Here is a 72089-nt window from a genome sequence, read left to right as displayed (position 1 = left end):
TCATGAGGAAAAAGTATTAAGTACTCAGATCTTCAAAAATCGGTGTGAACTTGTTATTACAATCAACTCGTTTATAGAAAAAAAAATTACACAATATTTAACTTAAAATCATGGCTATAGATTAAATTATTAACAGTCATTAAATGTTTTGTTCTTCATTGCTCTGTATTTAATTAAAGGGACCTAGACACGATTTAAGTTAAAATATTATCAATATTTATGTATAAAATAGTTTACGTGCGTATTTTGAATGATTTACCAAAATTTGAATGTTGGAAGTCAAGTTACAAGCGAGACAGAGAGGAAAGAAGTCGGTTGTTATGTAAACAAAGCTCGAGTCTTATATTTGTAGTGTGAATAATGTAAAGTATAGAAATAGTCATTTCTTTGACAAAATAATTGGTACAAACGAGATAAACTGGTTCAATGTGTTCATAAATAATTTTATCAACGACAAAATGGAACATTAGATTGAATTTTATACCGATACAACACACATGTAAACAATAACAGGACTCGTGCTTTGTTTACAAAACAAGGAATTCTAACCTCTGTAGCTCGCTTGTACCTCGATATTTGACTTTCATATTTTGACAAAGCATTAAATACACCCATATTGACCATTCTAGACATTAAAATCGAAAAATAAACTTTAAAAAATTTGAGCTCAAGTCATGTCCAAGTCCCTTTAACTAGTATTATGATGAATTGTGTTGATACTGTAGTGCTTTGCTCAATTTAGTACTTTTCAAAGCTTATAATTTTACTTTTATACGCGTCCGAGAAATGTTCGCGAGGTTCGCGAGAAAGTCGTCTGGAATAACCAATTTTCAATTAGCTTTGGTATATTATATTTCAGAAAGTCTACATCTTGATTGCAAAAAAATTGTTGCCGCGAACTTCGATAAATCGTGAAAAAATGTCATCGCGAAAAAAGTGGTTTACAGTATTTTGAGATGGATTGATATAGTTTAAACAATGTAACCAATCGATTTGAGAACCACGAACCTTGCTGTAACTTAAAACCGAGAAAACCTTAATTATACGAGAAAAAAAAACATTCGAATTTCCTCTTATTCTCTAGTTTTTTTTCTGTTTTACACTTAATTATTGTAAAACACACTTTTTGTAATCAATCATGATTAAACCTTCAGACGATTTCTAAAGAACCGTGTTGTGAAACATAAGAATTGTAGAATAAAGTGTTTTATTAATACAGCGTACTTCGGATATATTGAAATTTAGGGAACCATGCAAATTATTTCAATATATCCATAATTCAATATAAGCGAAATTGACTGACCTGAAGCCGCCATTTTTGAAAGTTCAATCCCAATCCAAACAAATCCGAACTTTCAAAGTATCTAAATTCTAAAGCTAAAATTATTTTCGCGCACACGACCGATGAGTGAGAACGTCTTCTTTCACTACACGGGTGCACACACGGTGCAAGTCCGCTACATTTGCTGTGGAATCATTTTTATTCGTGGGGGTCAATGTTCGTGGGTAGCAAAAAATCTACTGGTTTGTGCACAGTGGGAGGTAACTTCATTTGCAACAAGTTCTACTGGGTAAACGAATGTTAAACAAATGTAATACTGGTTCGTGAGGATGTAAATTCGTGGACAAGGGATACTGCAAAAGCCACGAAAATGGCCCCCCACGAACAATGATGATTCCACAGTGGTTTATTTATCTCTGACATAAATGTACATAAAATAAATGCTGATAATGAACACATACCAACGTTAATCACCATTGTTTTAACGCAATGCATTGTGTTGTATTATTTTAATCATCAGTTATTTGACACGTGTTATAAATTACAATATAATGGTTTTCTCACCTGACAGTATAATAGAAGAAAGTTGGGTTCATATCCCGACACGTTAGAAAAATCAGGTAATAATTAAAAAAAAGGAAAAAAAAAAGCAATGCTTTTATGTCAAGCGCGTGGCGTTACAAGTTAACGTTACGAGTCATTTAATTTGGATCTAAACGTAAATTCCCTTGTCTGTGTAGGCGCTGGCACGATAAAGAACCATGCCAAGAATCCTGAGGACCGACGCAGATGTTTAACTTTTAAGTTCCTTCTTTGACAAAAGGTTTCTTGGTAAAAAACCAAAGAAAACTTTTGTTGTTGCCCTGTATACTCTTTTAATGAGATGAGATATCCAGACAACAGCAATTAATATGTTTAAAATTACCCATCAAACTGAGGCACTGAGAAGCGCTATTAATACTTGGTTAAGCCTAGAGACATTCATCATTTCCCTGATAATCGTTAAATGATGATTTGCCATATATGTACATGTACATGTATTTGATGGTGTATGCTTTCACTTTTTTCTCCCCAAAAATTAAAATGAACAAGAGAAGCAGTTTAGCAGTAAGTAGAAAAGCCAGTAAACGAAGTCAGTGGTTTAAAACCTTTGCGTTGCATGTTATATCCATGGAGAATCCAATTAATCAGTATTGTTTCACTTCCGCGAAGCATCACAGTCCCGCCTCTATAGTTAAGACCAATATTGCTCGGGAGAAGTAAAACATTTGGGAACGATTTGCGCCTAAACTGGAACAAACATCTCTACGCGTATGCTTCATTTTATATCTTACGATCAAAATCATTTCGGTATTCAGCAGTTGCTAATTCTTGACGAAAATTGGTTTAATAAACTTCTTTAAAAAAACCATTTACTGGGTAATATGATCACACTGTTTATAATCTGTTGTCAGTATTTTAATTTTTATAAATTGTATATATAAGTTATGAATTATGCAACCATATATTCATTCGTAAAAAATATCTGGGTAGTGTAGAATAAAAAACGGCAACACAAAATATTATTTAGCCATGATTCTGAAACTTTTATTACTGCCTCCTAATTAAAGGGACATGGTCACAATTTTGGTCAAAAATTATTTTTTCGATTTTAATGTTTACAATGTGTCATTAAGGCCTTTTTAACAAGCAACCTAAAAAGTGTCATTTGTTGAGTTAAAACCGAGTTGCAGAGCTTACCATTCTTGCTATGTAAACAAAGCTTTTGTTTACATTTTGAATGTTGAAATGTAAAAATTCAAGTTTTAGACCTAAAATGAATGTGTTAAACGTTAGGAACTGTTTATTTATGCTTGAAATGAACTACAACATAGATAAAGCAAGTTGAAAACGATTTTTTACTGGCATATTAAACCTATGTAAACAAAAACAGGACACAAGCCTTGTTTACATGACAAAGAATTGTGGGCCATGTATCTTGCTAATAACTCTACGACTGATTCTCGAATTTCATTTCATCATTAGACATGCATCCCTAAAGCATTGTAAATAATAGAAACAGAAAAAATAGAATTTGACCAAAATCGTGACCATGCCCCTTTAAGCGATGATAAACAAGTATAATACCAAAATGTAAAAGAGTCTCCAAGATATCCAATCGTTTTCCAATAAAATAATTTGAGTATGTTTTCTTGAACATATCTCCAAAGGAATTTTTAAATTGTATTCTTCTCTATTTGACTTGGTCTTCTCAGCGATGTTTTTGGGGGTTTTTTTTGTTTTGTTTATTTGTTAGTTTTGTTTGCATTTGGTTTGAATCAGTGAAAAGTTTACCTTTGTAAGCTGAGAGTCCAAGAACAGTGTTGTTCATGAAGAAACATAGAAGTGACGTCATAATGAGATAAAGCATAATCTGAAAAATGGCGGAATCCGTTTTGTTCTTTCTCATTATTTGTTTTTGGTTGTTAACGTTATCTGCAAGATAAAGGTATTGTTCTTTCAGAATTGTTGTCAATAATTTTCATCTAAATAAAAACAAACAACAAAAATCATAAATCGGACTTCATACATGTATCAAAGTATAAGCGAACAAAATATTATAAACTTATGATGCAATTTTTATATTTTATTTTTTCGTTTTTGTAATTTTTCCTAAAATGGGATAAGAGATAAATTGTTGCTGCTTCCAAAATTTATACGAATGGATTGAAATTGATCCTTACCTTACATGCCGGGTACAAAATCCTTCAATGGAATTTAACGTTTTCCGCAGAAAACAATACTAGGATTTATCTGCCATCACCAGATTATTGAACAACACGAAACCTAATCAAATCCTGCAGCCACACGGACTTCATCACTAAGATGGTGGAATGGCGAGGTGATAGCACTGCATGGGATGATAAGTGTATTGAAGTGTACTGACGATGGCTATCGATTCGCCGATACGCCGGAAGACGTTTATTCGTCGTTGTTTCTTACAGCGATGCATATTGGATAAAGAAGTCACGGGAGAAAAAACCTTAAAAATAGCATAACGGTTTTTAACTCCATCTAGTTTGATTAGCTTTACGTGTGTTTATGGCGGTATGTTGTCTGATCATTTTCTCGTTAATTCTGGTATCTATGTGAATTATTCAGCATGCAAAAGAAAAGATCACAGAGCTAATTTCTTGCAATTACTTTGAGCAACTGTCTCCTTGATAACTGCTAATTAGCATGTCATGTAAAATAAATGCTCTGCAGGGATGTAAAATTTTTCAGATATGATAATGTATGCGGCCAATTTTACTACATTATTCGTCGAAGAATAACCGTTTTACTCGGTGGCTTTTTGTTATCAAACTGGTTTATGATTAAAATTTGATTAATCAAGTTTTCGTTGGTTGGTTGATCCACAGGCACCTGAATTTTTTATCAATCAGTCGCTCAAGAAGCCAAATATAAAAAAAACTCTACCTCCTCTATGTATAAATATACATGTATATAGAGGAGGTAGATTTTTTTTAATATATTTGGCTTATTGAGCGACTGATTGATAAAAATTCAGATGCATGTGGTTGATCTTAGATAATATTTACCAGTACACAACTTAGAAGGACTTGTATCATTTTAATTTCAATTAAAAAAAACCCATGTGGTTATGATATTAAGATAAAAAGAATCACCGATATTTGCATACTAGGTACATATATTTGTACATCTGTATTTAATTTAACATTGGATCTTTTCATGTGCATTTTTGTTGGGGGATAGTGTGTGTGTGTGTGTGTGGGGGGGGGGGGGGGTAGTTCTTCCTTAGATGATTGACATAGTAATTAGAGGTGAGATATTATGGTTAACGAAAACTATTTAATTTCTGTTTTGTTGATGTGGATCATGAGTTACAATGTAATTAAAGACATTTTTCCGATCCTACCGACCAGGTGCTATAATTTTCATTTGAATAGGCAATCATTACAAAGAAACCTGAGTTCACTAGAGCCGTTTTAACAATAGCTTGGACTTAAGACAGTACGAGAGGAACTCCCATTTGATAAAGGCGGGGTCTTCGTATGGTTAACTGTCCGGTCATTTGCTAATAGATATGAATAGACTGAACGCAATTACACTTTCAATGTCAGTATGTCCAACAGAGCAGATCTAGGTAAAAATAATTTCAATTTTGACAGTCTATGAATATTAATGAGCTTTTTTCTCAACGAATTAGAAGAAAGGAGGTCAATATTTGACAACTTGTTTTGATGAGCAAACTAGATAGTTACATCCCACCGAAAGTCCAAGCTTTTGTTAAAATGACTCTAAGAGTATCTGATTAAAAATACCAGAATCAACCATACTGAACAAGTTCAGCGTTTTTTAATGATGGCAGTTATATTACCTTATAATAATAATAATAATAATGTAACGATTTATGAAAGTCCTCTGTACACTATAAAACCAATGTTGTAGAGCGTTTCTATAAAATTTAGCGTTATTCTGAAATTCATTATTTTACTCTTGTTTTTTTTTTTCTTTTAACTGAGTTCATTCTTCGATAAATAACAACTGTAAATTGTATTCAAGGATACGGCTAATATTATAAGTTCATAACTTGTTTCCGAATCCTGTAACTGAATTCATCCTATTGTGCGCACACTCATGTACAGTAATATTTGTTTTCAGTAAATTTTGTTTACAATTCATTCATTTTCACACGATGTACAGCTTCATTTTCCTGTGTTTATTGTTTAAAAAATTATTTATCAGATGAATGTATGTGCTGTATCTCTAGGCAAAGTTGTTGCTGCATGTTCCATGCTTTGTATTAGTTAAGATATTGCCGCCAACCTCCCAAACCTAGGAACACGTGATGGATTAAACATCATGATCAAATTAAACTAAAGGGCGAAGTGCCACCAAACAGCCGGTTATAATTAAGAACTTGGAGGAAAGCTATATCACTTTAGAGATCAATACATAATTAAATAATAATAATAAGGAATACGGAGGTTGTGATCGTTACAGAGAGGCAAAATCGAACAGATAAAAAAGCGAATTTGATAATTGTTTTTAGTCAGCTACTATTTCACCATAAATATTGACGAAGACTTTCTTTAAATTTCATTTTTTCGTATTTAAGGTTTATGCGAGGAAATTATGATTCTTACGTAAGTAGTTAAAAATACCGGAAGATTTGTGAATTGTAAAATATGCATGTATAATGTGTTCTAAGACTTACGAAATCAACATTTTTATAGACTGTTCGCGAATTTTTTTTATGAATTTTTATGAAAATAACAAGAATCTCTGAATCAGCTTACTTTAAATTTCTACCACGAAACATTTCATAAGTGCAGAAATGTCATGACACAATTCCGCATAGTCTGTATTATCCAAAATATCTGCCGTTTTCCTGGCTTTTTCAACGATTTTTACGACAAGTTGGTAACACTAGGTAAACTGTATGGCTGACACGAAAGTGACCCTCTATATGTTATAGTGAATACGTTAAAAGTCTTAAGCTTTCCCCTGAGTGTACTTTGCATATGATTAAATGATGCACTCACCGACAAAGTGCATCCATTTTGGTCAGCGTCGGTCAGTAATCTCGTTATATAGTACTATAAAAAGGAGATTTATGGCGATCCACTCTATCCAACTTTAATGTGCATTTTACGACCATTCTCACCCCCGATACCCTCCATAACTGTACATTATACCAAACATTATTCTGTCCGTTGCCGATTGGTTAGGAATAGGCATATCTTCCTTCATCGGAAGTGAAATCAAAGTACGGTTATTGGAGGTCAGCTGTCAAAGGCATAAGTTGATGACCTACCATTTTTTTCCTCCTATTCTTCATTTTTTTTATTAACTTCTACGTCAAAGACGAATTATTTTTATTTCATTACCTATCCTAAAAAGGTATAAAACACTATGATGGTAAAATTGTTAAAATTAACTGATGAGTACAAATAGCAAAATATATAATAGCAAATAACTCTCTGCTCTCTGAATGCCTCTGTTGACGACATCTGAAAATAATTCTAACCTTGTGAAAAACTGCAGTAAACAAAATAATCGATTTCACAAACATCACACATGGAAATGTTAGAAACTAATTAAATGAATATATAACATGTACTCTGGTAGTCACAAGAAGGAATATTTTTCTTGTTGTGTCTCCTCCGGTTGCAAAAATCACCATACTGGTTTGACAGGGGTAAAGAGAACTATGTCAATATTCCTGTTATTTGTTAAAGAATTGTTGCATTCGTCGGTAAAATTCTTCTAGCGATGGGGTTTCGATATAAAGACCAACATGTGATCTTCAGACTACAATTTTGAAATATGCCTATGATGTTTCTATTTGGAACTTAATGGTCTTACAATATTATCGTCCGTTGTCTGAACCTTTTGACCTTGACATGTCTTGTAATCCTATTATGGTATACGAAGCGATAAAATCGAATTATTTCTGAACACTTCATTACAACCTTTGACTTGGGTCTATTTGCTATTACAATTATTAATTCTAATAAAATTGTATATGAATGTCGGACATAAAAATGAGTAGAATTTTTATCTATAGCGGAAAATAAAATCTGTAAAATGTTTTCAGTCCGCAAATTCTTACCATATTGACACTGAATGGAAAAAAAATCTTGTTGCAAATTTAGGCTTGGGATGGGGATCGTTTAATTTACTCACCCAGGTTTATCAAAGAGAGATGCTTTTATTTCTTCTTCATTTCATCACATTATAGGACAGGAATGTGAAACCCTTTTGTCTATCAGGAAAAAAAATAAGTACTGGTATTGGTTTTGTTAACATAAAAATGTAGTTTTCTGGTCATGTACAAATTTCAAATCAAGAACAAATATTGCCCCTCTCCTTATTGTGGACGCACATTGTTTTTTACGTTCCTTTTTCGTTTTTAGATGAAGAGCTTAATCATAATTCTAAAGGAAAATGATCACAATTTGCTCCTTCACAAAGAAAGAATTAAACAAACAATAATATACTGTTAATAAATAGTACTTTAGAGTTTCTCATGAAAAAAGACAAGAAAAAACCCCCCGCAAGAAACCGTTGCAGGCGATCGGTAAACCGTCGAAACAAACTTACATTGGTATACACACGAGTTTTCTTCAAATTCTTCAAATGTAGATCTAACCGTCAAATTTTTTTTTATTTTCAAACCACGTCGGTTTGTGGTCCACAATTTATCATGAGATTATATGATATTTGGCATGGCTTCAATAAAGATAGTTCTTGAATCTTTACATTTTCCAGTAATGCCTAACAGACTTTTTATAAACGAATCTCATTTCTCTTTATAAGTATTCATTCCGCTTACTTCTCTGCAATATTCTTTTTTCTCTTTAAAACATTTATTGATCTGAGATTTTTTTTTATACTTTTTTAGGTAAGTGGTGCCCGAGTCTTCTGGTGTGAAACGACTTTTCCAGTCGGTGGGCAATGCTTGGAATCCGTTTTATATGCAATTAGGAGAGATTAAAGGCAAGCATGTCACATTGGATTTTGTAGGTGGATTGTCGTAAAGGAAAAAAGTAAGAAACACTTGATCACTGCTTTTCCGTTGGGAATAAATGATTGCTAATGACGGAGGAGGTGTACTCTGCTTAATTCAGTCAATATGTTGTTTTTATTTAACTTTAGGGTAAACTTAATCGCAGATACAAGTACTCTAGATGTTTGAGTACTCTTATTCAGAGTTAGGTACCACGTGTTGTTTTATTATACTTAAGGGTAAACTTTATTGCAGAAACAAATACTTGTTGCTTGGGGTTTGAACTTATTTTACTGTAATATAATTACAATGGGATTAGGCACAAGTTCTAAAACTTATATAGCCCTCTCCCTATACAATAATTGACATACAATTTTTTACATGCAAATAAAATATTATACTTGTGTACGTGTATATAATTATAAATATTCAAAATGATATGCTATAAAGTTTCAGATAGCACATTTTGATACAAATGTAAATGCGTATTCAAAATCTTTTGATTTTTTTCCAATAAAAATTTGAACTAAGGAAAACAAGTTGCTTGAGCAAATATTTCCCTTTATTTCTTCTCATGATTCTGGGCATGCGTATTTCAGCTGAATGAAAAAAGAGAGAAAAAACCAATGTAGATGTCAAACTCCTGAGACTAACTGGAACCACACCAGTATAGGATTATCGTTTTCAATACCAGGAAATGGCACAAAATGTTACTTTATCTAATTTGCTTGTTAAACTGTAATAAGTACTACCATGTATCTTCTAAATTGTCATGCGTCTTTTTAAACTTGAGACTGAAAATTAGCAAAGGACATGAAACATATTTGAAGTCAGTATATGTTATTTCAAATAACTGGAATTTTTTTACCATACGTTTCATGATCCAAAAGATTTTGTTATAAAATATGCATGTGCAAAATTGCAATTTACGGCAATACGCATTAAAAGACCTAGTCTGAAGAGTATAGATATACTAGTACCTTCTTTTACAATCGATGGTGGGGGTGGAGGTCTTTAAATAAAAAAAATTGACCCCTTATCACCAAAACAACATTTCTCTGACCTTTTATGCATTACCATTTTTAGGTAAATACATATAAATATATTTATATTGGAATAAAAGTATACCAAACTTATCAATAAACTCCGGCGGAAGGAAGGTAGATTTGTTTTGACTGTATTTCCTGGGACTTGATCTTATGTTTAACCAAAATGTTTATTCGACTTTGTCAACGAGCAAAAATAAGGTAAATATAGGCAATTGCAATGAAAAATATCAAAACCTTTTCGAAGGTATCTCAATACTTTATCAATTTTTATTATAAAAATGTCATTGTTAAAACTGCAAATATTCGTTCGACAACAGTTACTGAACCATTATACAGAGGAATATTGTGTCGCATTGGTAACTTTAAGATTCGTATATTTACTGTAGTTTATAACTTTTAACTTGAAACGATTCAGCACAATTGCATGTATTCATTGTAACATCTTATTTCCAGCCCATTGAAAAAGCGATGGCTAGAAAGGGAATTTGCACGCGCAATATTTGGTAAAAGACTTTGTCTAACAAGAGAAAAAGACCGACATGCGAACTACTCTTCATCCTTATATACCGGTAAGATCTGTATCTAACCATGAAAATGTGGTCGGAACCGTCAATCATTCACGCTCAAATAATGGTCAATTTCAGATTGACCATTAAAATATTAACATCATTTGTGGAATCTGGGATAGCTGCATATTCACTTTAATTTATCTAAATGTTTTGCAGTGACTTTTTAAGGACCATTTCATAAAGATGGTACTTAATTTAACCTTTTTCCCTTGAAAACTTCAAATTAACTTTAACATTTTCTCGCATATTACAATGTATTAGGCCTACAATCCTTTTTATCGTCGGAAACAACGGTCGGCCCCGCTTCCTCTTGTACTCAATCAATATACGGAGGAATAACGTTTTTGGTAAAGAAATTTATATACGGTATAACTTTCACTTGAATAAAATTCAGTTAGATATGCATGTATTCATGAACTATTTTATCTGAGGCAGAAAGTAAGAGAAGCGAGACCGTTCGTTCTTTCCGACGATGAGAGTGGTTTTGTATCTTTATTTTTTAAATTCAAACTATTAACAATGATTGGCTGTTCTTCTGTCCAAGGTCTAGATTCACTTCCATTACAGATATTGCCTACAATTTGATGCCCACCACTGTATTCTATCAAGTAAATTAACATAGTTAACATAGTAACAACCTCTGGTCTTAGAATGCTGCATTCAAGGGCATTGAGTGCGTTAAAGGGAGCCTTGAAGCCTAAGTAAAGGATATTGACAACTTTCTGGGAGTCAAGAAGTCAAATATTGACAGTGAAGAGAGGAATCGGTATACTTATCACGGATTTGCAATTTACTAAACCTGAAGAGCTCATCTCCAATTTAAGTTGAGCTAATAAACGAACAAGCTCCATGCCCAGTTGTTTTCATCAGAGATGCGCTGTTCTTATTTGTCGTTGTGACCGACCCTGCGGACATTCAGTTCTCTTAAAAAATATAATATTAACAGTGTACTGATAAAACGCAAACATGATTCTCCAACGGAGAGACCTTACTGTTATGTTGTAAATTTTGAATTTACTGGGTGGGTGTAAATACAAAATTTACAACATGACATTCCTTTTAACTCTACATATCGTGATGTGTAAGTTCACAAGTTAAAGGGTTTGGTTTTCTTCAATCTCGGTATACAAATAAAAATATCAAGTTCTCAGTCTCCAGCTTTTTTCTTACTATCCTGTCTTGACCAAATTTTACAATTGTAAGGATTTTATTAAAAGATCGAAGTCATAAAATCAGTTTAGCCTGGTAGTATTCATAACCTGTGTAACATCTAATGCAAAAGGGTTACAAAAAAATTAAGTATATGGCTTGAGACCTGGAAGGCAGATGGACGAGTTATAAAATCAATGACTTGAAAACATTTTATTTGAAATAATGTAATTGCGTTTTTCTTCAATTGATTATAAACCTCTTTTCATTTCATCAGATCAGCTTGCAGACACCATGACTCATCTTCAGTTAGTTGGTAAATTTTGTTAGGGCATCATTTAATCTGCAATCATTCGCAATTACAACTTATTTGCTATATCGTCATTACTGGAGTATTGGGTGACACTGAAACTGTGTATAGACCATTTTCAGTTTGGACAATATCTTACATACTCCTCACTTAGATGGTGATTCGTGTTCTTTTTATCTTCAAATTAAACAAGAAAGAAATCTGCCAACAAAGAAAATGAACACAATTTCTAAATTTTATGACGTAACGTTATAGAACATATAGGAATCACAGAATAACAAACTCATAGTGGTGGAAGGTAGAGGAGATCCGATTGTACCTCAATTTTAATTACAAGCGTATTTATAATACGAATAAGACAATTAAAAAAACCCTCATGTGAAAAAAGCAGCTATTGTTTTTAAATATTGTTTTATTTGTTTTTAAATAAAAGAAACATGAAAAAAATGCGATGATTTATACATGATTTTGATTTTTCGCATGTTTCATCTCATTCTTAAAAAAGATAAAAACATTTTGCTTGCAATCTTCTAAGTAATCTCACGTCATTACTTTTATGAGTTGTTGTATCATTTTTCATAAGCTATCATAATGATTTGTTCTTCTATCGTCACAAGGTCCATTCACTATCATTACAAGTATTGTCTTCAGTGTTCACCACTTGTATTATCACATCAGACCCGCATCTCAGGATATCTCATTCAGGGTCTCTGGAGTGCATGAACGCGGGATCTTGAAGCTATGTAAAGGAATATCGACAAGTGTTTGGGAGTTAAAAGGTCCAGATATTGACCGCAGAGAGAGAGAGAGAGAGAGAGAGATTTATGTAGAGCGGCCCACCTCGAGCTTAAGTTGGGCTAATATAGGAACTGTCTCCGTTTCTAGTTCCTTTAGATAAGTGATGATGTTCTAATTTGTCATAGTGACCTTTATATTCGCTGTTATTATGCAGACATTTACGTCAATGAAAAATAACAAGTACTGAATAAAACCCCGCAAGCATGATTCTAGAATTAAGAAAGAAAACGTATTTTAAAGTCTACATAGTTCGCAGGTTAAGAAAGTTTTTTTTTTTTTAATTTTAGTAAAAAAAAAAAATAATTAAAGCTAATAGTCACCAGCTCTTTACCGCCCCGTTTTGATAAAATATTGAGAATTTTAATAAAATGTTCTTTCAAGATCGTTTTTCAATATTCATTTTGTTTACATAGGTGTTAAAACGTGTGAAATTCGTACGCATATGTTTTTTCTTGATCTAAAAGTACATTCAGTATTTTGATTACATTAGGTTACAAAGGCTTGGAACCTTGTAGGCAGAGGCATAAGTTCCAAAAAACGTCGATTAATCTCCAGTTTATCTTATCTTCGTTTATGTAGGAAATTCTGCCAGGATAATCATATTTGCAATCCTTCGCAAATATTTTTTTTTATATCAGCAACTGTTTTACTCAAGTCATTGAATAAATTGAAACATTAATGATGTGGACAATGTCTCACACTTTGATTTCTTTGTTAAATTGTGACACTTTGTCCATTTCATACCTACAGATTAGTCCGAAATATCTGACGTTTTCATGGCTTTTTTAAAAACAGTTTTGATAATTTACATGCCAGGAAAATTAGCATGTAAAATATCAAAATCGTTAAAAAAGCAAGGAAAACGTCAGATAAGTTTCGGACCAACCTACAGATATACATGCATCTGCTGGTTTTTATTCGAGCATTACCAAAATACCATTTTGGTTAAGTTTAACATAATAAACTCACAATGTAAACTACTATTACAAATAATAGTGCGAGGCTGTTTCAAAGCATCGAAACTCAACTGAAGACCTAATGAAAAACTGCTATATGAGAGCTTTTGTATATTTCGCCCTTTCTGTCCGTTGATTGCATTGTAGAAGAGACAAAGACAGCAACATATCAAAACGTCATTTTACTCATTATCTTCCTGGGCAACTTTACTCTGAAAGAACGGGGGCCTAAAAGGTATGTTGATCTACCGTAATCAAAATGCACGGACGACAAATGAGATTACTATTGGTAAATCAGTTAAATCATGAAGGTCCGACTCTTTGATGACTTTAGTGCATTTTCCAATGATTCTTTTTTCCATGAATATAGTTTATAAAATCAATGATAAATGTAATTCTGTTCGCCTTCAGCTTAAAGTAATTTTTGGACGAAGTCAAGGCGCAGTTATACTTCAAATTTGCAATTTATTACTGCATATGTTCAAGACACCGCTGGGATGCCAAATCCTTTTTGCTTACTAAACGGAAGTCTGATAAACTGATTGGTGTTATATAGTTACAATGTATAAAAAGACATTTCTTATTTCATTTGAAATACAGGTAAAGCAACCTCAACTGCTTTCATGATATTGTTTTGATAGGGGATCGTCTTCTACAAATCGCCAAAAAACGTGTTAATATACGCATGGGCGAGTTGATTTAGAATTATAAAGCTGTTTGACTGTTCTCTTTCAATATGCTGCTGTCATTGGATGAGTTTAAACAACCCTCAATGCATCAAGTTCTACAGAAATTCATACATATTTGTATTATGAATTGCAGATACAGAGAATCCCTTCTCTGGTTTTTTTTTTCCAGGTAAACAAATAAGGAAGACCAGGCACAGACTGTCTCAGATTTATTATATCACATTACTGAACCATAGCAGCGGCAGTGGCAGACTCACTGGAAAAAAGACAACAATCAGAGTTACAACTCAAACTCTCTCATATCAAGTATTTTCAAAAGTACTTAAATTTTTCTAATACACATCTGTCAATTAAAGAAATAAATGCATTCAAAAAATCTAGAATTACCAGCTTTATAACAGATCAACTAACTTTTTAAAAATTAAGGCCTACAGTCATGTTAAATTTCTACTTTTGTCAAATAGTCCTACGGATTTAAAAAAAATATTGAACTTACTATTTCCAGTTTGGTGGCAAAACTTTCTTTGTTTTGTAATATCTAGCCAATCTGTGAATTCTGCTCTCTACCAGAATCAAACGGAATTTGGAATCTCTGTCCTGCAAGAACAAATAACCAAAACTTATTCACAAGGGGTCTATACAAATTTAAAATAAATCTAATTGTTAACTACTTCAAGCTTAGAAATAAACGGTAAATTCTCAAGAAAAATTGTCTCATTTTACGCATCTTTCCTATCATATGTTCATTTGTACAAACTTATTTCTACACTTTAGCCTTTTTGCTTAATTTGAATTACTAAGGAAGTGTAGACATTAGATAACAGATAAATCACAGTGCAATGAATTATGGCTGTTTATCTGCCATATATGTACAGTAATATATTTGAAATAATGGTATAGTGGGATATGGCAAGGCTGTCCAACATAATGGAACAGCCTACAATTGTGAGATTATCTGTATAGAATGTTAAAAATGTCTTACATATCTTAGAATTTACTGGTATTTGAATTAATGGTATGAACATTATATTGAGATTATCTGACATTATGGTACAGTATGGAGAAATTATCTGACATCATATGGTACAGTATGGAGAAATTAGCTGACGTTATGGTACAGTATGGAGAAATTATCTGACATTCTGGTACAGTATGGAGAAATTATCTGACATAATATGGTACAGTATGGAGAAATTATCTGACGTTATGGTACAGTATGGAGAAATGATCTTACATTCTGGTACATTAGGTGAAATTATCTGATATTATGGTACACCATGAGGAGATCATACACTTAACAGTGAGATTAACACATTAGAACATTATTGAAATTATCTGACATAATGGTACACTTTAGCAAGACTGACATAGTGGTGCACTATAGTAAGACTATCTGACATCATGGTACACCATAATGAGATTATCTGACATAATGGTACACCATTGAGAGATAGCATGACAGATGTGCCCACCTTCCTGTTCCTCTCCATGTGTTTTCTGATGTTGACAGCCTTCTTGATGAGGTGGTACAGATCCTCAGGAAGATCAGGAGCCATGCCCTTCTTCTTCAGAATCCTCAGGATCTTGTTTCCTGTGACAAAGCGTACTTGGGCCACACCATGGGAGTCACGAAGGATTACACCTGTTATATGCACACATAATTACATCAGCATCTGTAACATTATCGGGAATTGCGAATAGATGTTTTCCATTCTTCGAGTTACTACAGAAATGGTTAAACAAATACAATGGTTACGAATACAGATAAAGGCATAACTTTGAAGATAAAAATCAAACAAGGTTAATAACATATTACAAGTATTTAGACTTTTGTGACAACAATATTTTGAGGGTACGTTAACAATTAGGACTCAATCCATCATTTATCGATAAGAATTGTGCATCTTTTCAAAAAATCACTCACCAATCTGTGATGGAGTTAATCCTTTCTTTGCCAGCTTCATAATTTGTTCCTCAACATCCTCAGACGTCAATTTCAGCCACTATAAAGAATTGAAACAATTACACACTTGACTGTGTTCAAGATTCATCATTCTTGTACATTATTAAGTTATATAAATAAAGAATACAATGTAAGTTAATTATAAGGCAATGCACAAAACACTTGTTAGGTTGATCATGATGCAATTACATTTATTTTTTGTGGCATATTGGACCCTGTACATGAACAGAGCTACATGTAGACTTTTTGGCATATTGGACCCTGTACATGAACAGAGCTACGTGTAGATTTTGTGGCAAATTGGACCCTGTACATGAACAGAGCTACATGTAGATTTTGTGGCATAAGTAACCACGTACTAGAACAGTGCTTAGGAATCAGCTGGTAATGAAAATTCTTTATTTGGATAAAAGCAATATGCCATTTTGCAAACAATTCAGTTTTCTATATACAGTATCAACGAAAAACTAATTAAGTATCCATATTAATTTTATTTAATTCAAAGTATTTGTAATATCAGGAACAACTGCAAAAACAAAGTAAAGAGTGAACTGGCAAGTCTTCCAAACCCACAATTTTTAAAAAGCAGCTTTACCTAGACCGAAATTCAGCTCAGGACAAAATTTTAAATGAAGCCTTCACCAAAGCCTATGTAATAAATGTCCGAATATCTTATCTTAACTTTCAGATTCTACCCCTTTTACCAGAGACATAATTACACTCTGCTTTTACACTACTATTTAGCATCACAATTTTGGTTCAATTTCAACAGTGTCAAAAGCCCTAGTGAATCAGGCCAACAATTTGCTAGTTAACTGTCTTAACAATTTCTATTTATGCTACTTCTTGATTATCTTCTATGACATTGCCTTTTATCAATAACATTCAGAAATGGAATATCTTGGATACTTACTGTTGGTACTGATCTACGGTATGGTAGAGCTGACTGGGAAATACCCTTTCTGTAAATAGCAAACGATATAAAACACTATGATATTGATGTTTGGTCCAAGAATTAGTGTTGAGACAACTTAACAAAGTATTTCACTAAAAATATCGTTAAGGCAACATTTTTGTTCAGTGTTGACACACCACGTGCCCATAAACAAGACTAATTTTGTCAATTTATAGATTAAAAGAGCAATATTATCTAACACATAAAGGTGGTGCTTATGTTAAGCTTTGATTTTATTATAGTTTTGCACCCCTTGTCTGATGTAATACACAAGAAAATGAGTTTATTGTGCCGTACCCGGGATTGTGCATACGACCCATGATGGCAGCGTGTGTGAAAGAGGAAGTGACGTATTCGAATGAAGCGCCATCTAATATTTTGCCGCAAATAAAGGTGCGGATCAATGTTCTTTTCACTATTTTAGTATCGATAACAGCTGCAACATTATACGTGCTGTTTGTGATGTGTGAAGTCGATTTAAACATATCGTTTAAACATTTATGTTTACCGAACACGTGAAAAAAAATATCTAGACATTATAAAAGGGGTAAAATAAAAGTAATCTTATAAGAGCTCAGGTGCCAAAAATATCATTTTTTTCTTGGTACAATATAGTATATTTTATTGAAATTAGAAAATTGTGTAATAAATTCAGAATTTCTTATGCTTTTAAGTATAATTTAAGAGACTAATTGTAGTAAAGAAATATTAATTACAGTAAATCATAGTATATTTTTCTGAAATTATACAATATTACATCTATTTTAAAGAATAACTATTGATATCATATTGATATAAGTATGCTTTTTTTATACATAAATATGTAGTGCTAATTCTGATATCTATTAGTATTAGTAAATTGTTAAGTGAATCACTGGCTCCCACTTCAAGATTTATCCCCCAGGCAAGAAAGAAACATGAGGGTTATGTTAATATATTCTGCAATATATGCAAAATGCTACTTTCAAAGCCAGAATCAACCACCAAAGAAATACAAGTTTCAATCAATCAACCATGAAATGATCAATTCAGAGTTAACCTCAAACGTCGTAAATAAGACAAGTTTCATTATTAATCAGAAGTATTGGAAAAACAACTGTGTCTGACAAACTTAATAATGAACTAAGAATGTGATTGGAAGCAGTCTATGAAAGTTCAATAAACTTCAACTAATTTTATCAATGCTGGTTAAACAGTTGTCAGTATTTATCAATGCTGGTTAAACAGTTGTCAGTATTTATCAATGCTGGTTAAACAGTCGTCAGTAGCTGTACAATGCAACAATTCTGGCTGAAAATGAATATCATTATGATTGAAAGTTCGATATTCAATCAAATTTTTTCTTATTTCATAACAGATTAAAGATTCTTTCGACTTCATACAGAATATCAACCACAAACGTAAGTTGTCTATAAATAATTTATTTCTGATATTCCACTGACAATTTGTACATGTAATTCTTTTATTTGACATACATGTATGTGTCGACTATATCCCTGAATGAATTCAGTTTGGTAAATCAAAGATATACGAGTGTCAATCCCAACTATGTATAAAGACGTTAATTCTTTGGATCAGTAGAGATTATCACAGATGCTTGTTCAGTTTGTGTCTTGGATGGTGTATCATGAGGACTTGGCCACCTTTGGCATGCGCTTGAAGATGCGGATAGCCCAGCCCAACAGGAAGTTCCACAGAGTCCTTGCTACTGCCACACGGTTTATCAGAAGTCTCCACACCGCGATAAAAAGGAACACATTCACTGCAAAGTTTATCCTCTGCAACCTGAAAACAAAATACCTCAAAAATTGAAGAATAATAAGGTTAAAAAGTACATTTATCATCTACTGGTACACCAATTTTGTTGTAATAGCTAAACTGATTTTTTATTTTATATACATGTACTGTATAAGGAATTTTATGGTTATATAAAGTTATAAACGTAACTCTTGAGGGTTCGTCCGATATTGAACAAAATGTCTGACAATTTTTTCTTAATAATGCATGTTTACTGAAAAATAAACCAACCTTTTGAGTGTTTGCCTGGCTTTGGACAACTCGGAAAGTTCCTCCCTGAGAACAAATCGTTTAATGCCAAGACAGTAGGACTCCATGTACGTAGGCCAGTGTATACTTTTCACATTGAAGTTGAAGGTCTGCAAAATTATAAAATAGTCTGTGAAACACACTTTAAAGCAAATTCCTACCCTTTGTATGGATATCATAAATAATATACATGTACCTAACAATAATGTAAGTTCTTTGACCTGCTTTTAAAAAGTACACGTACCTACAATTTAATATCTTTGTATAAATAATTTGATGTTTAATTTGGGTGAATAAACATCTTTTCAATCATGAATTAAGAAATACTGATGCCTTATTTGAAGTTGTGAAAGAAGCATGTGCATGAAAAATATCCATCTAATTTTACATGGAAAGAATATTAGAACCATTTTAGCGAGAGCTTGGACTTTGGCTAGTTGTGTTAACAGCATTGTGATGGATGCCTGTCTAATGATGTAATCATTAGCTTACACTGATGGCCATTCAACCACTGCTCTCTGAAATCTACATGATTTGTCTTGCTTTTAAAGGGGCATGGTCACGATTTTGGTCAAAAATTAGTTTTTTGATTTTAATGTTTACAATGCTTCAATAAGGCATTTTTAACAGGCAACCAAAATATGAGTGTCATTTGATGAGTTATAAGTGAGTTACAAAGCTTACAATTCTTCGCTATGTAAACAAAGTGTTTGTTTACATTTCGAATGTCGAAGTGAAAATTCCAGTTTTAGACCTAAAATAAATGTATTAATCGTTAGGAACTGCTTATTTATGCTTTAAATGAATAATAATATAGACAAACCAGCTTAAAAAAGATTTTGAATCTATATAAACAAAAACAGGGCACGAGCCTTGTTTACATGACGAAGAATTGCGAGTCCTGGCTCCGGGATCATGAAACTGTCTTAAATTTAAGTTAGAATTTTGTCTTAAATCTAAGATTTAGACTTAGTTAAGATTGCTTACTTAAGTGGATCACAAAACGATCTAAGAAAAAACTTAGCTAAGATTTGTCTTAGCTAAACTCCATAGTAACTCGCGCGATTTTTCGACAGAATTTGTTAAAAGTGGAACTCTTCTTTTTTGAAGATTCCTATCGGCTGCATCGTAAACATTATCATATATCACAAAGTTTAAAAAATTATATTTAAAAGATGCTTCACACAAATATTAGCATAGTTTCTTACTGGATAACATATCAGTCATTATACAGACGTGTTTACACACTTTCACTTTAACAAAGGGAAATAACTTCAATAGCAAGTGCACAAAGGGGAAAAACCTAGACTATAAATAGAAAACCCGAGGACGAGGGAGCAACCTTCTTTGCTGATCATTTCTTCTTAAAAATCCAACGAGTGTCGCCATTTTGAACTTACATAGTAAGAATCTATAAACTTAAGTCTGCCTAATAGCAGTCTTAAGATTTAAGACAATATTTCATACTTAACCCTAAGTCATTTTTTTGTGATCCACTTTAAGAACAATCTTAAAATTCAAGTGCAAATTCATTGACTTAAGTCTGACTTAAAATTTAAGACAGTTTCATGATCCCGGAGCCTGTATCTTGCTTAAAACTCAATGACTGGCACCCAAATTTCATTTGATCATTAGAAATGCATTCCTAAAGCATTGCAAATAATAAAACCAGAAAAATAAAATTTGACCAAAATCGTGACCATGCCCCTTTAAGTTAAGACTATGCAATTGGTGTATATTTCGCTTGAAACCAATGTCATTTTATACTAATTTTGACGCAGGATATATATAATTACATCCGCAGGGTTAACATCCTCCTGAGTGTCCAAGGCCTTGCTAAAATGGTCCTTATATTCAACCCCAAACATATATTAAATCCCTTGTAAACTAGTGTATTCAGAGTACCTTTCTGTCCTCTGGTGTCATTTTGTTCAAAAGGTCATCAAGGTTCTTGTTGGAGAAGACCCACTCATTCTGAGTGAAGTAGTCCAGGCTCCCCACCGCTTTCCTCAACTTGTCTTGGATTTTGACAAATCTTGAAGTAAAAGATCAAATAATGTACAAAAAATGAATTTTTTATTGAAATATGTAATTCTCATCATTAATGATCTAGTCATTTTAATTGAGCATTTATAGAGCATTTGTTTTGGTGTGTGTGTGTGCATGTAATTGCTTTCTAAATATAAATATTCATATGAATACATTAATAAACCTGACCATAGCACTTTATACACCTGGTTATCTCTTAAATACACAAAATAATCTGTCAGATCTACACACAGCTTACACAACCTGCCAGGTGTTGACCCCGAATCAGAACATGACCCGGTTACGGGTAACCTTATAGTGATATAACACCATGTGACCTTCATGTACACATAGAATGCATACACAGAGAATGTATGTACTTTGACACATTGTCACTATCCAACTCTTGAATACACAACTCAATGTTTCAATATTTACACATCCTTGAGATAAAACACCAACAATACCCTCTTCCATTTTCACAAGTCAAAAATTTCAATACGTCAATAAAATTTCAAAAATTTGATGAAAGAATTATAAATTAACATGCAAATATTTCCTGTAAATGCAGCTTTATTACATGTTCATGCAAATGGTAGCAGGCGTGTACTTTTCTTGTCTTGTCTCAATATACATGCATGTCCGTTAACTGGGGATGTTGTCAGGAAAACAGTGTTCAAAAAGTATAGGAGTACTGGTACATACATTGGGCGTTTGCCTGAGACCCACATCATCATGTCCATCAGATAGGCAGGTAAAACATGGTCAAACAGCACACATACCTCATGCCACACACTGAAATAATAGCAAATCGCTGTAAGTAAACATTTTTAAAAATTCTAGTATGTCATTTTATATTAGCACTCTGAATGTTTTTCATTCTTCTCTTGTATTCTAATTTATTTTGTAGACATTTACTTGAAGACATTCACTGTAAAACATTCTGGAAATAACTTTCAGAAACTTTCAAGAAACTGATTGTCAGCTTATTACATGACAGAATAGTACCATTATTATTGCTACCAGAGTATTCCTTAGTTCTAGGTTCGTAACATGATCTGTACAGAATTGTTTCTTACTAGCTTTTGGTAAAGCGAGGATTTGGGATCCTGGCTACTGTGTTGACAGGGTTTTTCATGAAGCATTCATGAGACATTCGCTCTGGAAGGAAAATTTATACATTTTTAACATATTGCTGTGGACACAAGATCCAAAATGGTCAATAATTTTAACAGTATTTCTTTAAAAGTTGAACTCATTACGAAGCTTTGCTCTTTCTCCAAAATAAAATCACATGTACATAAAAATCTTGTTATCTTTTATAATAGAGATCTATATTTACATGTTTGATCAGATTAAAACATTTTCATGAACCAGGAAATCAAATATTTTCACAAATTGAAAAGATCCTGCAATATAAGTACATAATCAATTGTATATTTATAGTGACAACTCACCCATTTGTCCCCATGTAAACTTGTTCATTTGCCCTGTTGTACAATGGTATACCTTTAATTCATCTGATCTAGAAAAAAAATGCAGGAACAGCAATTAATAAAAAGCCTATATTTTGGGTTGTTACAAGTAAACTTAACAGGTTCTTTCTCTCTGATCTGCAAGAGCATTAAATATTGGCTTAAAGAAAAACAAAATCATCCCTTCTTTCAAATCTACATGATCAACTAGGTAGTAGCTAGAATGCAAAACGCACATGCCTTGATTAACATTTGAAAATTATTATTAATTGAAAGGACCCTTACTTATAAACAACATTATCCCAGGCTACTGCTATCATCATATTGGAGGCAATGTCTACTGGAATGATATCTGAAGTACCATAAAAGTCCCCCTTCATAACTCTCAGCAAACCATTTCCAATCTGAAGAAGCCAAAAAAGCATTAATGAATACACAACTATCTATTTAATTATCAAAAAAATCTCATTTATTCAACATGTATATTTTTTCTTTAAAAAAGAAATGCAACATCTAGTTTAGGTAATTGTATGTTTTCTATACAAAACATTCATACTTACTGCTGCTAACAATCCTGTAGGACCATTGTAGTTATCAACCCATCCCTAAAACACCAGGCACAAAACCATTTTAATACAAAATAATGTAAAATGAATCTTGATTTAAAGAGGTCACAGTATGTTTTACAAAGAAAGAATCAGAGCATGAAAACAGGAAAATGATGGAAAAATCTTGTATCCCTTTATTTCAACACGACATAATGATTAATATCAGATTGTGTATACTAACTGGGACAGGTTCATTCCAAGAGGCGCCCACAATAGACGGTCTAAAGATCACCACAGGTAATTCCTCTTTATTCTGGTACAGCAGATACTCCGCAATGGCTTTGGTGTAGGTGTAGGTATTTGGTCTGTTGCCGATCATCTTTGGTGTCAGGGTGTTTAAAACATCTCCATCCATCCATCTGTAAAAGTACAACATAGTTTATACTTGTTATTTCTTGTCAAAATGTCACACCATCAAATCAGGAGATGGCTGACAGTCAAATAAAAAGTACTATACTAAATAAACTTTGCTGCTACTTAAAAAAAAATGAAATGATAAGAGTTTATTCTCCTTACTGAATAAAGATTTACTGCTTTATAAAACGTGTCAAATAAACACATACTCGCAAGCATCCAGTAATTTGTGAGGTGCAAGTGGAGGCTCATAAACTTTTTCATCTATGTACTTCACATTGCAGTTGCAATAGGCTGTGGAAACATGTAGGAGCACCTGAAAAGAATCAAAGATTGATAAATATATATCATAACTGTATAATTTCTCATCATCATTGATAATGCCAATAATATTTTGTAATTCTGCATTTTAATTTTATCCAAGAAAACAATTCATATTTGTCTAAATATGCAAATGTACCTCCAAGTTTTTGATTTTCTTGCAAAATTGTATCATTCTATTTACTCCAACAACATTCATCTCAACAGCCAACCTATTAGAACAGAAAAGATCCTGGCAATTAAATATGTAAATACAGCAAAGTTTGAGGAAATACAATGCTTCAATATAACTTAAATAGTTAAAGGTATACCAGCATATATACTAAAATATGTGTTACTAAAGGAAATAACAATTGTAATGTTTCTCACTTCATTTCTTCATCAAACTTGACTGTGGCCGCCGAGTGGAAGACCACAGAGACATCGTTGATGACCCTCTCCTCATCCTTCTGACTGACCCCCAGGTTTTCATGGAGGATATCCCCTGTCACTGGGATCACCTTCTTACTGAAATCTGGGTCCTGTCTCTTTAGTTTCTCAAACAGCTATTAAATTAAAATATATTCAAAGTTCTTTGAAAATAACTCTCTATTCTTAAAAGGTATATATATATATATATATATATATATATATATATATATATATATATATATATATATATATATATATATATATATATATATATATATATATATATATATATGCTGGCATTTATTCGTCAATAAAGTTATAAATCGAAGAAAAAATGAAACTTGCATATAAAGAAAAAAATATCCCACTAAACAAAACATCTTGAAAAATATTCCTGACTGTGTAAAATGGTCACATATATATGTATAGCATAAAGGAATCACCATATGACTGTTCTTGATTTTTTCATTCAAGGAATTTGATAAATTTCTTATTAAAATGATAATGTTTGAACAAGTGAAACTTTAAGGATGATAGTATGAATGTTATCTCTTCTATATATACGATATAAACCTTGAAAGTTTATCTTTCATCTGAACTCTAACATAAATCTATCCGATAAGCAAAATCACAATCAAATGTCACTCCATGAACTAGTTAAACATACTATATGTAGTATGTCCTTGGCATGAAAAAATTACAACAAACAAGAGGCCAATTGGCCTTAACGGTCACCTGAGTAGCATATATCCAATACACAAACTTGTCATGGAGTCTCATATATGCATCTAATTAATTAGGTTTTATACTGGAGTAGAAAAATTATAAATTTGTAATGACAACCACATTTAATTCAAAAAGAACTGTGAAACCTATAATTTTGGTGAAAAACTAAAAGATCTGGTCTACAAAATAATGAATTTAGTTTTCCTTTCAGGTGTGTGGGAGTAAAGAAGATAATTTTTTAACGTTATATGCATTAACATCTATACATCCATTTTGGCCCTGCCCTAGAGTCAAAACCCATACCCCAGGGGACATGAAAATTAAAATTTCAGTAGAGGACTTCCTGGTAATCATAATTATTAGTCGTTTTTTTTTATACAGATGTGTGAGAATAGAGAAGAAGATTTTTAAACATTATATGCATTTACACTTTATTGCCATATTGCCCCCCCCCATCCCCCCATGTCCTGAACCCCTGACCCAGGGGCCATGAATTTCACAATTTAGGTAAAGGAGATTGTGGATATCATAACCATGTATTCAGTTTTTTGCCCACATGTGTGGGAGTAGAGAAGAAGATTTTCTTAGATTTAATACATTTTTACTATTTGGCCATATTGGCCCCACCCTAGAGCATGAACACCTAACAAAGGTGTCATGAATTTCACAATTTTAGTAGAGAGCCTCATGGACATCATAATCATGCATTTAGTTTTTAACAAATATATATAAGAGTAGAGAAGAAGATTTTCTAAGATTTAATACATTTTTACTATTTGACCATATCGGCCCCACCCTAGAGCCTGAACCCCTGACCGTGGGGTCGTGAATTTCACAATTAAGGTAGAGGGCTTCATGGACATCATAAACATGCATTTAGTTTTAAACAAATATATATGGGAGTAGAGAAGAAGATTTTCTAAGATTTAATACATTTTTACTATTTGGCCATATTGGCCCCACCCTAGAGCCTGAACCCCTGACCCAGGGGTCATGAATTTCACAATTAAGGTAGAGGGCTTCATGGACATCATAACCATGCATTTAGTTTTTAACAAATATATATGGGAGTAGAGAAGAAGATTTTCTAAGATTTTAATACATTTTTACTATATGGCCATATTGGCCCCACCCTAGAGCCAGAACCCCTGACCCAGGGGCCATAAATTTCACAATTTTGGTAGAGGGCCTCATGGACATCATAACCATGCATTCAGTTTTTTCCTCACATGTGTGGAAGTAGAGAAGAAGATTTTTGAAAATTTGGCTTTTTTTGCATATTTGGCCCCGCCCGTGGCACCCCAGGGGTGGTAGAGCCATAAATTTCACAATTTAGATTCTTCTTACCATAGAGATGCTTCACACCAAAAATGGTAACGATTGGCCTGGTAGTTTCCAAGAAGAAGTTAAAAATGTAAAATTGTTAACGCACGACGACGGACGAAGACCAATTGCAATAGGTCACCTGAGTGACTCAGGTGACCTAAAAAGTTCTTTGATATCTATATCATGATGAGTATATCTTACAAGATCAGTGATCATTTAAATAATTTGAAATATATTCATATTTCTAATTCGGTTTTTAATTTTTATAACACAGAGGAAAATATTGCGTTTGCTGGGGTTCGAACCCTGGTCATCTGGCACTCTAACAATCAAGCTAAAGGGTCAACTAGCTGGAGCTAGTAGGAATGCCATATTATGATATATCTGACACTACCAAATTTAGACCATCTTCAGACCATGCAGTATTAACAAATTTCATTGATGATTAATGCGTCAAAATATTTATACAGATCCTGAGGGAAAGTAAATACAACAGCATTTTAATCATGTGTCAATCAACCACGTAGATAAAATTGTCAGAATTTTAAACGGCTAGAATCTTCAAAAATCGTTTGATAGTTGCCAAATGTTCCAAATAATAACTTTCATGAAACCTAATTAAAGGATCATGTGTGTTACCAATATTTCCGACTGATAATAAACACTTCTTATCTAAAATCATATATCAATTCATAAAGCAAAATATAGTCCTGACAAAATTGGTGTTTACCTTTGATGCAAGCAATTCCTCCAGTCTCTGGCTGACATCTTTGCCTCTCTTTGGTCTTATGAGAATGTAAACATTCTTTATTCCCGGACATGATCTCAGTAGCTTTTCTACGAGGGCTTTCCCCATAAAACCAGTGGCTCCAGTGATGAAAATACTCCTCCCATGGTAGAACTCCGAGATAGAATGAGTTCCTGCCATTTCCATTCACTAGAAATATCTCTTATATTTTAAAAAGGCAATACACACTTCAGATGGCTTACTACTTTGAAACAAATATTTTACATCATCGCACCTGTCAAACGTTAACAGGTCCTGTCAAAATTTTACAGTATCAGTGACACAAATAACAATTGCGCGTCTTTAACTAGGCTAATATTGTGCTCAAATTAACTGTTATATAAATTCATTACTCTGATATGAGCATATAAGGTACAAATACGGCTAGTAAAATCATTTCCTATTTGGAATACTTCGTTACCTACCGACTCTTTCGACATCCAAAATTAAAAGGAAGTTAACATGAGAGCGCCACCTATTTGTATTAAATAATTCATACATCAAATATTCGGATTTTTGAATGGCCTAGATCATGTAGATTTTTAATTAACTCTAAGTTAATTCATGAAAACTATTGATCTTTATTTTAATTTTACACGTAACGTGCATTTTTTATTATATATTTAAAGAAAATTAAAAAACAAGTTTCATAGAAAGTACTGCTTACAAAGAACATGAAGAGAGGGGGGGGGGGGGGGGGTTAAGACCACTCAACATTGAAAAAAATATATAAATGTGAAACGTAAGATAATGATAATTAAGACAAGATTAATTGAATAAGCTTCAGTTCGGCGAGCTAAAAAGGATTAATTATGGTTATCTAAGATTGTGTCATATATTATAATTTTTTCCAAAAAAGTTAATACCCTTATCAACAGACAGGGATGCATGAAACTATTTACTAGTCTGTAATAGAAATAAAGACCACTCAACATTGAAAAAAATATATAAATGTGAAACGTAAGATAATGATAATTAAGACAAGATTAATTGAATAAGCTTCAGTTCGGCGAGCTAAAAAGGATTAATTATGGTTATCTAAGATTGTGTCATATGTTATAATTTTTTCCAAAAAAGTTAATACCCTTATCAACAGACAGGGATGCATGAAACTATTTACTAGTCTGTAATAGAAATAATACAGTTACATCCATTCTATACCCAGTAAATAAATAAGAAAGAAGAATACTAACTAAAAATTGTTTTAACACAACAAATGTATGGGATTTATACCTTGTAACCAGATGGAAAACAAGAGGCCCATGGGCCTAAGGAACAATAGGTATGATAAAATCAGCTTAATGGAGTCATAATACAAACAATCTGGACAATGTACAATAATACATGTAGATCCTGTATAAATAAAATCCCCCCCCCCCCCCCCCCCCGGATATTCTTATGTTTATCATCATTAGTCCCTTTTCTTACAGGATGATTTTATAGTCATATCACATGTTGAGTATTGCAATTCTCAAAAAGATCCTTAACAATTGTTTATATATGGGATATAAAGCTAAATCAAACTCTGAACCTTATTGTGAAGCCGTAGAATTATCCTGGAGCCAGTCTTAACAATTATAAAGAATCATCTGGCTGATTAGTTTCTGAGAAGAAGATTTTTAAAGATTTACTCTATATATTCATATGTAAAACTTTAACACTCCCCCCCAATGTGGCCCCATCCTAGCTCCAGGGATCATGATTTTCACAACTTTGAATCTACACTACCTGTGGATACTTCCACACAAGTTTCAGCTTTCCTGGCTTATTAGTTTCTGAGATGAAGAATTTTAAATATTTACTCTATATATTCCTATGTAAAACTTCGACCCTCCATTGTGCCCCACCCTACCCCCAGAGATCATGATTTTTACAACTTTGAATCTACACTACCTGAGGATGCTTCCACACAAGTTTCAGCTTTCCTGGCTGATTAGTTTTGTAAAAGAAGATTTTTAAAGATTTACTCTATGTATTCCTATGTAAAACTTCGACCCCCCCCCCCCCCATTGTGGCCCACCCTACCCCCAGGGATCATGATTTTTACAACTTGGAATCTACACTACTTGAGGATGCTTCCACACAAGTTTCAGCTTTCCTGGCTGATTATAGTTTCTGAGAAGAAGATTTATAAAGATTTTCTCTATATATTCCTATGTAAAACTTCGACCCCCCATTGGCCCCACCCTGACCCCTGAGATCATGATTTTAACAACTTTGAATCTAAATTACCTGAGGATGCTTTCACACATTGTTTCAGCTTTCCTGGCTGATTATAGTTTCTGAGAAGAAGATTTATAAAGATTTACTCTATATATTCCTATGTAAAACTTCGACCCCCCATTGGCCCCACCCTGACCCCTGAGATCATGATTTTAACAGCTTAGAATCTAAATTACCTGAGGATGCTTTCACACGTTGTTTCAGCTTTCCTGGCTGATTAGTTACTGAGAAGAAGATTTTAAAAGATTTACTCTATATATTCCTATGTAAAACTTCTACCCCCCCCCCCATTGTGGCCCAACCTTACCCCTGGGGGTAATGAATTTCACAACTTTGCATCTACATTACCTGAGGATGCTTCCACACAAGTTTCAGCTTTCCTGGCTTTATGGTTCTTGAGAAGAAGATCTTTGAAAATTTCTCAAAATTTCTCAAAATTTTTCATTAATTTTTAATTATCTCCCCTTGAAAAAGGGTGTGGCCCTTAATTTTCACAACTTTGAATCCCCTTTGCCTAAGGATGATTTATGCCAAGTTAGGTTGAAATTGGCCCAGTAGTTCTTGAGAAGATGTTGAAAATGTGAAAAGTTTACAGACAGACGGACGACAGACAAAATGTGATCAGAATAGCTCACTTGAGCTTTCAGCTCAGGTGAGCTGAAAATGAGGAACCATGCAGACTTGAATTCTATATCCCTGGGCCCTTGAATCTCTAGTCAGGTGATTTACCAACTAACTTATTTAATCTAGCGATCAAACTGGTCAAAGCATCACAAAGGTAAAATTCTGTGTTTGGATTAAATATGCTGGTGCTTGACAATTAAAATGCTATTAAAATTTTCTGCCTTGCAAGGATTGCATTAATTTCTATCTGAGTGGACATTACATTTTAAAGATCATCACATCAAAAATTAAAAATACATAAAAAATGATGATTGTAGTAAAGTTTATTAGTACCGGGTATACATTTTGTATATGTAACTATGATTATAACACTACTCTTCAATAAAGTATAAAATTATTTTGAAATCAAATAATAAAACACACCACTGGTACAATGTTAAGAAATTTTGCGTGGAGGCAGAAACATGATCACAGCCAAACCTCAGGTTTGATTCACGTAACACAATGTAATGGATACTTTAATATTAAGTTTACATGCTGATTAACATGTGTCGTCTCCAATAAACTCTCAACATTCAAAATGAAAACAGTTCTTTTATGAATAAATATCAAGTAATGAGTAGTTTTTTTAAAATCACATACTAGTATCACAAGTTCAAAACCCTTGATATCATCCTTTTGTGCAGTTAACAACATGCTATCAATTGATTTCAGCAAATATCTGACAATGTACAAACATCAACACTATATCATAAAATGTATCAAGGTCCATTAATTACCCCAGGAATGAAATGTGAAACCTATTTTCATTTCATTTTGCATAAGGAAATTGGCTCAAATTAATAAATTTCTGGTGTAAAAAATTTAAATAATAATTGTATGGTGGTGCTTTTATTTATACAGTATCTTATTTCACTGATATTATCATTGTTCATGATATTAAATTTATAGGTGGTCAATTCATTTGCGTGTCAACAAAAAGCTGAAGATAATTACAAAAAAATGTAAAAAACTTTGTGAATAAAAAACAAAATAAAATCTAACATTTGCATTAAAGTCATGTACTGTATGACAAGAATTTCTCAATTACCAATAATGAAATAAAACATATCATCTCACAAGATTTCACTATCCTTAATAGTTCATAAAATCCCAATGAAGATTATATACTGATACTTGCACCCTTCTACCAATTTACATGCATTAAATGCAATTCTGATAAAAATTTATGATAATACATTGTACAATATTTCATACAATTAATACTGATATATTTGAATACAAATTTTATCAATTCTACAATATGTTTTTTTTTTGCATAAAAACAGAATCAAAAAAAAAAAATACCCACAAAATATATTAATGAAATCATAATGAAGTTCCTATGTAAAAAATTCCACCCAAAAAGGTGGATGATATATATAGTTTGTCTTGGCGGCATGAAGCATCCATATAGATTTAATTTAGGTAGCGATATATGAGATCAGCTGCTAAAGCATCAAGAGGCAATTTCATTGGAGGGAGAGGAATTCATTCTTTCTAGCAAAATACTCCTCAAACCTAATGATTGCATATCTGAAACACAAATTTGAAAAAAAGATTCTTTTAATACATGCTTTTCGAACTGAAATAAAAGACTTCAGGCCCAAGCAGTGGTAAAGAGCTTGCAAGAAGCAAAACATAAAATATAAACAATTAACAAAATTTGCAAATATTAAAGGAATAAAGAATGAAGCTGAATGAAAAAGGATGAATACCAACATCTTCAAAAGAAATGAACTAGAATAAAAACTTTGAAACTTTAATACAAAAAGCTCAATCATTTTTCATCTTAGTTTGACTTTTATAAAAGGAACATACAGTCAAACACAGTTTTAGTGAAGCACCATGGTCTGATTAATTTTAAAAGTAATTATATCGGATAAGTCTATAATGCATTTTAAAGATTAACGGAATGATACCAACTTCACTTAAAGCATGTTCACTGCATTTGTATTCTATTGTAGAGTGGAACAGTAAGAGTGAGATTAAAAATGAGCCTGATTAACTATTGTAAGGCATCAGAAGCTCTTAAAACACCAAATTCATAAATTTATAAGTTTTCTTACCCTAGAAATTAAGTTTTCTTACCCTAGATAGTCAAAGTCTATTGCAGAGTACTTGGCCTGGATGAGTCCCCAAATTGCCCAGAAAAAATGAGCTGCCTACAAACAATCACATTTCTTTTATTTTTACAACTTCTCCAGCCATCTTTGTAGTGCTGTATGAATATTGTCTCAAAATATAAATTTGTTTTTTAAAGGTACATTATTTCACATGTAAACCTGTATAGCTTAAATGCATTTTTATTTTTACCAGATTGATTTAATACAACAGAAACATACAATGTAATAATTTAAAATCATTCAAAGTCTTATTTCAAATGCAAAAAACATTTCTACACAAAATCAATTTCCTTGTTAATATTTATGTCTTTCTTGCATTTCAATTAATAAAGTATATTAATTTTATCTTTATACTGTATCAATTAAAGGTAATAATAGTTTACAGGATAATCTTATTATTAAAAGAAATATTTTAACAGCACACATTTGTCTTGGGACTATCTATATTGACCAAAAAAAATTATAAGCAGGTTAATGAGTATCCCATTGAGAGTAAGCCCCATTACCAGTGCACACTTGTTCACTCCACAGTACATCTTCCACACATCGGCGTCCATCACTTCTGCACCCCCAGTCAGTCTGGACCACTCCTGCAAGTACTCCCGTATCCATGGCAGCTGATAGTCTTGGTCAGGATACAGCGAGTAGTCTGTCACATCCCCTATACCTACACACAGGCAAAGTAGTCACAGTTCAGGGAAAAATATATGGCACATGAAAATTTCAGAATTTAAAGCATGATATGACTTATGGACTTACCGTATATACTCGCCTATAAGTATGGTTCGCCTATAAGTCGGTTGCCTTTTTCCAGCTTTAATTTGAAGATTTTGCTGTTGACTCCCTTATAAGTCGGGTCACTTTTTCAGGACAATTGATGTACAGATACTCTCAGTAGAATACCACATTTTTTCATACATGGTTTGAGTTCTAAAAAAATTTGTCCTTATTTCACCCCATAATTGCTTATAGACTATTTCTATCATGGGTCTATGATGTTAATAACTTTTGATTTTAAATGTTATTATTTTTTATAACACTATTTACAAGTTGGTAATAGCTTCAAAACTACCAAGTATTTAAATAGAGTCCTTTTGAAAATTTGATGATAGTGATTTATTTCCTTACTGACTGATTAGGTTGGTAATTAGCCCCTTAAACTGTGGTGTTGGCTTGTGTTGTTTTAGGTGACATGACCCCTATATCTATTATCACCTTAGGTGTGAAAAACTGACTGCTTGACTTTTCTTTTTATGATCACAGGTTCAATGCATTTATCTGTTGATTATTTAAAAAGAAATATAACTTACTTCTCTCTTGTGAAATTTTTTTACTATGTCTCACCTATAAGTCGGACCCCCACTTTTCACTCAAATTTCTACTCCCAAAAATCCGACTTATAGGCGAGTATATACGGTAAATGTCTATACTTTTAATTCTATTGCTTTTGTTGTGTCGATTATTATTTCTTTGATTGCTCTTAATTACCTGCATATTCACAGAAATGGTTCCCAATATCAAATGGTTGATAATTGTACATGCCGTATTCTTGGTCAATGAAAGTGACTTTCCCTGCATAGAAAAATCAAATTGATATAAAGTCATGATGAAAATTATGTGACATTTAATAAACCTCATATCATGCATGTGATTTCATCAGAAATTACAAATTAAAAAAAAATAATTCCATACCCTCCTCTTTATTATAAATGATATTTTTGAGTAGTAGATCGTTGTGAGAGAAAACAGCTGGGTAGCCTAGGCTTTCTATACATTTTTCAAGTTCCGAGAGTTCTTTCTCCAAATCCTCCTTCTTCAAGATCTTTTCCTTAAATCTTGAATAAATAAACAGAAATATTGTACATGCATACTGCATACATGTGTGCATAGTAACAATATTAGTTACTGTATACAGGGTTATTTTCGCCCCGTGTTAGTTTTGCTCTTCTACACTTGCAAACGGTTTTGCCCAGTCTTGAATTCGCCCAGTTACAGATATGTTTACAGAGATATTATTTGTAACATAGAATTCGCCCAGTCTTAAATCTGCCCTCTGACAACGACGGTGAAAGGGGCGAAAATAAAACGGGGGCGATTATTTCCCTGTATACAGCATAGTTCTATGCTATTGTAAAACCAGGAATTGACAAGAATAGCACCTAGAATATAGGTACATGTATTTACTATAATTTACGTTTCATTCATCTTGGGATTCGAGAAACTGTCTGGCATAATCTTCAACCACTCTCGTAGTTTGTCAAACAAGGCACTTTTTCTGCAGGGAATGTGTCTCAGGTTTACTGTATGAAGTCTCGCCATCTCTTTTGCAATAAGTCTGACAAAATAAAACTAAAACAGTTTAAAATGAAGGGTTTAACATCCAGCTGGTAAATATCTAAGTGTCTGAACATTTAATTCTGACTTTAAATTACAAATCAGATTGAAACAACATTTATCCGACTTTCTTATTTATCTTAATGTAAAATTTGTGGAATACATAACATACTTTACCACTATGGCCAACATTTATTTCATACCTACTTTTATTCATGCATGTTTATAAGTAATGTCATGAGAACCTGAAGAGCATTTCCTTCAAATATTTCTTCCCCACATTAGTCATTTAATGTTTCTTGTTATTGATTTATTATCTATATATATAGCTAAGTTTTGTAGCAAAAGCAAAGTCACGTTGAACTAATTTATGAAAAATTAATTGGGAAATATTTTTGCAAGTTTACAAAACTGGATTACAGTAAGGGGGGTAATCAACTAATATAATAAGAGAAAGTATAATATATTGCATTACTGGTAAATTTTTAAAATGAACTTGATATTCAAGTAAAACTGCCTATTGTTAGCTGTTCCTGGATATTTTCTTCCCATATTCTAATTAATGTACTTTAATTACTAGCTTGGCTAATGTAATATTATCAGTACAATTGGTGGGTTATTTAGACAATATGGACATATAGTTCCCCCCCCCCCCCCCCCCCCCCCCCCCCCAACCACCAGAATCTTACTTCCGAATAGTCTCATCTCTGACTGTTTTCTCATCCAGGGTCACTCCTGGGGCGAATCCATACACAAGCCCATTATCAAAGGTAGCGTAGACAGGGGGACACATCCCTGCCTCAGCCAACTCTGACATATTCTGCTTTTCTGCATTTCTGTCAATAATCAAATCAGTTTTTTCACCATACACCCGAATAAGAACTACATCTTTGGCCTGTGCAAAACTGGCTCCTCGATAACCTCCTACAAGTTTATTGGTTATTCCTTCATCAAAGACCTGCAAGATTAAAATGGTGCATGCATGTAGCTTATTTATAAGGGTTGTATTTACTTTAGTTATTCATTTCTCTTGACCAGCCATGGATGTAAAGCTGTTCCTCTCTTAGGAGAATACTAAATCGTCATCCTTGGTTAGTCAAGACTACATGTGGCATAAACTGCCTTCCTTCCTATGTAATCAGATAACATGGCACTAAAAGGCGAGACTACGTAGACTGTACATAACACTCTACAATATTGACATTAGATATACATATTTAATTAACATATTTCTAAAGTCCACACTCACTAATTGAACTTATATTAGAGTGTTTAATGAGACTGAGAGCATTGAACATGTTGAATGTATTAATTAATTAATTAATTAATTTTAAATGTTTGTACAAAGCAAACAAAGTTGCAAATAGTAGGACCCAGCACATTCTACATGCAACTAGCAAGTGTTAAGTAAATTTCCTAATAAATGAGACACATCAGCACATGGCTAGTTCCAAATTCTTGATTGTAAGATTATCACTGGTGGCACGACCACCGGTGATATATATTGTAAGTGGTTACCTATACCGGCGTCAAGCATAGCGAAGAAATATTTACCTTGAATTTAATGTCACTGCGTTCCCAGTTAGGCTTTGCATGTAAAATAATATCTTTTGCTGTTTCGAAAAGATTTTTATCATCAATATGATATTTAAGATGTGGAATAGACGACATTGTGTATAATATTACACGACTAACCAACTTCAACTTATCGTCTTATGTTCAACTTGGTGGCTGACCTTTGACATACATATTGTACAGACTCCGATCCCGATTAAAAAACCCACCCAAAAACAATCGTTTTTTTCAGCTGTGTGAAGATTACCGGGTATCTTTTTGCATGATATGTTTTGATAAGGATATTTTGCGATGATTTATTTCACAATTCAATAAAATAAAAACCTGCATATGTACATGTCAGGCACGGAGTAGCATCCGGGGGGTGGGGTGGGGGCAATTTTATCATCGATATTTATAGCATAAAGGACATTAAACATCGATATTTATAGAATCAGGGTCCTGATAAAGGTTTAGCGAATATGCTTAAAGAGGTGTTGACAATACCAGGCACGTAGCATCAAGCGGCCAGGGGTGGGAGGGACGGGGGTGGGGATTGGCTGCCCCCTTTTTTGTCGTAGAGCAACACTTACAGGGGAAATATCAGGAACGTATATACTAAGTATTATATTAGTATACACGTCCCTGAGATTATCAAGCCACCCCCCCCCCCCCCCCCAACTTTTTTCAGACCATGTGAACAGCTGAAACAAAAAATAAGAAAGTTAAAGTTGTATCGACATACAAATACAATCATTTTTATTGACACAGGCCAAACATATGCATAAACAGAAGTATTGTTTTATTACACTTCAGTATGAAAGTAAGATATATCACAGTAAAACTTGTTGAATCCCGTTCCGGATGTTGTGCATTCCGGCGTGTAAATTTAATGTATGAGACTAGGAAAAATGTTCTAACAATTAAGCTAGTGCACAGTTTCTGTATGATGTACACTTATTGATAAATGAGTTATTTTCAACACTGACTAAGATTTTTTATTAAAACAGAAGTTAACCTTAACCTTAATTAACTAAAGTTTACTCTACATGTAGGTATATAGAACTTATTTATCAAAAATGTATATCACATTTATTAGACCAGTTCTTGAATATGCTTCTGTAGTATGGGACGGTTGTAAAATGTTTGACATGGAGAGATTAGAAAAAGTTCAATTAAGAGTTGAAAGGATTGTTACTGGTTTTCTACAGAATCTCTCTACACAGAAACTGGCTGGGAACCTCTTGTCAGTCGACGTAATACGGCTAAATTAATAAGCATTTTTAAAATTTATACAAATCATGTACCTGCGTACTTGAGCAACATCATTTCTCCAGTAACAAAAAATGTCTCAATATATCATACAATAAATAGCGAAAATTATATTAATTATTATTGTTCCAATCAGCAGATTAGAACCTTATAAAAAAATCTTTTGCGCCTGACACTAATCGGAAATGGAATTCTCTCAATTTAGAAGTTAGGGAAGCAACGTCTCTCAACATATTCAAGGAAAATATTACTGAAAGTATTCCTCAACCTCCGAAACATTTTTCATTTGGTAAACGCACTATTAATATTTTGCATACCAAATTGAGACACAGAAGTATTTCGAATTATGATCTGTACAGAAAAAACATTATTGAATTACCTAATTGTATTTGTGGTCAAAAGGAGGATGTTTATATACCAAACTGAGACACAGAAGTACTTCGAATTATGATCTGTACAGAAATAACATTATTGAATTACCTAATTGTATTTGTGGTCAAAAGGAGGATCATCGGTTTATCACTTTTTCTTTGTATGCAAGAATTATGTAAATGTTTGAAACAATATATTTGAATTACTTGATCTTAATCAATGCACATTTGCTTCTTTGGGGTAGTGACAATTTGTCTTACAATACAAACTGCTTTATTTTTTTTTTAGCAGTTCAAAACTTTATAAAAGAGTCTGGAAGATTTAATAATGATTTTTTTCTTGTTTTGCTATTTTTATACTGTATATCAACACTGTTTACTATATCTTCACAAATACTTTGTAAATTCATATTTATGAAGTCAATAGGTATAAGTAAAATGTAATTTCACTATAACAATTGTATATATTGTATGTATTATCATTAGGAGAGGAACACGTAAGTTGTAAGAACTTATTTCCAATTCCCTTGTGTAATTTACACAATAAAGTACGTTCAAATCATCATTAATGATTTCTGACGTTTTTGAAAAAAATATAGGATATAAATTTCTTTCAAAAACTGTCCTCAAATGAATATATCTAGAACAACTGAATAAAAAATGAAATTCATCTTCAACTGCTCCTGTGTTACAATATTTACAAAGTCTTTCATGCATTGGTATAGATAAGTGTCTATCTTTTACTATGGCAAGATTAGGTGAACTTACTAGCTTTCTAAACTACTATACACCGATCTCTCTTTTAAATACATCAACATAAGAACACCGTTCAAAATTATCAAAAACAACTTGATGAATTAATTTTTATATGATTAGGTAAAATTTTAATCTTCCCCACATGTTACACTTTCTTTTACTGACATCTCAAATATACCAGTACAAATAATCAGTTTGTGAATCTGTAGATGTTCACCACAGTCGCAAACACTAGAAAAATCAATTGTTTGAAACAGCTGTTGCACGTGTAAGGTAAGACAACAAACACATTTGATTTTTGGCCTTTTTATCATTTTAGCAGTTTTGTGACACTTAAATAATTCACTCTCAAAATCAAAACAAGCCAGTATTGATACATTTTATAACATTGAGACCTGACTTATTTTATAATCGGTGGTTGCCAGAACATACAGATGAGGACGTTTGTATACAAACCAGGGCAAGAATATATTTACCATATTTACAGCTCCGTGTGAGTAGCTTCATTTAGTGATAATATCTTTATCAATGAGTAACTTTGATCTATTATCTATATATTATAATGGACGTTACAGACTTATTATGAAGTGTGTCTTACCTTAATACATTTGCAACATCAAAGACTCCAACTTTCTGAGCTTTCACCACAACAACCGATAACTCATCACACGAAAAACATCGTCAAATGATGCAGTTACAGTTATGTTTCTTTATCAATCAGCACAGCTGTAAAGATCCATCGATTCTCTCTCTCTCTCTCTCTCTCTCTCTCTCTCTCTCTCTCTCTCTCTCTCTCTCTCTCTCTCTCTCTCCACAGTGGCTATTTATTTTATTTGTGCGGTACACAGCTTTTTTGTAAAAGTTCAAGAAGAGAGACCGATAGCTTTAATACTTGAATTGTGTTAATGCACAATACCAGAAGAATAATTTAGAAAACTTGAATATGCTTCTACCCGATTCGATGAATCTATTCATATACGAATTTAATCCCTAAAAATCCTGAGAATAAGGTAAAATTTATTAAATTCAAATATTTTTAGCTAAAATTCTCTATCCCACTTTAACATTCGGATAGAGGTAGGGTTGAAAGGGGTACGATAATAAAAAAAATCATTATTTTTGTTTCGAGTTTCTCATTCCTATATTTGTGACCGGTAAATATATAAAACTGCGTGTCATGTTTTTCAATGTGTGTGATAGGGCGTGGGTGGGATCCGGTGGCGACCAGTTTAGTGTATGTTCTTAGGTACCCAGCGGATAAGTATGTTCACGATTTATATCATTGTTTTGCTTATATGTGTAGGAGTTGTTCACATGCAACGCTTGTCCAATATAAAAATGATTAACGGATAGGAAAACTGACCAGAATTGGAGTAAAAGGAGAAAATTGTGACCAAAGTCCCCTGGGACGAATTGTCACCAAAAATGACCAAATTATTACAAGTACAAAATTATTGACAAGTATCACTGTCCAAAAGACAGATTGATATGTCCGGCAATAAAATGGCGATGTTTTATGTCCACTGTTCTGTATATACACGGCTAGAGAGCCCAGGTTGACATTAACCATAGTGATTATATCGCTCATTATATCGTTACATAGGTGTTTGTAAATACGGCAAGTGGTGTTTGCCAAGGTGTTTTTTCCATCTTCTATTGTGTTTTTACAATATACGGGGATATAGGTAACTTTGTTTTTCTTTGTAAAAGTGTGGTCTTCGAAGGTGTTCGTGTGTGATTTGTTGAACAAGGTAAGCTTTCTTTATTAAAGTTGACAATCAATTAACGCCCTATTACTATTTTTTTACAATTATATTGCATTATGTATGCTGACCCAAAACACGCCAATCGTAGAATAATAAAGAAATATTGAATATGAATATTACCAGCAAACGGAACAATTTATCATGAACTACGTTTGATATTATAAAAGCTCTAAACAAATTGTATTATCATATTCTGACAACTTTTTTTCTAAATAAAGATACAGGACGTAATTTATATGGAAAAGCTGAGTCATGAACACCCTTTGCATCACTTTAACGTTTACATAAGTTCATATATTTTAATGACCTCTAGTACACGTAAATGAAACTTGTTTTGTCATTACAGAGCACTGCTTCACACCCGTAAATCTTCTAAATCGCATTACCCTCCCTTCGTTAGAGAGTCAAGTGAATCAGAATGAGGAGGTCAACGAATTCTAACGCCTCATTTGACGAGGATGTTATGATGAAAGGATACGCTATCTTCACGGGTAAGAACATGTGACAAAGACACGTGAATGGACGTGCAGAATCAATGACCCACTGCGCATCCGGGCGAACGAAATATATTCATATTAGATGGTCAGACTTGTTTATCAATTGTTCTTATTAAATATATAAAGTTCAGTTCTAATGGAAATTGTTTTGCAATTTACGTATTGCAATATCAGTTAATTAAGAAACAAATAGTTGGCTGCACGCAAGCCGCACATCAACCATAGACTGAACGTCAAAGCAACAGGGATACTTAAATTAATTTAACTAAATATATACGATATTCAAAAGCATGGTATCGTAACATTTTAAAACAGATAAAATATAAACAACTGAATATGGTTATTTTAAACGAAAATCGTTTGAGTAACTTTAGTTAAATTAAACGGTACTAAGTGTCCATTTATATCGTACAGTTGTATTTATGAATTAAGATGTAAGAATCATTCTAAAGGATATTATATATCTTGCTTTCTCGATATAATTTAGCTTAGATGTAAAACCTAGTGGACGTGCACATGTTAGTGTTGTTAGAGCCATTTTAACAAGAGCTTGGACTTTGGGTAGCTGTGTCAAACAGTAATGTGACGTAGGCCTGTCTTTTTCATTGCTGGCCACTCAGCCATTGCTCTTTAAATCAACAAGATTTGTCTGGCTTTTGAGCTAAAACTACGCAATCGGTGCATATTTCGCTTGAAATCGCGTCATTTTTAACTTGTTTTGTCGCAAGAAATAGATAGCTACGTCCAACCGAATGTCCAAGGTCTTGTTAAAATGGTTCTACTTGTTCAATACGCGTCAACAGTACTATTTTTTTATCTCTAATATAGTCATAACATCGAACAATTGCCGAGCATCTGCAAAAATTAAATGACTGTCATCAAATAATGGTGGATTTGAGCAATCTTAGAAAACAAATCCAATCGCTACAAAACAAACACGAAAAAAGCACACCATCAGCTGATGCTCCACAAAATCAAGTACAGACCCTGTACACCTTTGCATTTGTTTTGTAGTTGTTCACTAATATACTTGAACTTGAATATATATGACGTAAATCTTGTTATAGACTAACACAACATATTGTACCAATCGGAGTGTTATCTAAAATAGTGAACACACACAGAGAGAGAGAGAGAGAGAGAGAGAGATGGAGAGAGAGAGAGAGAGAGAGAGAGAGAGAGAGAGAGAGAGAGAGAGAGAGAGAGAGAGAGGGGTTGGGTCATCGAATGAGGATCTTTTTCCGGTCCACACGGCTAATCAATACATCTATCCCATCCTGTATCCAATCCCCCCACTCCCAGGGTCAAAACCCTTCTTACTTCGTTTCAAGGCAATGCGATGAACATTAGATGAAATCATTTTCATAACACACGAAAACAATTTGTTTACTGGAATGAAGGCTTTCTAATATGTACCTCAAAAAAGCAATGTTTAGCTCCGATTTCTAAAAGAAGGAAGGGGTAATAATTGATTATGATCGGTGGAATTATGAAGAGAAAATACAAGTCAAACTCTGTCAAATTTATGAATCTCGATATGCTGAAATGAATTATTAATGTTTAAAATATCGTAAGTGCTAGGTTAATCCGAGGAGGTTAAAAGCAAAGTCGGGTTTTATTTCAGACCAATTGGATTTGCAGACAGTGAGAGTAGAGTAACACCGATAGAGGAAGAACCGTGAATATGCGACAATTACCCGCGAGTAATTCTACTGAATTTTTAACTAGACACTTTGTGAAATGATGGCGAAAGAGAAATTGTTACATGAGGATTAAATATTGATATATCACAATTGTGCAGTCAAGAAGACCTCAGCAACCAATACTGCCAATTAAAATGATCGAATTACTTTAAGGGACATCCGATGCCTAAATGTTACAGACTGTACCCGGAAGCTTTCACAAAAACTAGGATAGATTTAGTCTAAACTAATACAAAGACAGAAACAATATTGTTAACAAAACCCACAAGTGCAACCATCGTCGTAAATCATACGTCCACAGCATTACACACTTAATTCAATGAAATGCAACGCACGTTACCCAACACGACACGACAACACGTCCACATTCATTCATAAAATCCTTACTTACATCTTGCCTCCCCCCTGTGAAAGAAACCATGTCATAAATCTACATATATACATGTATAGGCATATCAACGTGCACATCATGCGTAAATAATTGAACAAATACTCTAAACGTTGATTCCTTTCTGTTTTCAAATTAACTTGAAGGCGGCCTAGATATGGCTGGGAACCCTCTGATAACGTTTCCCGCCTTGGAGAAGACACCGGCTTGGTCATCCGACAATCTCTTCCGACTTCTTCTGTACATGACAGACATCGCCGAATTAATTCTAAAGCGGAAGTCAATGGCGTTTTTGGCAGACTTTCACAGAGGTTACAGCGAAGAGAAAATGGCTCTGTTAGTACAAGCTTTGCAGTCCCTTGAGGTATTCACTGTCAATATTGGTAAAGAGATTCTTTATGAGTAATCACTGTATCATTATAACTAGAGGAGGCCTTCTGTAATAAAAAGTCAATCGTCTATTGTTCTATTAGTTAGAGAAGAAAGGCACCGTTGCTGTTCTGTATGTCTTGAAACCTAAATCAAGAGGCAAAAGCCATGCACTGAAGAAACTTCTTGGTATCAAGCAAAAACGAGATCAAGTTTCTTTTGCGAGCCAATTCAAAGTAAGCAGTTGATATTCCTATTCTTTATCCCATATACTTATGTAGTAAATGTTAAATAAGAACAATGATCGTTAATTCAGAAAAAAATCTAGTTCGTTCCAATCCATGTTAAGTCGACTTAATCTTTTATATTGTAAGTAATACCGGCACTATACAAGTGTTCGTTTTATTTAACTGCAGTTTATTTTGATAAAAGTAATGCATGTATTTCAAAGAACTATCTTAAAAGTCACTGATTCTTTTTATTCCGTTGCAGTCTATTTTGCTAAAGTCTATCACTGCTCTGCATACCCAGATTGAACCCTCCCAACTGACCAGAGACTTTGGAGGGACGATTGCTTACGACCAGCACTCGTGGATGTATTTCTTTAAGGTTAAAACACAGCAGTGACGTCTTTCCTCTGTTCTTACAGCTTAACATTTCACAATCGTTAGTCTGATAATATTAATGAGCTCATTACCAGTCTGACATTACAATTAACACCAGACTGTTATATTACCGATGTCCTTTGATTAAAATGGAACCTTCATAAGTAAATCAGTGCATCAGTCGTTAGAATTACAAATAAAAGGCAATGTTTTATATAAGATATATGCCAAAACACGTAGGTACTATGCAAGAAATATGAAACGTTTTCTGTCTAATGGGCCTCAAGTCATCTTATATTTTTTGATCAGAACACTATTTGGCATAATATCATATCAAATACATATTCTTTCGCAAATAGCTTTTTTTCCCTAAATAAACATGCTATGGTTAAGTCGCTATTTTTTCAGCACTGAAGATTTTTGTTTCTCTTTTCCAGAAAATTCTTCCGACAGTGGCGCTATCCGAAGAAACATTGGAGCGATCGGCAGATATCCGAGATAAAACCTTACTTCTAGAGGACTATGAAACCAATGGACACACTTCTAAAGAACTCAGGAGGCACAAGAAGGATATATACCAGCGTTATCGAAATCTCCAAGGGTGGGTGCATGAAAATTGTAATCAGAATGAGATGTTTCAAAATTTAATTGAATCATCGTTTAAAAGACATTACATAAATAAAGACGTTGATGGAGTTGCAAAAACATAGTGTTTTATTGAAACTTGTATCTTTTTAGAGAAAGCAATATCAAAACTTCGATTCAGAAATGCAAACAGGCGTTGCACTTATTGGACGAACGCTCCGAAAACGACCCGCTGGGCAATCTTCATCCCATTCTTATAATGGAAGTCACTACGCATGTGCGGACAATGTATAACCAGCTTTTGCAACTTCAGAAGGAGTTGGACGAAATATGGAAGGAATTAAACTGTTTCCTAGACAAGGAAATAGACATCAAAACTAGACGAGAAGAAGCAGAGCTAGTAAGTCTAACGACTAGTAAGTCTAACGACTAGGGAGTTTTGAAACGTATTTAGTTTATGGCATTTGGTTATATCTTTGACTATGTTAATATGTTTTTGCATAGCTTTGTGTGGATATCTCGGAACGCTTTTGGCCGATACTTAGTCAACATCCAACCCTTGCGTCATGTTTAAAGCAAGCTGAGATGTACAGGACTCATTTTGCAACAACACTGTATGACCCTGCCACGGTAACGCCCCTTTTAATAAACAAACCAATCATTCCATCAATATTTGGAGTATCAAAACACAGTCTATTATCATAGAAAATACATCAACAAGTAGCAAAACATCAAAACACATGCACATGTATAAAGCCATCTGGATGTACTTTTTGCTTACAGCAAATGATGTCAACTGCCACACAGATTCTACAGCATCTCCGGTTTGTCCAGAATGAAAGTAGTGAACACTCATCTAACGTGAAGGCGGTTGTCAAAAGACTTACCAACACTATTCGTCCATTTACTCATCAGCTTAATTCGATTAATCAGATTTACACATCCATTCATGTGTTCTTTTTCATCTATGAGAAGGTATGCAAAAATTCCTCGTCCCTTTAGATTTTATACTAATTGTCCTTGCAATTGTATATGTTATGTTTTGCATTTGATATGTTATAATAAGTAGATGTACTTAGCCTAGTAGTTTTTCTAACAGCCTCTTGACAATTTGTAGTCTCTGACTTGGTACAAACGGTCCCTGAACTTTATTCCAAATTCATTATGTAACCTCGCTATGGAAACAAACCCGGACGAAGTATCATTTCTCTCGGCTCCGCCTGACTGGAAGTACAGCGTCCGGACCTTCCTCAAAAAGCATCCAGCGCCTAAAGAGGACCCCATCGCCATATTAGATAAAAATGCTCCCAGAGAAATAGACATTGCAACAAAAACAAGAGGAAGGAAGCTTGCGAATAGGTAATTTATAAATTTCGATTCCATACTGACAAAGTAATATTCTTTTGCTGCAGTTTCAATTAGATTCAAAACACATTCAAATAAATTTCATTTTAGACTTCGTGTCCTCATTTCGATCATGCAAGATACATATTTAGATGTCAGTTGCATTAAGGCAATTCATGCGTGGAAACAGGAGGATTCTTTTGAAGAAAACATACATTTACACGAAGCAGAGCAATTCGAGGCCGAAATCAACCCCGTTCTCTTAAGTCCTTTCAAGAGACAAAGACCCTCTAGACTACGGCGAAGAATATGCAGATCCCGGAGCAACCATCAGAAGAACCAAACCAAGTCTTCATTCCGGATTGGATGCGATGGAAAAATACGACATGTTCGAAATGAGTCTTCTGATACCGATGCACTCGGTTTCTCTTCTGAAAGTGGAAGCGTTGGAAAAGGTGATGATCCAGGGAACTTTTTGAATGGCGCAAACTCCTGGCAGCAACATAATAAAAACAACAACCCATTCTCAAACCGAGTACGCAGCTTTAAGAGTACGTCATCGATCCAGTCGTCTGGCAATTGGTCGATGAAAACGGACAGTGCCGTTGATTTCATTTATAAAATCACGTCATCTAGGGCTTTGACCAGTGAAAAGAAATTGCAGTTCGTCTCCGACGTTCTCCTTGCTATGGACAATGGCGAAGATGAGGACAACGATGAAGATGAAGGAATTACGAACTTCAATGATGATTACCGTGATGTATTATTTGTTAATCCACATCGAAATGGGACACCAGCAGAAACGATTTCAGAACTCACTGGCCGACTTTGCAAGTCTTTGGACAATATTCTGGATGACGATATTCGGCAGGACCAAAGAAGTCTCAATTCATACCAGCAAACGAAGTCTTTGAGCAATATCCATTCTGCTGATTCTGAAGTTAAGCTGTGGGAGAAAATCGAAAGTCGGTCAGCGTCCATGAAAAGCGTGCATCTGGACGATCGAGAAGATTCCTCCAAGTCGGACGAATCCGGAGAAGAAGTTGACGATTCTGCCCCATTGGAGGTTTTGCAGAGAAACAAACCTATGAGACAAAATATCAGACGAAAGCGGTACATGTAAATCAATGTGGTTTTTGCAAGATTAATAGAGTAATCTAAATGTCAATTTATCATCAACTGGTTATACATTTTTGTGACTATGATTTTTGTAGACGTAACACTACGGACAATTTCGACACAAGTGAGTTGGAGAACGATTTCTTAACACGAAATAACAGTGAGCGAATTGCTATGACTCACAACATGATTGAATCGACGAGGAAGGTATGTTCATTATAAATTCATTTCATATCCGAAAAGTCAGTTTAACGAAAGCATTTATAAATGTTAATCATTATATTTTGATTATTGTTAGGAGACTTATTGAATGTTTTAAGAGCATGTCTACATTTGTGATAATTGGGAAGATTATGTAAAATTTAATAAGGTTTGTATTCTTGTAATAATTTTGAAAAACAGTGAACACATTGTGCATGTTTGCAGTAAAAAATTACCAAGTAATGAACTAAAAAAATCCCTAAAAATATTTTAATGGACGTCTTCATCACCTTCGTTCTTTCAAACCACTTTAAGCCAAAAACAGGAAACTTGACTGGATTGGAAAGTTACACAGTAGCACGAACGCCTTTACTGTTGTAATAAATGAAGCATCAAAGGAAAATAATGCTTTCCAGTGTTTATTTTGAAACAGTGAAACACATTTTTCTACATGACAGTATGTTGGGATTCATTGTAGAACCTCGAGAAAGTACAGGAAATCAGAAATGGGATCTCGTCTTCTCCCGACTTTAGGACTTTTCTCCCGGATACATCCTTAGGAGTAGGATTAAAGTCAGACTCCACTATAGACAGTTGTCTGCTTGCCATCGATCCCAAATCGTCCGGGGGAGGATTTTATATCGGCGACGAAAACACAAGAAGCAAGCAATATGACGTTTAGTTATATTTGTTTATTGCATTATTTCATTACTTTCAAATCTTTTTGTAGTTATACTATAGAACTGTATTAAAGCACAAAGGCACTAGATAATATTTAAAACGGCAGCACTGGAAAGGCTAAATGAATTGGTTTTGATATGGTTTGGGTAATTTTTACTTTTGGGAATCGTTATAATTTCATTAATTTGTGATATTAAAATATACTGAAGAGAAGTGATAATTATCATACCGAACTCAAAAATTCCAGTTTAAATTTCTCCTATGTGACCAATTCCGCCTACCAATCATGAAAGCAAGCATCCAAACATTTTTATTGATGCCATCTTTGATAAATATTATTGGCTAAAAACCTAGCACTCGAGCAACTTTCCAAATGAAATGTAGAAACTTTTTTGTAAGATTGTTCAATTTTGTCTCTTTGTGTAAAATTTTATGGTAGAGAGGTTTAAACGTTTATAGTTTTACTGATTTTTTACGAATTAAAATAATATATACTTTTTTGGTTGTTATTTACTGCGTTCAAGATGAACTATTTGAATGTGAAACACAATGAAGATTTACACAACATACAACGTTGCCAAATATAACACTTTATTAAAACAAACATCAGATTCAGATTTAATTCAATAAATAAGTTTGAAAAAAAGAATGAGGAAATTAGAGACTTCATGTAATAAACATGACACAATATTATAGAAACACACACAAACCGTGCATACTGTACATGTATAGGGAAGATGAAGGGAAAAAAACCGTGAACAAGATGATTTTATATACAGGAAAAGTTCCATATATGATATTCATTAAAGCCGCTTCTGTATAGAGGAGATCACAGATGTTTGACACACATCACTTGTTTCTCAGAAACTCAATGCCCTGAAAATGAAAGGAAACCAGCGATAATGGATCAGATATTCAAGAATCACCGAAAGAAATGCACAAATGTTTATATATATTGTTCTATTTACTTGTAACAATTGTTGAAACTACCAAATAAATATTATGATGAGAAGTAATTGGTTTTATATTGACTGATTTTACAGATTCATAAATGGATAGTTTATATACTGAGAAACAAAATCACATGTATATCCGATATATCCCCCGGTCCTCTAAATATCAATGTTTTGTGTACAGTTAGAATAATTCGTACCTTTGTTTGAGGTGGATATATGCGATAATTTCCCCGTTAGTACGTTAATTAGCGACCTCCTCCTTCTCTTGCCGGGTCCATGGGGTCCCATAAGGTAATAATACTGATCCGCAATGGCTGATGCCCATTCCGTGCGACAGGCCCCTCCCAACTCCACAGCGCATGTCCGTTTTCTGCAAAGTATTCAATCATTACAGGGTCATGTTTTATATATTTGGACAAGATAGGAAACAAGAATAATTTTTATTATGTTTTTAAATTTGTAAAACTTTGCATCTTTAGCCGCTTACTGGCAAAAGTGCGCAATATCCTTGTAACATGTCTCAGTTGAAACATATCTATAAACATATCATAAATATATCTAATGTTTGAGGTAGCACACAGATGATGGGCCAAATATTTCCCCACATTTAATTACTTCTTCAAATACATGTACATAATTTTTTGCGTTGCTGATTCAAATGTGCAACGGTTCGCGCACGGTCATGTAGAGTGTCTGATCTTTCCTTCCTCTAACAAAATTTTAGCTATGTTGTTTGTATCTCACACATAACAGAAAATGAATAATATGTGATTGAGAAATTTTCGTGTAATTAGTTCCTGAATCCATTTATCAAAATATCGGGTTTAAGTTCATAACAAAAGCCACACATGTAATTAAAGGTGTGAGTTTTCTTCTGATTTGTGAAAAATGCAACATGCGTGATACAAGTACCTTATTTGTCTAATGTTGTTTTCCTTTTCATTTAGGAGCTCTAATATCCTATCCATGTCCTGGCGTCTTTTTGCTAATTTGGCGATGTAGCTGAAAAAAAAAAGATCTACATTAAATCAAACCAGTATCGGACGTGGTATATCTTTATCTACGCTGGCACGTAGAGATAACAGATAATTTTATTTTATAGGAATATACATATCCAAAATAGAAGTGTCAAACTTAGATAAGAGTGGTTTAAAGTACCATATGAAACAAAATATCTCCCTTTTGAATTTGGCATCAGTCAATTATAGTACACGATATTCATCTAATGGGGGATGATAGTTCCGGGCTGAAATGTCTTGGGGATATGCAGACTGTTGAAAGGAAACCAACGCTATCAGTTGTAGAACATTTGTTTTAATTATGGTTACATTCATAGACTAAAAATGTCCACTATCTCATATTGTCTCTTTTGCTTTACTGCTGAACACGCAATCATAAACTGCATTGTTAATACTTTCCTTTAAATCTTTCAACATTCTGACAACTCTATACTGACTATGGTTTTATCACCATTGACTATTTTATTGTATTCTGTTCAACTATGATTTCATCACCCATTTTATGCGTAACTTGGGTTTTGTAGAAAATGCATTATGATATTATGTTGCTTGCTGCCATTTCCCTTTGAATATGCCTGAGTTTGCAAAGTATCCGGGAACAAAAAGGTTGCAGACTTAATTTCTCGGCTTGTACTATCCCAGTAATTGAGGTAACCGTCACGATTTTGTGTCGTAGACAATGGCTTCAAGCATTGCTGTGTCGTGATAGGTTTAAATGATAAATGACATGCTCTAGTTCATAGAATGACCTTGCTACTTCCCTCAATAAAAAAGAATTTAGTCGCATACGAATTTCTTATATATTTACATTTTCTCTTAAACCTAGATGTTAATTTTTTTAATCACTGGGAATACTGGCCAAATTGTACATTCCAGGTTTTTGAACAAAATTATACATTTCTTCTTTCCAAGACCTTCCTGGAACTACTATTTAGTTGGATATTTTCTCGAACTCCTTGTCGTTCGGACGTTTACAGTTAAAATGTATGTAGCAAGCACGCCTACACTGGACATACTAGAATAACACATTTCCCTTTTTTATAAATGAAGACAAAAAATGCCAAATTAATTATACCGTAATCAACACCCCCTCTTCGATATCCATAATTAATGGAATGTGCAAGCGCTGATCATGTAATCATACAATGTTTATGGTTTAACGCCGCTAATATTTTACGTACGTGATCAATAAGCTTTCTAAGTGAAGCTGACAGAATGTAGGTAGATTCTAAAGAGAAACGATCAGGTTTTGTATTGCAATGAAAAATTTATTTCATGCCGCTTTGACTTCAAACTTAATGTTTCATCTCAGCGAGTCTCAATAAAAAACAAGGCAATCGAAAATGCGCGCGGTGCTATATAATTAAGGAACAATGAATGCCCGATTGCAGCCATAGATTTCCTACTTCTCGATCAAAGTAGTTAGATTTTACAAGCATTACTTTTGCACATTAAAAGTTGTATCGTTCGTGTCTGGACCATAACATTACACAGCGGTGGACATGTCTGTTATTGAGATTAGAGACCTAGAAAAAAAAATTTAAAAGACTATAATTTGCTTATATATCATCCCTCTTTGTGTCGTAGACTTAAGTCATTAAAATTTAGATCATTTTGGGGGGGGGGGGCAGTCACAATGAAAGGACATTAAAACGTTGGCATCTAATATATATCTCAGATAAGAAACGGACACGACCAATTCAAACAAATTTTGGAAAAAAGTTAAAAATGAATGAGAGAGAGAGAGAGAGAGAGAGAGAGAGAGAGACTTACGCCATTCTTTCCTTTTCGGTCGGTGGGTTGTCCGGTCTACTACCTTCTAACGATCGTGTCCCTCGATTGAGCGTCTCCACTTCTATGTCTTCATCGTCTCCTCTTCTTACATTCCTGACATCAAAACTCGTTAGTCCGCAAGGATGGTTGTTGGGTCCCATCCCTCTACACAGATTATTCCTGAAGAGAAATGCATGATCCATTATTAACAATGTAAGTATTTCTTTTCAATTTTGTACGTGTCAAGTGCAAAGATTTGAAGTTCTGCTTTCTAAAGGCAATCCCCATCAGGATATAATTAAGCGTATGACAAAGTACAGCAGAAGAATGAAATAGGATGAAGAATGGAAAAGAATGATAAATAAATTTAAAATTAAAAAAAAAAGTTGAAATTAAAAAAAAGAGTAATAGATATAGAAATTGATTTCAGAATTATAGGAAAATTTTATAGCATTTATGCAAACTAGTGCTTTATGGATTTCAACGAGATAAAAAAAATGTAAGAATTGTAAACTTGCTGTCCAACTAATATAATAGGTGAGTCTCACACTCCTACATTGTTTATGTGGGTATTCCTCGTTAGCAGTATCGCGTTTCTGCTCTTCTGTATCGAGTTCATTGAAGAGATTTGAATTCGTCAGAAAATAACTGATACTGTTTGGTATAGTGGTCTTATCCCTTGTTAGTATGGAATGTGTACGTATGACTTTTTCATACTTACGTAATTCACGGATTTTTTTCTATATGTTCGAGTGCATCATTGAAACTGATCATTATTTCCGTAAACACTGTGCTTTACAGAGTTTCAGATGTGAAATGTAGCAATTATTACAGATGTAATTACCATAGTAACGATAACCATTTAGTATCACTTAGAACTTCAGAACTTTCACATATACTACATGTAGTATACAGCAGGTGCTTACGATGATAGCTCATTGAAACAAGCGGGCGTGGCTTTAATCAGAATAAAACAATTTTTAAGTATCTTGTTTATCATAAAACCTTTTTGATATATTTCCGACAGAGCAGAAAGCCCCCCCCCCCTCCCTCCCCACACTCAATTTTAAATCAATATACATATGTAAAAGGATCTTGGGACAGAGAAATGCATTTTCGCAAGCCAGAGTTTTACGATTTGCTCATTATCCCTTTTGTTGGAGAAAACTGGAGCGGATCATAAACCCTTGGCTTATACTCTGATTAGAGGGCTGGAAATTGGAATAACGAGACTTACTGTCTTTGTAGACTTTCTCGTTTTACATCCTCTATCGAAGAAATTGCAGATCGTATGTGTCTCGTATCTGTGTCGAACGCTGCAATCATTCTGAAAAAAAAGTTTATTAGGCTTTTGAAGCGAGCTGGTAGTGTTTTATCTGGGTCAGAGTTCGACCCCTTTCTTTATTAATGGTCACATTGAAATTAATGTTAAAACGGGCTTGGCCCCTTTGGTATCACTGGGTATGCATGAAGTATCATAACTTTCACAGAATGTGGCTAACACTAATGTTTTCTTAAAAATTGTAAAGCAGAGGTTGTGTGATATTTTTTATACAGGAAAGAGACGCATTTTTCGAGTCATCCTCTAAATGTTTATTGTACAAGTATCTGCCTGATACTTTTTCCTTACAATTTTATCTGTGTAAAAATATTTCGGAAAACCTTGTTGTCCTTTTAACAAAATATTGACTGTCATCGCATATGATTTTGGTAGAGCAAGGCCGTTATAATGAAACTGTCAGATCGATGCGTATCTGCAAATATTGTACTTTAAGTGAAGTCGAGCATATATTCCATTTTATACTTATCTGTCCTTTTTATAAATGTCTACGTGTATTGTATTTAAAAAAGTATTACTGGACTCGTCCTTCAATGTATAAGTTAGTTCAACTCCTTGCCATTCATAATCGCAAACGATTGTGCCATCTCGCAATGTATCTGCGTGAGGCTGGTAAAAAAAACGGGAATGCCAGACTATTTGTAAATCCAATTAATGTATTACCATTATTTTTAGTATTTACCTAACTTTTTGATTTATTGATTTATAGGGTCTCTCCTCCTATGAATGTGCATTTATGAATAATATTTTTTGTAGAATATTGTATAACGTTAACACTAGTAGTGACGTGTGCTTTTGCTTAGATAGAGTGACGTATGGATATGTTTATAATTATGTACATACGTTTCAACTGCTTATAATTCATATGCATTTTAGCAAATAAACAATACAATACAATACAACCTCCATACGATACTCTTAGATGAGATATTCAATGAGTTTAAATTAAAATTAATTATGTATACGCATGCGTGTCATAAAGTAGCTACTTTTGAATGAAGTGCTCATGCGTAAGACAATCACATATACAGAACAAATATTTATTTAATTTAAGTAAAATTCAACAAATATAATGATTACTGATTACATCGTATTCCCTAATTAGCTTTTCCAGTAACCTTGCGCAACGAGGTAAATTAGTGCGGCCATTGTAAGTGCAGTTTTGCTAGCTAAACTGTCTACTTATATGTAGATAAAGAATATACAGACAAAAAAAAAACGTGTCCAAGAAGACTCAAAATTTCTCGAAAAGAAGTTCCTATTTTTGTGTACGTTGAATTGTGGTTACTGCTTCTTTTTTCTTTCGATTGAAAAATGTCAGATGATACACCATTTTAAAAGGTTATTTTTCATAACAGATGACCTACTAACAATTACATGATGCTGTTACCATCAGGTAATGTTGTTGAGTTGATGTAAATAATGGAGAAATGTTACAATTACTTTGGCCGACCACATTAATTCTCAAAATCATTTGACCGGTTTTTTCGTTTCACTTTAATTTCACGACCTTAGCGACAAAATAAAGTCATTGATCGATAATGAATTATAATTGAGGGTACAGTCTTTTAAAATAATTCTTCGTCAAATAAATCTTAAATATCATTTAAAAAAAATTCGGATTAAGAATTCATTTCATAATGGACAAATAATTATACATGTACTGTCGAATCTATTATAGAGTTTGCGATACACAGAACTTAACAATCAGGGAATGATGTCACTGGAAGAGAAATCACATATCTCCAATCACCGTTCCTTCTTTTACTTGACATATATTAATGGTTATTCTGACCAATAAATGACATTATATAGTGACCTTGAATAAATATTTCTGCCAAACTACTTTTCAATGCAATAATTCTTCATGACTAATTCATCAATTTGTACACATTTCTCAACTCAAGGCGTTACTAGTATTTGTATTAAGTGTCATGATGAATGATATTGTTAATTGACACAATATTGTTTCAATTAAACAATTTGTTGTGCGAGTCTATCAACGTTGATGCAGATTTTGCAAGAATACAGAAAACAAATCCTTTGATGTCAAATAAGCAGAATATAAAAATAACACAGTTCAATCGTAACCCATTCTTCTTTTCAGTTCAAACCTTTCCAAAACGAAAAAAAAAAAAATCAAATTATAGGACTGCGGGGGTCTGTTTATATCAAAATACCCTTTAATGTGAGTTTGATAAGCCAAAAAGAAAATGGCACCATTTGAAATCAGAATCCGGTCACAGATATCACCACCTTTCACTGCAAAACAAGCCAAGACTTAAACTGTCACCGCGACCGCGTTTGAGAGTTGACGTGCAAATTGCAAATCAAACACCTTTGTGCTTATTTTCTTTGCAAACTACATGCACTTAGACCCCATAAACGAGGGGCGAATCACTTTTTTGTGACGTACGACTTCTTTTCGTCTGAACAGTCGGCGTCAGTGGCTGTACCAGTTCTATACGACAAACAGAACTCGGAACGTCGCCAAATGGAAGTGTAATTCGGATCGTTTTAATCTTGAAAATGTATCGTTTTGTCTTATTTGATAATTAAGTTTAGACAATTTTTCCGTTGGCTACGTACAGTAAGGCAATGGCGGTGTTTATATTGCAAGAGCCAAAGAATACATATCGATCAACGGCCGATGGGTGTTCAAGAAAGAGAATATGTTTTCATTTGTTTTAAAATAGCAGATCGACCGGCAATAAAAATGCTATTTTTAATCAGAGAATTATAAGTTGATTACCTGTTTATCGACACCTCTTGGCTATATTTATTGATGTCACAATATCGCTTTTCTATCACGAGAAACTTTACACGGGTTTTCGACATTTTCATTTCACCGTTTTTTCGTGATGCAAAGAAATCTAGGGTTACACATCATTGATATAAGTACATTCCTGCAGATGGCATTTATTGTGTGTGTATGGCATCAGAAATCTGTTCCGAAATAGGATTAATCTAAATTTTAGAATGACAGGAAATCTAAACAAAACAAGCAAGGTTACATTTATAAACATGCTATATGGCCTTGGAGCTACAGTCAATTAAGATTTTGACGCACGAACTGTTTTATTTCAAGATAACTCTATGCAACGGTATGCAAAAATGTTACGCGAATACAATTTTGAGGGTACAATTGCTTAAAAAATAAATATGACAATACATCCAAAGGATGCGTTATCTTTAATTTGAGATTAGATTCTCATCAAAACCATTCAGTGGCGATTAAGATACTAGATTAGTCACTGTCAGTAACTATTCTATCAGAGGAACGTTTGTAAGACAAGGGGATTTTATTAAGAAATGTTCTGTTCTTGTTATATAAATAAAAGATTCTCTTTTTAAACAGCTCGAATGGGGTAGGAAAAGAATCATCTTATATGATTGCAAAAAACGTGAACAGATTTAACCTTACGACATGTAAGCTTAGATGCACTTGTGTTATTATTTGTTTTATTCGCAATTAATGAAGTACAAACCCGACTCTTATTTAAGTTTGCTTTTTATGCGTTCGTGTAAAGGTCAATATTCTCTTGAAGTGCCTGAGGATGCGGAAAGTGTCGATGCGGTTTTTATCATTAAACGTCAGATGAAATATCAGATTAAATTTGATGATCCTACTGTATTGTCGATAGACGTGCCTTTGTGGTTTTATTTCATCCTAAATTTTTGTTCAGTGAACATTTTTCATAGTTGAAAAATCATACTATTAAGGCGCCTCATTCAACTGATAAAGGGATACTTCAGTTGTCTTTTTTGTAACTATTTTAAAATATTTGTGTAACATTAAATGGGATCCATATAATAGATCTATATTAGATTTTTTTTTCATAAAGTCGTCTCAATATAGATATAAAGTGGCGTTTGATGGAAAAACTTTTCAAAAAAGCTCTACAATGAATGAGACTTTCATTCTCTCTTTAGCCGGGTAGGATTGCCGCCGAACCATTTTGATAAATCCTAATGTACGTTATTGAAGCAAGTATGTCATATTTTTTTTAGTTCTGGGCCAGAAACAATTTTAAATTTGTTCAGTGTCGTTAGTGCCCGGATGATGAATTCCAACACCGACACTTAATGCTTAACCGCTTCCTTTAGATCTTGTTAGAACGAGAAATACTCATTAATCAGTGGGATATTCGTGATGAAAGAAATTTTGAAATTCTCTCATTTTATCAAAGTATCCTTCCCCCTTATATCAGTGATTTTATCGAAATGTATTGATCGTAGAGTTACTTTGTTTAGAAAGGATTTATCAATGGACGGTGTATTGGGAGTCCGCCACCACGAAATTAATTTCATTATCGCGGCTCTAATTATCGAAGAACAGGAAAACAATTGCCAAGTGTAGGAAAGTTATAAAAAGTAAGATTCCGCATGAAATAAACGGTTCTGTCCTCTGTATCTTAATGTTTTTTTGATACATGCTTCTACCTTCTTAAGCTGTCTCGGGTATTACTTTGACGTGCAACTTTCAATAAAGTTTATATGAAATTACTGACTGACCAAAAGCTCATTTTTATTGCTTTAAAAGACGCAGAGAAAAAATTCTTGCATATGTTCCTGTCTTTATAAAGTGCTAACATGTAAATCATTCCCCAGAACAAAGTTTACCATAAAACATTTTTTACGATTTTTACCAAATGTTCAAATATAAAATAATATGAAAATTTTATTTCAATTTATCGTGTGGTGTAAACTTATCATATAATTTTACTTTAAAATTTGCGCTATAAGAAAATAATTTTATTGCATATGATGGCACTGTGAAACTTAACCAGGAAACAAATTAGTTAAAATAAAGAGCTGTATCGGAAAATATCCCTAATTGTGACAGATTGTAACTAATCCAGTCCTCAAGTAGATTCATCTACGAATAATTACATGTACCTGGAAACTGTTTTGAAAGGTAACTTTCACTCAGCAAATAAAAAACAGTCAGAGCTTATCTTGCAAAATGCAATGGGACATTAGTTTTTTTGAAAATTAGCTTAGCAATAAACTGCTAACTTGACTTTTAATATGAAATGTCATAGATTTTACACATTGTGTAGAAAGAAAAAAAAATACATGTAGTATATCATTCACTGATCAAAATTGAAGGCAACGTGAACTGGCCAAACATTGAGAGACGTAGGCACGATAAAACACTGTATCAGCAACAGAAAACAACAGTATAATACACGCATCGAATAAAAAGAGAAGATTTTAAAGTTTGAAGGAAATATGTTGCTTAATACATAGAAAAACATCAGATAATTTTTTTAAAAAGTAAATTTATTTAAAACCTGTTTAGAACAGTGACAGTCTTTTTTTTAAACAGATATTTTAATGATTTGTAAACATTTTTCTTTTTAATTTAAGTTTACCGAAGAAACATTGTTAAAAAAACTTACTCATCAAATGCATCTGCTCGATCCGAATTCCCCAAGGACGGTGCTAATGTGAAAATTATGTATATTAAAAAAGTCCAACAGTTACTCCAATGATACATTTCCAACTTGGAGCCCAAGTTACCGTCAGTGTGCAAAGCCAAACCAAATCTGAAAAAAAGAATTAAAAAAGCTAAAGTCCAGAATCGATACCGGAGCTGGATTCCGGTTGGGCCTCTCCAAGATTTATGTCGTAATGTGAATGGGGAGAAAATAGCTCTGATTATCAGCACTCGTAGACTTGGAGAATAAATGATAAATGTTATAGATAGAAATAATTAGGAGACAACATTGAAACAACAATATCATATACGAGTCGCCAGGATTTCAGATCACCGTATCAGTAAGCATTATGCAAAAATATATTAATCACTCAAGGGTAGAACATTACGGATTATCTACAGAAAGAGAACTCCATGCTGATGGCAAAAATTACCGATTTGTCTTTGGGATAAGGGGTTAGGTATATGGATGTCAAAGGCTGTGCACAATTTGTTAAAGGTTCTCTGTAAACAGATTTTAAAAAATCCCACGAAAAAACCATTAATGACATTTAGGGACTATTCATGCCGTTTTGTCAAAAGGAACGAAATACCAAAATCGGACACCATGTTCATTCCCCCCCTTTCATAATGACTGCGTAGGTTCGTGCTTAATGTGGAAATTCTATATGCCATTTATGCTTGAATTTATCACCGATAAATTATGAGATAATAGTACAAAATATGAAATCAAATTGTTAAAATTAAACAATTAACAGACATGCAAACCGCTAGACAAGATACTAGTAATCGATTTTTTTTAAATTGCACTGTAGATTAAACACAATAAAGCATGTTTCTAGGGCTAAGGAAATTCATGTACACCTTTTCTGGGATTATTTTGGTCAGGTACAGATCCATACTCGATAGTCTGTCATTATTCATAAGGAAATTTCTTTAGGACATAGGTGACTATGGCCTTCGATGAATGATTTAGCGGCTTGGAATACGTTAAAGATGTTATGTAGAATAACAATGAAACACAATAAAACGGATGTCGAGTAGAAATGTTTTGAATAATGTTGTCGAAGAAGCATAACTTCCAAGTACAAGTGCCATTATCGCTATGCTATGTTCATGGCCCCATTGTTAAACGACTTTTTAGGGCGGACACGAATTATAATTATCGGGATCTTTGAGCAAGTTATGGCGGGCTTCAAATGTTTCGAAAACAACATTACATCGTTTATGTTTAACCCATTAAGCAAAACAAGATATTATTAAAAAAACCGGACCCTTCTGCAAAAGCAAGCTGGTTTTTGTGATACATCTAAAATACTTTGTGAGGGATAATATGGGCAAATGAATTTTCTTGAGTACCCTTAAAATGCAATAATATTGACATGAATTGTACGTATACATGACTGACTCCCAGAATTTTAAAAAATTACCACCCAATTTGAATATGTCCACTTTATAGATAACTATTTTTTTTTATTAGTTTGAAAACATATAAAAAATCTTTTAACATTAGACTATAAACATATACTTACTTTATCCGTATTTCTTATATAGAATAAATCACAATCTGAAAAGCTAATTACACTCAATAGCGACACATATTTCTAGTTTATTCCGCAAGTCCGTTGTCTGACTTGTGGCAATGTGTGGTGAACAGTGATCCAGACTTGATTTACATTTTTCTATGTTCTTTTATATGATTTCCTACCAGGCTCCTCCTACTTCTGTACATGTAATAAATGGAATAAAGACGCGTGAAAAACATGATGCTTTTATTCCATACGAATCATTTAAGCCTTTATATACCATGTGTGTAATTTAATACTTTATGTGAAAACAATCATAAATAAAAAAGTGCTTATTTGATCCAACACCACAGTTGTCTATATTCACTATCACCTTAAACCCACCATTTTAAAACTGATTAAAAATAAAAGCAATGATATCATTCACAATTATATTGCCATTTCACCAAAACGTTAGTAAGTCTACTTAGTTTAAGGAAACTGATGATTAAAAATAAGCTCTTCATCCTTTTTTCTGAAGTTGTTTAATTCTCATACACATGTCATTTAACTGAGAACAAAAAAACCCTCTTTTAGTCGTTATCTTTGTAGTTAAATAGAACAGCTCATTAATCGAACAACTTTTTTTTGAATTACAGCCGTCCATCCATATGGAAAATCTATCCAATCCTTTGGACATAAGTAGTTTTAATTCCAGAAACTATGGCTGGTTATGCGTATATTAACTAATTATCTCAAACACCCTAACACCCTAAATTAACCTATCGGTTTCTTGAACGTATGTTATTTAAAAAATGTTTTATATTAGTTCAAAACAGGGCTATCAGAGAAAGTGTTAATGCCAAATGCACTTCACATTTTGGAGTGCAATTGTATATTTTCTGCCATTTTCTAGAGAAAAAGTTAAAAATATCTCTGACTAAAACCAGATAGCTCTTACATTTTTACATTCTACGATGGATTAAGAAGTGTTTTCCATAGTACACTTTATAATTTTTTTATTTTAGTGATGACGTCAGCAGTGTCAATGTCTGCTATTTCAATTTCGAGCGAAAAACCGAATTACGATTGTATATATACTTCCTGCAAATATTTCTTTTATTCGCGTTTTTGCCATTTTATATATTAGATCACACGTAAACAAAGCAGGCATATATGTACGATACAAAACACACTCAAACAAAGCGCTTTCTACTAATAACAGTTACCGACGTTGAGTGACCGGATATAAGTTCATGTATATCAATAATGATTTGATAAAAAACGAATGCACAGTGCTTGCATAAGGTATATAACACCATACGAGACTTGCTTTTGTTATTTCAATTCACACTTCGCCCAACAGTATAGCCATCCAGCCCATTACCATATACAGTTGCCTATCGACACAAAAGCATTACAAGTTGTTTTATTCTACTCAATTGCTAGTCATTTTATTCTCTAACAAACTGGGAAAATATAAAAAATGTGCATGATATTGTAACCTTCATTCGATTTTTTTTGCACAAATATTGGCTTGCGATGTCATTTATTGCATTTTTATTTGACGTTATTTGTTGTAACTTTTTATAACAAAATAGCCTAATCAAATACATACTGTAAGATTATCACAAACTATTGGCATTCCGTTGAGTTTGTTCTTTTCTTATTTTTATTCTTAAACAAAGATAATGATTGGTTACTGATTTCTCTTTTATTAATGATGATAAACGAAAAAAAAGCGATGGACTATACTGTTGTACTCAATAAACGTCATATAAGTACCTTTAAGTATTCTTTCCTTGGGGAGTTTAAGGGGGTTCGGTGGTCATCACAATTTAGTCTAGCCATCAGATTAACCTTAGATTTTCAGAAATTATTCTTAAACTGAAAAGCAATATTTCACTATATGTTTTTACACATAGCTCTTCTTTAAAGGAGATCAGTATAGTCTATAAAATGGTCACGACCATTCAGCCGCCTTAAATTGCGAGGAGAATTGTTAACGCCATCCCTTTCGACGAGAAATACATGATCGTTTTCTCTCATCAACCTTTTAAAATCAAACAGACGGATTGCAACTTGCCATACAAAAAAAAATCTAAATACAGTGTAGGGAGAAATCCCAGTAGACCTCTACTCCTTGTACTTACTTTTTTTTTTAATTTAACAGCTTCATTTTGATTTATATTGCGTCAAAGAGAAAAGCTCTGTTTGCAATCTACTTGTGTATCTTGCGAATTCACCACTTTTCTTAAAAGCGATCATTTCTTCTTACTAAGTTTTTTACCCCCAAAACCCAGATGATTTTGGTGATCTATCTTTACGTCTTCTTAAACATTTCAATTTAATGAATATGTCTTTATCATATAATATGTTGTGCTTAGAGGGTGCATTATTCAATTTGAAAAATAAACCTAGGAAACTGGCAATATATAGAATTTTTTTTATTATTTATATATTCTGTTAAAATACTAACGTTTCTTGACAACAGATCGGAGACCGAGCATCACAGTAATAAAATTGACAGACCTCTTATACCAGGATTACTTTCATATTACACTAGTTGAACCTGTCCATCAAGGTTTAGAAAATCTAGGATCTGCAACGTTTATTTAGTATTAGTGAACGATAAAATTTGAACTTATTAAATATCTTATCAATCAATACTAATCCCTTTTCGGAAATTGGTCAATAGATAATTGAAAATATGCAGTAGCGCGTGTTGACGAACGGTTTAAATGTGACAAAATTGGACCAAATTGAGCATGCACAAAATGTGGCTTCCTGTTCCGGTAAGTCCACGTGACCCTTTCATTCAGATCTAATTTGAATTGCTCAATCATTGCCGCTCATAAGTTTTACAACCATGAAATACACCGTTCCTTTCATTTCCCACGTTTCAATTAATCATATTATCGGCATTTCTTTCCGATAAATTCAGTTTAAGGACTAAAACCAGAGACATTCATCAACGTTATGGTGTCTGCCGTGTTCGTCTATTGTCACAAATGTTGCACCGAATGGTTACGTAGGAGAATATAAGCAGAAATGGTATTTTCGATTTAATGATGTAAAGGTTAACGAATTCAAGTAGTTTTGAGTTAATAAACCTAATTTACTTGAACTAAAATCACCAATTTGCCCATACTTTGAGTGGACTTCTCAAACATACATGTACATCTCTATATTTTGTCACAGTGAACTATATATGAGGCTGATTACAGAACCTTCAACAATCTTGAATAGGCGAAGGAGTAAAGTAGTTATGTATTCCAGACTCCATCATAGTCAACAGAGCAGAAAAACAGAAACTATAATAGTCTATTTCATTTTTATCTTTGAACTGACCAATTTTGACTCAGCTACATATGTACTATGCAGAATATATTATTATAAAGGAAGTTGGATCCTGCTATCATAAGTCTTTTAATTTTTTTTTAAAAGTATGTTTTAAAAATCTACAATCATAGCTAAACCAAAATTCAAAGCAAAATTTTGGTGTCTTTATGCTCCTTTCGGCGCTACAGTGTATTTAATATGACTTCTCTGCACTGAAAGTGCAAATTGCATATAAATCGCTTTTCCATCAATAATTAATTTTTCATCGGAGTGAACCATGAAATCAAATACAAATTTATATCATTTAAAATTAATAAAATTAAAATAATCATAAAGAGAAAGTTTGCAATTTCTTCACCTAATTGATTTTTTTTTTACCTTTTTGCACTGATAAAACGCTATTTTTATCCATTTAACGATTCAACAAGCAAAAAGTTCATTTTCTTAAAATAAAAACCGTCCACCACAAAATAGTCCCTTTCTAAACTCTGTGAATATGTAATTTTTCCCTAACGATTTTATTCATTTCAGTGTTTTGTGGCAATTTTAAGCTAGGGGCCTATTATATGCATCGAGATAATCAGCATATATGAAATTGCGTCCATGGTTCCCGAGTTCTTATCATAACGAAACAAAATTTATGTTCTTACTTGTATGTTTTATAATGTACAATGACAGTTTATTACTAGTACATGTACACATTGAAAATTTACTCAATACAAACAATCAAGCCTGTATTTCGTTTTATTAAGTGTTATTGAGAGGTGATCGTTTTCGGAGGAAAACAGTTTCCTGAGATAGTTATTATTCGATTCACGGACAGTTTGGCATTCTGTTTTAATTTGTTTTCCCTTTGCTAGAAAGTCATAAATATGATATTGCAGTTCAAGTTCGATCATACTTGATCACGCAAAATCGACGACTACTTTTGATCAGTCAGCACAGATGAAAGTTAAACGCTAGAAGATTAACACCACATATTACGTAACCCACCATTTGATATTTAATATATTTGCCATAAACACTGTCGTTGTGGGCATTGACAAGCACTTAGGTTTTTGAATAATTGGAACAAAATGCTAATGTTTCTGTCAGCGACATTTACATTATTCTGATAAATCTGATGTTTCTCCTTCGACGTTCATCTAGTATACTGATTAATAAAAGTCGTATATTAATATATAAGTAGATGTTTTATAAACCCCGAAACATTAGAAAAAAGTAATTTGTTCCTATTCTACAATAATTATTGCTTTGTAGCATAAAGTTTCCATGAAGAAGTATATCGTGTGCCAATATCATGGCGTTAGTGTTGAAAAATACTCTAAATAATAACAAATGCATAAAATGACTAACCGGCATTATTACTACATGTTTGCAATTTACTATTTTGCTGGATGATCGCTTTAACTATCATTGCAATTTTGGATGAGAACCTTAACTATAAGGATTACCTTAAGATAAAAGTAATATGATGCCAGCTTAATAGATTATGCTAAATATTGGCGATTAACTTTTAAATTATAAAAGCACTATATCTTTGATATTATGGACAACAGTCATGTGTAGTAAAACAAACACGAAAAAAAACCCAACCAAATAAACACTGCCAAAGCAACGGCAATGGGATAAATATATATTTTTTTTGCTGAGATTACTTAATTAAGACAAAGTAGATACATGTTACGAAGATTTGAATTTAAAAATCATTTCATAAACTTTTCTTATCTTTAAACAATAAAAAAATGATAAAACATAGACCTAAAAAAAACCCACTTAATATTAAGAAAAGCAAGAAAGCCAAAAAAAAAAGACAGCAAAATCTTAATGAATTTGAAACTTTGTAAAACACTTTACTTAAGTATCGTGTTTATTTCAAGACTGGGATATCTATAAAAAAGATATTATAAGAGTATTAAGAACGTATTATAAGTGTAAATTGGCGCTTTTATTTATTTTTTTTTACACAATTAATATTATATAAGAAGAAATATTTTACATGAAATAAAAGTCGTGAGATACTATTTGGTTTATTCTTGAAATCAATGTTTGAAATAGAAATTCCGAATGTATTAAGTGTTGTACTGTGGGTAGATGTTATTCCAAAATAAGCAGCAGCATCCGTAGATTGACAAAATTTATATATAATGTCTTAATATAATATAAACGCGATCATTAGATAGTGAGATATTCATTGTAAGTATATTTTTCGACCATGTTTAACCATTCCATGCCGGGCAAATTATAATGGTAAAAAATAGCAAAGGACAATTTTGCTGACCGATCCAATTCTAAAAACATCTCGACTATAAGACCTTTGGGTCACTGGTGAATTAAAATCACTGCTTATCTCTGACCAGTGGGCGTAGGTCTAAATAGGATATCCCTACATTTCCGGATATTTGATTATCAATTATGATTAATCTTGACAAACGTAATCCATGCAGCTAAAGGGTTATCTCTTTCAACCACAACTAATAAAAACGTCGGAAGGGAGCCTCCCCCAACCAGTGAAGAACCACTGAATAAATGGGAATTTATTCTGGTTGAAACCTATACTTATAGCAAATAAACTAATTGCATATATAAAACTGAAAATTAATAGCACCCGTTGTGCATATCACTATATCAGAAGGAGTTGACTACAACTATTCTAATTAAATTAAGTAAGTTATATAAATACAGTTATTGAGAGGGTACAGAGGGACCTAATCGACTGAGTCTCCTTACCGTGTAATTTTGACAAAATACGATCTTACTAAGTACACAAGATAACTGCTCGGCATAACTAATTTGAAAATTTGACGTCACAAAGAAAATTCTAAGCAATTAAATTAACGCATTTTAGTTTATGTAGAGAAAATGCCTGCATTTGTAAGGACCTTTACAGAGAGAAATGGCAAGAACATATATCATTATGTTATTAAAAATTGCCAAATATCTATACAAATGAAAATTCAGGCATAGTCCCTATTACGAAAAATGGAGATTGTAGGAGTCACTTTGTCAAACTGACAATGGTCATCAAAACAACGGGATGATATTTAACCAAAAACAGTTTCAGAAGCAATCTACCTAAAAAATTAAAGTTATTTGTTTGTTAGAGGTAAACTAATCTAATGCACAATTGAACCAATTGGTTGGTTGACTTATTGAATGCAACTTTGCCGACCTTTACAATGTGCAAAAACGATTTCAATATATTACACATCTAGGAATGTACTCCATTGGGTCTCTTTCTCTCTCCTGATATATATAATGTATGGGTACGTGAAACATGCATTGGTTAATCATATCTTCATCTTTTGAGTTATTTAGGCAATACAAAATAAAAATCTTGGTGCACAGTGACAAAATTCTGAATCGAATTCTTTAGATCGTTTTATATTGCCGATACCAGTAAAATTTTTTACTTTTTATTTTCACTAAACTGCTCACATATGAAGAGATACTAAGTTCTATTTTGTCGAAAGATTGATTAAAAAAATGAAAAGAAACTCCTTCAAACATCCAGATGAACAATGCTTTTACTAAAGTATAGATTTATTCAGGATTTTTTTTCCTCCATTTGGAGCAGACAGTTACAAACCGATATACGACAAGATAACATTAACCGAAAGAAATCCAATCCTTGGATTAGGCAAGCGCTAATGAATACACCAAAACATTGTCATCAAAGGCCGATTTGAGGTGAAATTAAAACCAGAGTTCTAGATGACTTAGTTACCAAAACTTTGTCTCTATCAATTCTTTGTTTGAATCACGACAAAAGGAAAGGATACAGTTCATTTGTGAAGATACAATAATTTATTCATTGAACTCTGTAATTGAAAAGAATTCGATAGGAGAACAATTGAAGATTGAACTGGAGGGTTAGATGGTTCAGTCCGGATACGAGAAAAGTAAGAAAATGTTCAAAATTCGATGTTAAAATAATTTTGACAGCATTCACAAAATAATGTCAGAAAATATCATATTCAAAAGTTCCAGACAGATCAGACGGGTAATTTGTTGACCACACAGTCTTCTTTAACTGTAATTTGTTATAATTCTTAACGACAAAAGTTTTTAGGGAGGAGCATTGCTAGGCAGTCTTCCTTAAAATCGAGAAAAACATCTTTCAAAACCAACACAAAATTACGGTCCAATTTCTAAATCAAACAAACAATGAATGAAAAATGTATATTTCGGCTGAAACTCGATCATAACATTTATCGCCAATGATCTACGACCAATCAACCGTATTTTGTATTGAAAAGTACATCCGGTTACTAAAAAGTCTTCTTCTAAATAATTCAGTTATTTAGTTTTGATATTATCAGTTTGGCACTTACCTCCCTTGTGACAGTTGCTTGTCCCCTCGCAGTTTTCCCTCAGTAAGACAACAATGATATTTGATTAGTTCTGGAAATGATCGAAATTTATACTGACGTTAGAGCGTCATCGGCTCGACACACGCGTTCAAAGCCGTGATCTTGCGATGATCCTCTGTTTAATCGAACCCTCTTGTATTCAGCCCCCTATCAAATTAAACATTGCTAATCGCCCAAAATTGCAATTGTTTCATAGCAAATAAAGGCTCATCTTTGTAAGCTTTGGAATTACTGTTTAAAGGAAAGGAGTGAGATCGATTGGACCTATAGTTAGGGACGGAATGTCAGAGAGACACATATACACTTTGACCGCCAGGTGTGATATCATGTATTCATGTGCATGGTTCTAAGAAATCAAATGTAATGGATAAGGAAAATTTGTTTTTTTTTTACATTCGAGTGAGAGAGAGAGAAATTTTCTACTTAACAAAGATACACATCAAGTCAATTCTATTGGTATGATAAAAAGCTAAAGAAAAACTTAAAAGGCCGGATTTTATATTGCGAGGATTGAACTTTGCGCAAACAACATTCCTTGTGTTCTGTACAATGTTTGAGTGAAGGGAGTTGAAAACAAAATACATGTTCTTTTCTTTTTAAAATATATGTGATACTAAGTTCAGCAGCCACGGTGCATTTTGCCAATGCCCTGGAGAGCCGATGATGACCTAATGTAATGATTTGATCTTGGATTAAAACTACATTAAATTCATTAATGCACTATGTTGTTTCCTAATAATGTAACCTATTTGCCCTAATAATAGTCCAATGTTTCCAATGTTGTTTCCGGCAAGAGGATATATTTTGTGCTATATCAATGCTATTTTTTTTTTGAGTAAAGTACGTGATAAAACAATCACTTCAATGATATTTTTGTCGCTTAAAAGTATATGTCATTGTGTTCTCTATCTACGTAAACCTCATCGTCATATTGTCCTTGCTCTTTATCAATATTATTTCATATCTTACGGGGAAAGCGGTACTTTGAAGATATCTTTTAAAAATAATTTCCTTATCAGAATCGTTCTATTTTACTCTCTAACTGTTGCTGTAAGAGATCAACCGCGTCACGTAACGTTAGATCTCTTTCTGACAGCATATAAACAAGAGCAATAAGAAATATCGTTACAAAATTACCGTTAATCTAGTTCACTTAGAGGGTTAAGAAAATCGTTGTTATTATTTGTTAATATCATGTATCAGAGCGTTTAGACTTTCAATTTGACAAGATTCAGCATTGTCTACATCTGAGATGTAAATGTTCCTCTTAATAAACATGACCATTTTGGCCTCTCCCTGGAATTACGACCCCTTCCCCGTCATATATTATTCTATATGACAATTTAAGCACCGCCCTAAAGTCAGAGCCCCCTTATGAAATTAAGAGGTTTGGAAGAGGGCCAAATGATCGTTCAAATATGCAATCAGTTTCTACTCATTTCTAGAAGTAAAGAAGTTTTATTTACACTATACAAGTTGTAGGACCGTTTTGGGCCTGACCTGGAATCAGAACTCCTAGCACGGGATTCATGATATTTGAAATTTTGATAGAATAACTAAGCTTTTAAGTCTTGCGAAATATGCAGCCAGTTTTCATTTAGTGTCCGCAAAAGTAAATAAGATTTTATATAAACAATTGTACTATTTGACCCCGCCCTGTAGCCCAAACCCCTATTCCTGGGGGCATAAAATTTAAAAAATTTTGTAGAGGGTTGGTATAAATAGGTACGAATTCATTTTTTCTGTAAGATTTGCCGAAGTAGAGAAGATTTTTTTTTAAACAATTGACTTTAAACCAAGAGTCATAAAATTTACATTTTATGTTCGTTTTAACCTAAAGCCGCATCATATCCCATCTTAAAAGAATTGGCAGTGTAAAGGACACACGGGGTAGAAATGTCATAAAAACCTCATAGATTATACTGTAACGGTTAACTAGGAATTAGAGAAAAACCCTTCTATTTATACCGTGGTTCGAACCAATAACGAGTTACATTAAATGCATTAACAATCACTATCCACTAAACCAATTGTAAAACCTTATAACTACATGCAAATTCTATGAAATTAAACGTTTTCAAAGTTTGAATTATCGGCCCAATAAATGAGGATCAGTAATCTAATTCTACATGTACATTGTACAACGGGTTTGTTTTAAAAACTCTTTTCAACTGACCTATTTTTAGTACCCGAAATAGCTTTTATAATGACACCATTGCTTAATTTTTTCTTTATATCAATTGGACGAAAACGAGACAAGGAATTTCGCGTTTGCGGTGTAGCTTCTTTGGTAGAGTTCTGCAGATAAGGGTGATCTTGGATAAATGTTCCGCATCGCTGTGTCAATAAATATATTTAACACATATCCTATTTTCCCTCCCACGTCACCAGCTATGTCAGATTTAATCATTTAATCTCTGATAATCATAACTATATAGTGCAGCTTTTAAAGTACGTCATATGGATTTCACCGTCAAATAAACTTCATATCACCAAAAAAGAAAAAAAAGAAGAGTTTGGGTAAACAAAACTGTAATAGATCTGTAAAAGAGATCGCGGAATAAAAAATAAAAAAAAAAAGTGTTTTTTTGCACGCATGTGAGTTTTTTAACGATAGCTGTCTGCAAGATATAACATGACGAATATATTTTTTAATCTAATTTGCATGCAGTGCAAAACATGGTCAAAAATAAAACTAAAAATCTAAGTTAAACATGCGGTATTAACGTGCATGTTTATATTGGAGAGCATTTTTTTTCCTAGGACAACTAGTGCTTGTAGAATGTGATTCTATCAAACTGGTATGTCTTTGCTGCAGACGGATATCCTCGGCTCCCCCTGCCTACTAACTTTGTTAGCATACCCCTTATCGCTGACTTGTAATCTTAATCCTTCAAATCACGTCAATGCTTTCTGTAAATCAAATAAAATTTGACGATAACTGCAACAAATAAGAAATATATCATTTTTATGGTCTGTTGAAATGATACTGTGTGGAAGGAAAAGAGATGAATTGGTAAATACTCATGAAGGGCCACCGTGAATTCTAAATTATATATTTTCTAGTTTCCAAACTCGAATTTTTAACTGCACTTTGTTTTCAACTTTAAAAAGATTTTTTTTTTACACCTATTCGGATTTAATCAGAAAATTCGAATCCCGATCTATCTTCACCATTTCTACAAACAAGTTACGTAACTAAAACGCACCCCCTCTCCCCCCCAATTTTGGCGTTTCTTACTTCTTTCGTTTTCACAGATAACCCCAAACGATCACATTAGACGGAATTCATAGCTCTAGTTGCTAAGCTCTTATAAACTTCTACAGAACCAATGGGCTTACTTGACAAAGTGTCCCACGATAAAGAGTTGAAACATTTAATGGAGGAAGGGTTAATTAGGAAAGAATGAAAATGAATTTGGATGTAATAAAAATATATAACAAAATTCACCAAACTTTTATTGCATCCTTTTAATTTATATAATCAACACCTGACTCAATTTATCCTTCACAGTTAGAACAAGAAACCACCACATGGCGCCAAGGGGGAAAACTACGACATGGCATCCCACAGTGATACATCCCTTATACAGAAACAGAGGAGAAGGGGAAACTAGACCCCAAAATAACATGTTCAAGTGGTAATTCTAGCACTGATTGCTTTAAAAAATCTTTTAGGGTCTAGTATATACATTTCATGTGAATTATTGGACAGGTGTTGTAAGGGTGGTATCCGTACTAGATGTTTGAGGCAATCCGATTAAAAAGAAAAGAAATCCTTTTTAAAAGTGTTATCTCCAATAATCTCATGGAATGTGTTTAATAAAATAACTTACGGGAAAGTCGTAAAATATTTTTTTGTCTATTGGAAAGATCTTAAGGTACATGTATCCACAATCCATATTAGGACCAAATTTTCTAACCTTGAATATCTGTGTTGAATTAAATACGCTGACGTTTATTCGAAACATTTAGAGTAGAAAAGGTTTTAACAAAAGAAATTTTCAAAATGTAATTACCTAAACAGTAATTACTTAATGAAGATTGCATTAAGGTCTATGGGGACAAGCAAATTTTTGAAAATGAAAAAAGTAAATACAAAGGATATCAATAAATGCTTTGGTGGAAAGATGTATTTAATCGTTAGGAATAGATTACTGCAGAAAACAGATTTTATACCGGATATATTTTTTAGAATTGATTTTAATAGATAATAAAAAAAAACAAAGGGGGTAACTCTTCAAGAACATTGATTATTATTGATCGGATACCTTAAACGAATAAAATGTATGTAAAAGTATTTGTCATATCTTGCAGTCATTTGATAAAAACACCGATTGATTTGTTAGCAATCATTCATTTAGTCGTTAGTCGTACTAAGTTCATTTGTAAAACCGCAGTCCTGATCTAAATCATGTATTTTTCATACTTAATTATAAAAAAAATTATGTTCATGTTAATTTT

The 72089-nt window shown here is 33.2% G+C and overlaps 6 protein-coding genes across 7 annotated transcripts in view; 1 reads left to right on the top strand and 5 right to left on the bottom strand.

The window, feature by feature from the left end:
* Nucleotides 1-4446, bottom strand: part of LOC128181423 (uncharacterized) — a 12415-nt gene extending 7969 nt beyond the window's left edge. The window contains exons 1-2 of the mRNA XM_052849854.1: nucleotides 4006-4446; nucleotides 3617-3757 (exon numbers count right to left, since the gene is read on the bottom strand). Coding sequence (XP_052705814.1) covers nucleotides 3617-3731 — 115 coding nt within the window. The 5' untranslated portion in view covers nucleotides 3732-3757; nucleotides 4006-4446. The remainder of the gene's footprint in view (nucleotides 1-3616; nucleotides 3758-4005) is intronic.
* Nucleotides 4447-14514: 10068 nt separating this feature from the next.
* On the bottom strand, nucleotides 14515-17597 carry LOC128188124 (40S ribosomal protein S13). The gene is made up of 6 exons (XM_052858978.1): nucleotides 17534-17597; nucleotides 17195-17243; nucleotides 16243-16321; nucleotides 15791-15960; nucleotides 14815-14915; nucleotides 14515-14574 (listed from the first exon to the last, which is right to left on the bottom strand). The coding sequence occupies exons 1-6, from the start codon at nucleotides 17554-17556 to the stop codon at nucleotides 14541-14543; spliced, it is 456 nt and encodes a 151-aa protein (XP_052714938.1). The 5' UTR covers nucleotides 17557-17597; the 3' UTR covers nucleotides 14515-14540.
* Nucleotides 17598-18641: 1044 nt separating this feature from the next.
* On the bottom strand, nucleotides 18642-27803 carry LOC128160524 (fatty acyl-CoA reductase 1-like). The gene is made up of 14 exons (XM_052823858.1): nucleotides 27744-27803; nucleotides 27262-27468; nucleotides 24438-24613; nucleotides 24208-24280; nucleotides 23957-24063; nucleotides 23575-23752; nucleotides 23346-23390; nucleotides 23071-23189; nucleotides 22768-22835; nucleotides 22390-22471; nucleotides 22016-22105; nucleotides 21188-21317; nucleotides 19265-19392; nucleotides 18642-19021 (listed from the first exon to the last, which is right to left on the bottom strand). The coding sequence occupies exons 2-14, from the start codon at nucleotides 27463-27465 to the stop codon at nucleotides 18862-18864; spliced, it is 1560 nt and encodes a 519-aa protein (XP_052679818.1). The 5' UTR covers nucleotides 27466-27468; nucleotides 27744-27803; the 3' UTR covers nucleotides 18642-18861.
* Nucleotides 27804-30470: 2667 nt separating this feature from the next.
* On the bottom strand, nucleotides 30471-36425 carry LOC128162920 (ethanolamine kinase 1-like). The gene is made up of 8 exons (XM_052826342.1): nucleotides 36219-36425; nucleotides 35354-35622; nucleotides 34525-34665; nucleotides 34023-34165; nucleotides 33819-33902; nucleotides 32837-32997; nucleotides 32296-32369; nucleotides 30471-31740 (listed from the first exon to the last, which is right to left on the bottom strand). The coding sequence occupies exons 1-8, from the start codon at nucleotides 36333-36335 to the stop codon at nucleotides 31677-31679; spliced, it is 1053 nt and encodes a 350-aa protein (XP_052682302.1). The 5' UTR covers nucleotides 36336-36425; the 3' UTR covers nucleotides 30471-31676.
* A 3799-nt stretch (nucleotides 36426-40224) lies between these two features.
* LOC128161642 (uncharacterized) lies at nucleotides 40225-48373 on the top strand. The gene is made up of 13 exons (XM_052824966.1): nucleotides 40225-40368; nucleotides 40730-40874; nucleotides 43118-43335; nucleotides 43445-43576; nucleotides 43833-43949; nucleotides 44383-44546; nucleotides 44684-44930; nucleotides 45035-45160; nucleotides 45314-45505; nucleotides 45648-45889; nucleotides 45986-46987; nucleotides 47089-47200; nucleotides 47673-48373. Exons 2-13 carry the CDS (start codon nucleotides 40802-40804, stop codon nucleotides 47874-47876), a joined length of 2829 nt encoding a protein of 942 aa, XP_052680926.1. The 5' UTR covers nucleotides 40225-40368; nucleotides 40730-40801; the 3' UTR covers nucleotides 47877-48373.
* Nucleotides 48374-48444: 71 nt separating this feature from the next.
* LOC128161653 (uncharacterized) lies at nucleotides 48445-67744 on the bottom strand. 2 transcript variants are annotated; one of them, XM_052824984.1, is made up of 8 exons: nucleotides 67587-67686; nucleotides 59938-59972; nucleotides 58368-58514; nucleotides 52861-52950; nucleotides 51624-51803; nucleotides 49744-49833; nucleotides 49029-49201; nucleotides 48445-48751 (listed from the first exon to the last, which is right to left on the bottom strand). In XM_052824984.1, the coding sequence occupies exons 3-8, from the start codon at nucleotides 58463-58465 to the stop codon at nucleotides 48744-48746; spliced, it is 639 nt and encodes a 212-aa protein (XP_052680944.1). In that variant the 5' UTR covers nucleotides 58466-58514; nucleotides 59938-59972; nucleotides 67587-67686; the 3' UTR covers nucleotides 48445-48743. The 2 variants fall into 2 exon arrangements, with proteins under 2 accessions (XP_052680944.1, XP_052680936.1); XM_052824976.1 differs by lacking the exon at nucleotides 59938-59972 and having other exon boundaries at nucleotides 67587-67744.
* Between the last annotated feature and the right edge of the window lie 4345 nt (nucleotides 67745-72089).

This window comes from Crassostrea angulata, chromosome 1 (genome assembly GCF_025612915.1).
Source record: "Crassostrea angulata isolate pt1a10 chromosome 1, ASM2561291v2, whole genome shotgun sequence".
Classification (NCBI taxonomy): Eukaryota; Metazoa; Mollusca; class Bivalvia; order Ostreida; family Ostreidae; genus Magallana; species Magallana angulata.
The sequence above is the reverse complement of the archived record's forward strand: the minus strand, read 5'-3'. Positions and strand labels throughout refer to the sequence as shown.

Bases quoted from the DNA above. Each gene is read 5' to 3' on its own strand.
- LOC128188124 (XM_052858978.1), bottom strand. From the start codon at position 17,556: ATGGGTCGTATGCACAATCCCGG. The intron at 14,916-15,790 runs GTGGGCACATCT...TTGTTCTTGCAG, and splicing joins ACATGGAGAGGAACAGGAAG to GACAGAGATTCCAAATTCCG. The intron at 14,575-14,814 runs GTAAGTTCAATA...TCTTTTTTCCAG, and splicing joins TTGCCACCAAACTGGAAATA to TGAGTCTGCCACTGCCGCTG.
- LOC128160524 (XM_052823858.1), bottom strand. From the start codon at position 27,465: ATGGAAATGGCAGGAACTCATTCTATCTCGGAGTTCTACCATGGGAGG. The intron at 23,391-23,574 runs GTTAGTATACAC...CTGGTGTTTTAG, and splicing joins CTTGGAATGAACCTGTCCCA to GGATGGGTTGATAACTACAA. The intron at 19,393-21,187 runs GTACTCTGAATA...ATAATTTTGCAG, and splicing joins TGACACCAGAGGACAGAAAG to ACCTTCAACTTCAATGTGAA.
- LOC128162920 (XM_052826342.1), bottom strand. From the start codon at position 36,335: ATGTCGTCTATTCCACATCTTAAATATCATATTGATGATAAAAATCTT. The intron at 34,666-35,353 runs GTAAGATTCTGG...TTATTTTGTCAG, and splicing joins AGAGATGAGACTATTCGGAA to ACTTATTGCAAAAGAGATGG. The intron at 32,370-32,836 runs GTAATGGGGCTT...GATTGTTTGTAG, and splicing joins GAGTGAACAAGTGTGCACTG to GCAGCTCATTTTTTCTGGGC.
- LOC128161642 (XM_052824966.1), top strand. From the start codon at position 40,802: ATGAGGAGGTCAACGAATTCTAACGCCTCATTTGACGAGGATGTTATG. The intron at 43,577-43,832 runs GTAAGCAGTTGA...ATTCCGTTGCAG, and splicing joins CTTTTGCGAGCCAATTCAAA to TCTATTTTGCTAAAGTCTAT. The intron at 45,506-45,647 runs GTATGCAAAAAT...GACAATTTGTAG, and splicing joins TCTTTTTCATCTATGAGAAG to TCTCTGACTTGGTACAAACG.
- LOC128161653 (XM_052824976.1), bottom strand. From the start codon at position 58,465: ATGTATCATTGGAGTAACTGTTGGACTTTTTTAATATACATAATTTTC. The intron at 51,804-52,860 runs GTAAGTCTCGTT...ATTTCTCTTCAG, and splicing joins CGAGAAAGTCTACAAAGACA to GAATAATCTGTGTAGAGGGA. The intron at 49,202-49,743 runs GTACTTGTATCA...AATACTTTGCAG, and splicing joins AACAACATTAGACAAATAAG to AAAACGGACATGCGCTGTGG.